The sequence below is a fragment of the Prosopis cineraria genome, unplaced genomic scaffold (genome assembly GCF_029017545.1).
Source record: "Prosopis cineraria cultivar Desert tree isolate PC_DT_omini unplaced genomic scaffold, ASM2901754v1 PC5, whole genome shotgun sequence".
Classification (NCBI taxonomy): domain Eukaryota; kingdom Viridiplantae; phylum Streptophyta; class Magnoliopsida; order Fabales; family Fabaceae; genus Prosopis; species Prosopis cineraria.
Window position 1 is genome coordinate 11,336,067 of NW_026555336.1, and position 72,089 is coordinate 11,408,155.

General features: G+C 32.2%; 2 protein-coding genes and 1 pseudogene across 3 annotated transcripts in view; all 3 read right to left on the reverse strand.

Annotated features, from left to right (window-relative positions):
- Positions 1–2,455: 2,455 nt before the first annotated feature.
- On the reverse strand, positions 2,456–9,115 carry LOC129310667 (protein HOTHEAD-like). 2 transcript variants are annotated; one of them, XM_054952576.1, is made up of 6 exons: positions 8,871–9,115; positions 5,761–6,103; positions 3,923–4,230; positions 3,437–3,813; positions 2,787–3,352; positions 2,456–2,669 (listed from the first exon to the last, which is right to left on the reverse strand). In XM_054952576.1, exons 1-6 carry the CDS (start codon positions 8,959–8,961, stop codon positions 2,624–2,626), a joined length of 1,731 nt encoding a protein of 576 aa, XP_054808551.1. In that variant the 5' UTR covers positions 8,962–9,115; the 3' UTR covers positions 2,456–2,623. The 2 variants fall into 2 exon arrangements, with proteins under 2 accessions (XP_054808551.1, XP_054808550.1); XM_054952575.1 differs by having other exon boundaries at positions 3,437–3,825; positions 8,871–9,114.
- A 12,497-nt stretch (positions 9,116–21,612) lies between these two features.
- Positions 21,613–27,692, reverse strand: LOC129310455 (SPX domain-containing membrane protein At4g22990-like; annotated as a pseudogene).
- Positions 27,693–68,566: 40,874 nt separating this feature from the next.
- Positions 68,567–72,089, reverse strand: part of LOC129310747 (uncharacterized) — a 4,783-nt gene continuing 1,260 nt past the window's right edge. The window contains 3 exon segments of the mRNA XM_054952664.1: positions 68,567–69,476; positions 69,478–71,461; positions 71,464–72,002. Coding sequence (XP_054808639.1) covers positions 68,567–69,476; positions 69,478–71,461; positions 71,464–72,002 — 3,433 coding nt within the window.

Sequence of the window (72,089 nt, forward strand, 5' to 3'; positions counted from 1 at the left end):
AAATGAAGATTACCTTAAATATACACGTCCATGCTCGTATTCAAGACATCCCTTATGAAACAATTTGTTGATTTATAAGTGTGTATACTGTGCATATAAGGGAGACTATCTGAGTCTTAGACTAACTCGAGAGGGATCAGATTACTCATAATGAGAAAAGTGTATATCGATAAATCTAGGACATTAAGGTACAAATTCAATTAAAAATAAATTCAATTTTAAAGTTATTTGTGATGGTCCTTAATAAGATTCTTAGTACAAACATCCAAAGCGAAGGTGTCAAGCCAATGCAGTCATGGTAAAGCACATGGTATAAAAGAGGAAAGAAAAAGGAACAAGATTTATATGAAATTCTCAGGCCCAATATAAGCCCATGGGATTTTATCAAAATATAGAGAAGACTTTGGTTTGAAAACATAATATGCTCTGGGGTCAAATGTGTAATTGTTCCTCAATTGTTTAAATTTGAGAGGGAACGGTTACCAACACATGATGCACGCACGACATTGAAATAACTCCTACCAGTGTGGATAGTTTAAAAAGAGAGCCTCAAAAACATTTTCACAATCAGACAATTTGCTCTCTCTCTCTCTCTCTCTCTCATTCTTTTTCTTTCTTCTCGTTAAGTGCATTTATTATGAAAATCAAGAACCAAGTTGGGTTGCATAACTTTGTTCCCGCAAATGGCATTTATCCAGTACATCATTTTAGATTAGTTTTCTCCTCCAAATTCTTATAACAAATAATTTCCAGCATAAAAAAAAACAATTAAATGTGTTGTTTATGGAATTAACACAATTTTTTATTGTTGTAAAAAAAAACACAATTTTTTTATAAATAGTTCACTTAACTAATTTTTTAAATTTTTATAAAGTTTTATCAAAATATTTTTTGCCAATCAATATAAATAGTTAAATATTAAAAAATATATACTAAATGTTCTGTATTCTAGTAAAAAAATAATAAATGTTAATATTAATATAATTTAAATTTCTATAAGTAATCAAGTATATAAGTTAAATAATATATTTTACTTGTTAAAGAAAGTTGAACAAATTTAATAATATTATTATCCACAACTTTATCAATATTTTAATCTTCAAAAACAATGTCCTTTATGATAATTTGTACATATAAAATTAATTCTAACTAAATCATCTAAATATCTTCAATTCTATTAAAATTAATTTAAAAAAATAATATCTAAATATTATTACATTACAGCATAATTATAATAATTAATTATACCAAACTAAAATTCAAACAGCCTTATAAATCGCTTCTAATCAACTCGTTAATGGTTCTGTTATTTTAACACTTCAATAGCCGTGAAAGTGTTTAAAATGATGCCTTTTCCTTAAATTAGAAATATTTAAACTAATATCAATCTATTTTTTTTTCCTCCATCTCAAATTATAAGACAATTTTATAGGGATTTTGTTGTATTAAAATATAAGATAATTTGAAAAATTAAGGTTTTATTAATAATATTTTTTTAATATTATCCTTCAAGTGAAGAGAGAGAATTGAAATAATGTTGCAGTGTAATGATTAAGTATGTGAAGACATTTTTAAAAATTTATAATTTTACTTAAAAAAGTAAATTCATAAAATATTATTATTAAGCTTTATTGATATGCATAATTTCATCTCAAATTGTCGGCCGAAAGAATATTACATTCTTAAGTGCCACTGCAAAATTATGAATATTTTTTTATTAGTTATAAAGATTTATTTATTTTGATATGTAGCCCTTAATCAATCCAAATCCTGCACAGGGGAATGATATGTTTTGTTGCTTCTTCATGGTTAAGTGTCATTTTCAATAAGGATAGTTTGATAATTTATATAAATTTATTAATAATAAATAAATTTTAAAAAATTTAAGGAGAATTATGAATTGCGAGGGATTAAATTATTATTTATATATTTTAAAAAAAATTATTATTATTATTTTTTATTTATAACCAATCATGTAAAGTCGAAGAAGCCAAGCCCCAGAATTACGCCTCCACGACATACACATGAATGAGCGTGGGAAAATTAAGATGTGACATACACGTTCAACCCAACATCCAATTTAAAGAAACAACACAAGAAAATAATTAAGGACTACTCCAATCCAACATATTAAAAATAAATGATTTATAAATTTTATTTAAATATTTATAATTTTTTTTTATATTTACAACAAATCACAACTTTATATATTAAATTTTTTATTTATTGTTATATTATTGTGAATATAAGAAAGAAAGATATGAATATTTAAGCAAAATTTATAAATTATTTATTTTCAATAAAAATAATTTAATAATTTATATAAAGTTATTAATGATAAAAAAATTTTAAAAACTTTAATATAATTATAATATTTTAAGATATTAAATTATTATTTATATAATTTAAAGAAATTTTATTTTTTATTTTTTATTATTTTTTATAACCAATCATGTATAGTCGAAGAAGCCAAGCCCAAAATTACGCCTCCACGACATCCACATGAATGAGCGGGGGAAAATTATGTGACACACACGTTCAACCCAACATCAAATTTAAAGAAACAACACAAGAAAATAATTAAGGACTACTCCAATCCAACATTCATCCATGATCATCATCATCACTCACCCGTAAGCCTGTGTCTCAACATTTTGACTCCCATGTACCTGCACCATGCAAAGCCATTCAATGATGTTAGTCTATAGATTCACATGGCCGAATTGAATGCTTTCAGAATCTTCATGGTAAGAAATTAACAGAAATTTTGAGAGCGTAGATGATACCTTCCCAACATCATGACAGTGGATTGGGGATTCGTTCCTGGAGATGTCAGGAAGGTTGAACCGTCGATTATGCGAAGACGCTGCACGCCAAGAACCTTATAATCACGGTCCACGACTTTCCCGACTTGGCAACCTCCATGGTAGTGCCATATGGTCATCACCGTATCTCTGCAGTACTGCTCCAACGACGTCGACGTGTTCGCGTGACGGGGCAGTAAGTTCACAGGCGCTTTCGCCGTCAGGTTCAGCAGCATTTCCACTGGCATATTCTGGTAACGGAATGCCGCGAACGCCTTCGACTCTATCACCTTCTCTATTGTGCTTATTCCCTGCACGCACCTCTCTAGGTCTCTCGGGTCCTGAAAGTAGTTGAAGGTCACCATCGGGTTCTCCTTCGGATTTCTGTTCCGGAGCTCCAAATGCCCGGTTGATATCGGACCCATTATCTTCTCGAAGATGAATCCTCCTTGAAACGCTACCCCCTCTAAGCTCTCCATCAACTCTGCAGCTTTCGCTAGGGCTTCCGGTGTCCTCTGCTTCGGTGGAAGTTTAGATAGCTGACCGATCTGCGATTCATGAATGTGATCAGAATTCAGAAGCTAGCTGCGCATATCGAGATGGAGATGACGATAACATAATGTATTGAGTACCCTGGGAGAGAACATTCCATAGTCTTTGGAAGAACCAGAGGCGAAATTCTCGCCGCTTGCAGCTTCGATGAACGAGCCAAAGCTAGTGATGCCGACGGTGCTAAGGAGGGAGATCTCGACGGGGATCGGAGACGGGATGAAGACGGCGTTCATGGGGTTATCGGACATGCCCTTGCCTACAAAAGGTTGGTCCAGGACCACAGTAATGTTATGGGCCTTAAGGTGGGCCTGAGGCCCAATACCACTCAACATCAGAAGTTGTGGGCTTCCCAGAGCCCCAGCTGATACGATGATCTCGTTCTTAGGCCCATTCTTCAGATATGCCCTATGCTTCATCCCCAACGAGTCCCTGAAAATGACTCCACGAGCCACCCTGGCTTTTGATTTGCCTGTTCAGTTTCAGAACTCAGAATTTAAAAGGGAAAAAAAATGAAGATAATGATAAAAGATGAAGGTGAGAAAGAAATGGATGGACGACGTACGGACCTTTGGATGGACTAGGGAATAGGATCTTATGGACGGTGGCATGGAGAAGGACGGTGATTTGTGAGGGATTGGCGTATCGGAGAAGGTCAGCGGCGGTGTGGCGGTGGCCGTGGGGGTCGAAGATGGTGCCGCCGACTTTGGTGCCGTTGATGTGATCGTAAGTGAAGCCATTGTAAGGAACGACGCCGCTTTGGATGAGGCCGTCCCTGACGGCGGATTGCCAGTTGCTCATGACAGGCTGGAAGGCGACCACCTTCTCCACCCACTCGTATGACTCGTTGACTGATTTCCCCTCCCATCCTGCTGCCCTGACAATTCATTTCCCAATCCCTTTCATATCATTCTTTCCGTAAATTACACTCTGATGGTGCGCGCGCGAATTGAATTAAGAGAAAATAGCACCTCTAAATATGACAAATAACCAATTAGGATCATGGTCTTTTTAAAACAAAAAACAAAAACCAAAAAGGTTTTAAAAATAGGAATTTGACTAAAATGACCCAATTAGTAAAAGAATTTTCAATTGAAAAACAAAGGGATTTCATAATTTCCTTTCACTAAAATTTCCAACCAAATTAAAATAATTTAACCTTTAACAAATTTTATATTGGCCAAATTCAATTCTAGTGATCAATTTTTTGAAGTCTAAAGTAAAAAAAAAAAAAATTCCAATTCAAATAATGTGATTTTATAACCCCCATCATCAACAAAAGTTTCATTCCAACTAAAATGATTTCAGTATTTACAAGCTTAATAGTAAAAATATTTTTAACTTAAATAAAGTTATTTTATAATTCCCTTCAACTAAATCTCTTCTTTTTTGTTTTTTGTTTTTCGAAGGGAAGGAGGACTTTCAACAAAATGGGCAAGACATAAATCTTTAATCTTATATATTTAATATATTTTTATCCAATCAAATTAAAACAATAAAGTTTAATGTGTTAATAAATAATTTATAAACAATACACATGTCTTGTTTTAATTAAAAACAAGCATCTTAAATATATAAGATTATATATATATAGATATAAGTTTTCCCTTTGCCAAAATATTAATTTTAAAATTATAAATGGACATGATTGTAAAATTTAATTAAACTAGTCTTGATCGGTTATTTGCAATAATCGAACATCTTTGATTGTAGTTTTTTGTTGAATTAATGAAACGCATTTGCAATATATGTCTGTTGATATAGTACATTTATTATTACCTAATTAAGGGTGTTTAAATTCGATTTAAATTAAAAAGACCGATCCAAACCAATTCAAACCGAAAGAAATCAATTAAAACCAAACAACAATCAAGTCTGTTTCGATTTTTATGATATGAAAATTGATTGATTTGGTTCAAGTTCAGTTTTGAATACTAAAAACCAAATCAAACCACACCAAACTTGATTAAAAAATACTATTTATTTATTTATAAAATATATAACCATTTATCTACAAGAAGTATTTTGTTTTAAATTTTGTATAATAAATTTTTTATTATTTATTAAAATATAGATACATAAATAAATATTTTCAAAAGACTTGAATGAAAATGCATAATATTAAATAATTTTAATCTTAAAAATTTATATTAATTTTTATGATTAATTATCGTTATCACATTGAAATTTATTATATTTTTATATCTCTATTTATAAAAAAAGTTAAAAAGAATTAAATTTAATTTTAATACATAGCATCATTATAAAAATAAAAAAAATTAAATAAGTGTATTAAAATTTAATTTAAATTTTAACCAAACCAAATTAAATTAAAAATAAAACTAAATTAAATTGAATTTCATAAAAATTAATTAACTCTGAGTAAACTGAACGGTTTCACCTATACCTGACATAGTGAGGGCTAGCGCGAGAGTAGAAACCGGCGTTAATGCAGCTTCCGCCGCCGAGAACGCGAGCTCTGGAGTTGATGACACCATCTTCCGATATGAAGCGTTGAGCCGGGGACGTGGGGCTCAAATCAGAGATGGCAGCGCCGAAGGCTACGGCCTCCGTGATGTTAGGGTTGCCGTAGGGGGAGCCGCCGCGTTCAAGCAGCAAGACAGTGGAGTTTTGGGAGAGAGTGGCGGCCAAAGGGCATCCTGCGGTGCCTCCACCGATGACGATGTAGTCGTAGTATGATGCATCTGGAGCTGACCTTGCATCCTTCGTGAAACTGTACTCATTCCCACCTGCATCGACCTCACCATTTCAATTTCAATCTCACCTGAGGCCCTACCTTAATTTACATCTATTTGCCAGTCATCGTCAATGTCATATCCCAAATTCTCAACATACATACATACATTCATATTCTTTCTCCATATCACTGTATAAACTATCATTAATAATTAATTTAAAGTTTTCAAAAAATATCAATTAAAACCTAATTTTTTTAAAAAAATTATACCTTTTTAATTATATCTTCTTAAATATTTTTTATAAGTACCTTAATAATAAAAATTAAAATTTTAATTATTATTTTTTAAAAAAGAGTAATAAATGAAGTAGATATATAGTTAAAAATTTAATTACAAAAATTATTCAATACTTTATATTTTAAATTAAGTAAGACTTTAAAAAAATAAAATACTCTATATCGTAGTGTTATGGGAGTATGTTTGTTTTTGTGGGCATGTGTATATTTCGTTTCATTCTTTGTTTTTTTGTGCGTTCAGAGATTGAACCTGATTACTATTCATATCATACTCCATTTTTAGTATTATCCTTTTTGTAATTGTATGGTTTTTTTTTTTTTTCGGGCTTTTGTTTTCCAAAAACAAATTTGAAAAGATTAGTGATAGGTCATGTTCTTTGGGGTGTCTGAGCGGGAGTCAGCTTCCCTTCACCAAGATAGAGACAAATCTGGACTATCTAAATATTTAATTTTTTTTATTTTTTATTTTTAATTTATATTTTTTAAATAAAAAATATAAAATTTTAATATTAAATTTGGATAATTCATATTAAATTTGAACAGTCAAATTGATACGTTTATTTATTAAATTTTTTTATAATTTGTATATATTTTTATTTTAAAAATATAAAATAAAATAAAAATAAAAATATTAAATTTAAAAGTTTCAGATTTGCCTCTATTTTAAAGAGATAGAGGTGAAGTCAAGTGGGGATAAAATAAAAGGGAATTTGATGGATAGATCAAGATAAATAATTAATATATCAAAATTCCTTTTTATATTTCCTTTTTATATAAAAATTGATCAATAATAGTAATTCGTTATGGTTGATTGTGGTAGCAAGAGATTTTGTTTTTTTTTTGTTTTTGTTTTTGGGTCAAAGTAGCAAAGGAGATTAATGTCAAGAACTTACAAGAGTTAAATGTAATGTATTAAAAAAAAACATACACAACTGTAAAAAAAAATATTTTTATTTAAAAATAAAATAGAGATGAAATTTAAAAATAACCTAAATGTAAAACTATTAAAACTATTTCATTTACACAAGAGTTGCTTCCATTATTAAATGCCTACAGATTCTGGTAGATATTTATTAGCATTAGTATGTATACAGCTGTAAGCACATCAAGTCCCCATTATTCTAGCTACCCCGCATACCCCTTCCCAGCTGAATTTTTACTTCTTAATAAACTTATTTTTAATCTAAAAAGGAAAACATATATTCAAAAGGAACTAAGGACAATGCAAACCAAGTATCTACCTCAAACAAAGTTAAATTAGACTTTCATCAACCACCATATTCAGTAATAAAAGATGAGGATTGATAAAAAATACAGAAAACATAAGTCACAATTTTCTGGATATATACCCAGTGCTCACAGTCAAGAGAATATGAAGTCAATTTCTCCTCCATACACTAGTTTGATTTTGTATGGGTTTTCTTTAAAAATACATTTAAATTACATTTAAGATTTATTTTTATCAAATTTAATAAATAATTGTTTCTTCCAAATAAACTTTTGGAGAATGAAAATTGAAAATCAAACATACCTTTCACTGCGCGGCTTCAAAAACAGGATAAACTTTTTACATAGCTTAGAAATATTTTTAGCACTGGTTTTTTAAATCAATGTAAAAGGCCATTATAAAAAAAGAACTTTTTTTTTAACTAGTCCTCCGATCATTGTTATAATATATTTCAAATATTTTCATGTATTTTAAAAAACTTACTATCTCATTTCAAATTATAAGACATTTTTGGAGAGATTTAGAATATCAAAATATAAGATACTTTAATAAAAATAAGGTTTCATTAATAATATTTTTTTAATATTATTCTTCCTATATATTCTCCTCTTTTTAATACTCCCTTTGGTTTTATTTTTAAGTCATTATTTTCAACATGTTTTATCAGAATCAAGAAAAATATTAAATTTTATTAACCCTATAAAAAAATTTAATAAGCTTTCACTTTTATCCCTTAATATAGACAAAAAGAACTATTTTTAATAATTTTTTCTAGCATTTAATAAGAGCAAATAGGTAAGATAAACACAAAATAGTAAAATGCCCTACGAATAGGACTAAAATTAATTTTCTCTCTACCCTATAAATATAAGAGTGGGGTATTTTTTTACCAAGAAAATATTAAATGGAAGGCATTTTTAAATGTTTATATTGTAAAGTATATAAAATGAGCTTTATTGGTGTGTATTATTTATCTAAAAGTATTCTATAATTTGATATGGAGCAAGCATTATACTGTAAATTAAAAAAAAAAAAGGCTCTCAAACATAAGGAAATCAAACAAGTTTTGTAGCAGACTGTCATGAACTGAATTCCAGGAACTGCTCATCATCTGCATGGAGCTTCGCCTAATAACGATCCAAGTGGGAGTCTTGTACGAGAAAGAAAATTAACTATAGAGTAATTAATAAACCATGTCGCATTCTAATTAAATGATCAAACATTACAGATAAATCTCAGCGACAAGACAAGAGAAGGAACAAGATATAGAAAAAATACACACACACAAACACACCTTTGTGGAAGGAGGCGCAAGCAGGTTGAAGAGAGAAGAGAATCCCGGAAAGTAGAAGATCAAGAATCAGCCTCCACCATAGCACACCCATCTTACCCAAAATGCTTGAATCTTTGTGGATCAAATCGCTCTACTTAAGCCTTACGGTATAAACTCTCTCTGCATTAACGATCACTTGCTGATCTGGGTAGTGTATATATATATCTCTTAAACCCAGAATGAACAAATTATATATATTGCAGAGACTGTTCAGAGCTCTTGCCTTCGTCCATTTATAGGGCTAATAATTAATACATGCTTGCTACCTTCTCACCCTCTCTGAACCATAACTTTCGGCTGTCACTTAAATTACCAATGTCTTTTTTATGTGTGGCCACGACATGACACTTAACTATTTACATCCAAATATTAAATTGGCCTTCTTTTCTTGGTTCGCAGAAACAATACTGAAGAAGGGTACAGTTGGATTTGGTTAATTACACACCTCAAACTGGGAAAGCAACGTCTTCTTTTGGGGTTGCCTCATGCAGACTATCGAGATTATGGTGATGATCTACCTACAAGGATTTGTGTGGCTTTTGTGAATTCATGAATACTGTGCGTCTCATGATGCTTTTTTATTTCAGAGAAAAGAAACATATAACTACTTCCCTCCCATCCAATTGAAGTTATGGGATTTTATAATTCAACCACTAACACTTTGATCCCCACACAAAAAATTAAAAAAAAAAATCCCCAACAACAGACTCAAAATTAAATCATATATTTTCTAATGTCCTAATTATAAGGTAAAGTTAATTAATTTTATTTTATTAAAGAATGCAGTTAATAACTTTAAACTTGTAAAAAAATATTTGTAAAAATATTTGACTTTACAGCTTTGCCCTTCACTAAAATTAACTATCACAATAAAATGTACTTCCTTTATTTAAAAATGTAAGACATTTTTAACTGAATTTCACTTCTCAATAAAGTAATTACTTACTTTTAAATTAATTCTATCTTTTCATAGTTACTCTTATTAAACACTCTATAATAAATATAAAGTTACTATTAATAGGGACACTTTTAAAAAAAGGAAATGATTACACTTCAAAAGACTAAAAATGCCTTACATTTTTTAATATCAAACTCTTTAAAAAATGCCTTACATTTTTGAATGGAGGGAGTATCTAAAAATTAAAAGTTTTCTAATAATAACTTGGTGCCATAAAGGAGTTGTGATAATATTGAAAAAATAATAATTACTATATCTTTGGTTTATATTTAGAACCAAATACTTTATCCATCCTTATATATAAATTGTTTTTAATTGAATCTACCAATAAAAATTTATTACTAGTTGAAAGCACATAAAACCACAACAATTTTTCAATTTTACATCTAATAATGTCACAATTAATATTATAGTGGTAGGTAATAAAGCACATAATTAATATTTTCTTCTATTTTTAAGACAAAGATAAAGTTGTCTAATTACTTAAAAATATTATGATACCTCTTTTATTTAAAAAAATAAAAATTTACAAAACACCTTATATAAATATAGGAGTGACAGGATAAGACATTAAAACTTTATCTCTTATAATTAGGATAAGAGGCAGTATATGGGCTTTGTCCTTTACAACTTTCTCATACTATTGACGCAAATTAGTATTTATTATTCCTTGTAATTCTGACTCAATCTCTTCCTTTGGAATGAAAGAAAAATAGGCAGGGGAAAATTAAGGGAACAAAATAGAAGAAAATTGCATTCCCTTATCCTAACATTAAGTTTTTTCTCTCTTGAAGAAGGAAATTTTTTGGAGGGGGGAGCAAGGGTGAAAAATACATTTTTTCCCCCTTCTAGTTGTCTCTCTTAATTTTTTTTTCTCCTTTTATTTTCTATCCGTTTCAAACAGATTCTAAATGGAAAGAATTAAGTTTTTCTGATATTATTATTTTTTTGTTCATAACATTAGAAATTAAAGGGATATTTCATTTTTTTTTCTAAACACAACTGTATATATGATTGGAAAGATATACATGTTTGAGTATACCTTTTTGATTTTGCTACATGTATGTTATACATTATTTCTCCAAGTCATGACTTCCTTATGTTCTGTTTATAAAACACTTGGAGAAGGGACTTTATGGTGCTTTTCATATATATATAAGACACCACATATATTGATTATTTACTGTTTTTCTCTTTTAACCATATTCAATGTTTATGTGAGAAAGTAGATTTTTGTTTTCTAGATAAAATATAATTAATAATTAATGACTTTTAAATTTTCCATGAAAAATTTTGAAAGTGACTTAAAAATAAACTGGAATAACTTATACTTATATGTATATGAATATAGATATTTGTCAACGTAACATTAATATGAATTAATATTACATGTAGAAAAATATACACATAATCAATTGAGTTTGGTTTATTGACTAACTAAAAGCTAAATCAGTAGTATTATATTTAATTTAGTGATATTATATATATATATATACATATAATATTTAATTTAGTGACCATGAAATAATCAACTTCGCCCCTCTACCTTTCTTTGGCCCTTTTTTTCTTGTTCTTCCTTCGAATCAAAACTCGAAAGCACTATACAAGTTATTTCTTGCCTGTGTTTTTTATTAGCTTTTGTATAATAAATTGATGATATATCAGTTTCATCATTTCATTTTTTATTCAATTTATTCTTTTTATTTCTAGTTTATTGGTTATGTTTTCAAGTATATTAGATTTATATTGATTTTAATATTCTTAATTTATTGTTGTATTGTACTATAATTGATAATTTCTCTTTATTATTATATATTATAGTTATAAACAAGTTGTGCATGTATTGCTTTAATAGTTTTAAAATATATTTGAAATATTTAAAACTGATATGTAAATCTATTTTTTTAAAAGGCTTCCAAGTCAGTTTAGACTTTAGGTAGGTTTAAATTTGAGACATGAAAAAAAGCCTTAAAAAGGTTTAAGGCCAAGTTTATGCTTTTAACATATCATGCCGGCTCATGGCTTATTTAACTAAAACTTTACTTGGGTTAACATTTTTTCACCCTTAGAAACAACTGTACCTTCTTATAAATTCTAGTATTTTACTTTGCCTATTTCTATTTACAAGCCATATTTTGTGAATTCATGCAAAGAAAAATCAATTAAAAGTAGTCGAATGTCTCAAAATTATCCACAATTCCACAAAACATCTTTAATTGAATGCAAATCATTTACTATTCCTCTCAATCCCTCCCTCTATCATATACTTCCTCCATTCAAAAATATAAGATATTTTTTAAGAAGTTGGATGTTCAAAAATGATAACATTTTTAGTCTTTTGAGATATTAATGAATGACTTTATATTTATTGTAGGGTATTTAATAGGGGTAAATATAAAAAGATATAAGTTAGTTTAAAAGTAGGTAATTATTTTATTAGGGGATAAGATTTAGTTAAAAATGTCTCATATTTTTGAATGAGGGAGTATATAATTAGTACTATTTCATTTTTTTAATATAAAATGAAGTTAACAAACTTTGTGCTTATTAAAAAATATTAGTTATATCATTAAAATTATAAAATTTGTATATATATATATATATATATAACTTTTTAGTTTTACTTTTCTACGTAATTAATGATTATAATAAATTATTTTTTACGAATTCAAATGGAAATAAATAATTATATAAGGGATAAAATTAAAAAAAATTAATTATTCTAACTTTGTTTTATATTCACGAGCAAAAAAATCTTTCAAACTTCGTGGTCTTAGTTAAGGTTAGGAGAAGTATTTAACAATATTCTTGATTCATAAAATTTACAAAAATAACTTTTATATATATATATATATATGGTAAATACAGACAACAAAACCAAATAGAAACGGAGGTAATGTTTATACTTCATATTGAGATTTATTATTGAGACTTGAGAGCGATGAGAATGAAGGTGAAATACAGCAGAACTCCCCAATTCTATTTATGGGACAGAGAAAGTATTTGTTTTGATTTTATTTATATGACACTTAATAATTATTGTATGTATTTTTACCTTTTTACTCTTGTTAAATGTTGAAAGGATTATTAAATGTTAGAGTATTTGATTTTTTAAATATATATAATTTAATAGGGCTAAAATTAAAAACTTATTAAATGATCAAATTTCTCTTAATTTAAACTTATAAATTGCTATTGAATTCTTACAATTTTAAAAAGAAAATTTGTGAATCTCAAAACAAAATTTATTAATGACATTTAATATTTTCAACACTTAAAGAATATCAAAATTTTAAATACAAACTTATGGATTACTGTTAAATTCTTATGATTTAAAAAAAAAGTTATGAATCTTAAATAAAACTTATGAATGACAATTAATATTTGAATGAAAAATAATTTAATTATTTATATTAATTTTTAATGACAGAAACGTTTATAGAAACTTTAAGAAAAGTATGGCATTTGAGGGATCAAAATATCATTTACATAATTTAAAGAGATTTTGTTGTCATTTTTCTTAGCTTTAAACTTGTAAAAAAAACTTTTTTTTGTTTGACTTATAGCTTTTCCCTTCACTAAAATTAATTATCACAATAAAATGTATCTAAAAATTAAAAATTTGCTGATAATAACTTGGTGCCAAAGGAGAGCTGTGATAATATTAAAAAAATAATTATCATATATTTGCTTTATATTTATAACCAAATACTTTATCCATCATTGTATATAAAGTATTTTTAATTAAATTTTGCGTATCAATAAAAATTTATTATTAGTTGAAAGCACATAAAACCACAACAATTTTTCAATTTTATCTCTAATAATATCACAATTAACATAATGGTGATAGGAAATAAAACACACAATTAACATTTCCTTCCCTTTTTAAGACAGCGATAAAATTATTTAATTATTCAAAAATATCATGATATTTATTTTATTTAAAAACAAAATAAATTTTTACAAAGTACTATATATATAGAGACAAGGGAGTAAGACATTAAAACTTTATCTCCTATATATATATAGATATATATTTGTCCTTTACAATCTTATATATAGATTAAGTTATAAGTAATTCTGATTAACAATTGGGGGGAAAATTAAGGGGAAAAAGTAGAAGAAATTGCATTCCCTTGTCCTGACGTCAAGTCTGTTTCTCTCTTCAAGAAGGAAAATAGTGGGGGAAGCAAGGTCGAAATTACGTTTTTGCCCCTTCTGGTTGTCTCTCTTAATTTTTTTTCTCATCTTTATTTTCTTTCCATTTCAAACAGATTCTAAATGACAAGAATTAAGTTCTTTTTATATTATATTTTTTGAGAGAATCATATTTAAAGGACTATTTAAAAAAATTATTTGCGGACAAAAACTAATACAAAATGAATTGATGTTAAAATAAAAATATGACTTGTTATTTCTCAAATAAAAGTTGTTGTTAATTTTTATTTGCAAATAATTTTTTTGATGAGTCCTTGGATGTGATTATGCCTTATTTTTTTGTTTATGACATTAGAAATTAAAGGGATATTTGATTTTTTTTAACTAAACACAACTGTATATATGATTGGAAAGGTATACATGTTTGGGTATGCTTTTTTGATTTTGCTACATATATGTTATACATTATTTCTCCAAGCATTACTTCCTTCTGTTCTATTTATCAAACACTTGAAGAAGAGATTTTACGGTCCTTTTCATTTATTAGACACCACTATTAGGAATTGTGCGTTAGGATCAATCATTATACTAAGAATATTGTTATTTAATAAATTTCTCTTATGTTATCATATTAATTGCATATTCACTATGATAATTGTATCCTTAAAAAAACTATAGTAATTATCTTAAATATTTTTGGTCGGTATCTATGAGGGATCATAGATGAAACAAGATTAGTATAACTTTGATTAATTATAGAGATATAAATCAAAGACATAGGCATTTGAAAGGATTTGAGTGTTGGACCGACCTGCTATAAAAAAGATATATTATATAAGTCATAAGATTATTTCATATGTAATCATGTCATTAAGCCCTTTGATTTGAGATCATCATGGATTCTTATATGATGACTACTAAACTTTGACTTATCAAAAGTCACCTTTAATTGAGTGATCATAAAGGTTATACTTAAGTTTAGTAATATTTATGTAGAGAATATGAGTGCTCAAAATAAAATTTATCTCTCACATTAATTGAGAGATATTGCTGGGCCTCTCGATGAGAAAGGCTGAAAAAATATATGGTCATACTACAATAAAAAGGATTTTTTTATTGTTATAGTCAGTCTACTCAAAGATTGAGAAAGTATTAGTCAGGTAAAGGAGAATGTCAATTTCGTATCTCACACTTGATTAAAATATTGCGTGACATAAGGGATGTGATACGATTTTATGATAGATTACATTGGATCATTGATCTCTATATGAATTAGGTAATTATAATGTCTCGTTAGAGGCTACTTATAACATGTGAGCTTGTAGCATTATCGGCCTACTACCAACTTCATATGGGTCTACAGGATTGCATATAAGAATAGCCTATCTCAAGCTATAATGTTCAAGTTCATTAAATCTGAAGTGTATTTAGATTCAATAAATATAAATGCTTTATCTAGGGTAAACAAGTTTTTTTTATATATATATATATATGCATTTGAATATTTATCTGATAAATATATATATATATATATATAATATAATAAGTATATATGATATATTATATTATATTATATTATATTATGTTATGTTATGTTATGTTATGTTATGTTAGTTTTAAAATTTAGTTTTATATAATAAATTAAATTTAATTACTAACATGATATAAGAAAATATTATATTAGTTCTATAATTTAAATTTATGAGATAAATTTAAATTAATATGATATTATAGATTAAATCTATAAGATAAATTTAATTAAATTTTTTGGACTCATAAGAAAAGACAAAAATCCCAATTTATATAAGATAAATAGGGTATCATAAGTGAGTCTCTTGATAGCAAAACTTTAAGAGCCATCATGAAAATACCTCAGAAACAAAAGGAGCATTTGATTGATGAACAAACAGACATTAGATACAAAGAGCGCTAGCACGCTGTTCGTATTGAAAAGCTGTTCGTGTGGATATTATAAAAAAAGTATATTTATATTGTTAGCTTTGAGATCCAAACACTTGAAGAAAACATGTGAGAAGTTTGAAAATAAAAAAATAACTCTTTTATCTACCTTATTTTAAATCAGTTCGATCGGTCTGTGATCGTGATTGAAGTTTTGAATTTTAATTTTTCGCTATACCTCTCAATCTAACACCACATATATCGATTATTTACTATTTTTTTAACCATATTCAATGTTTATGTAAGAAAGTAGACTTTTGTTTTCTACATAAAATATAATTAATAATTAATGACTTTTAAAGTTTCGATGAAAATTTTTGAAAGTGACTTAAAAATAAATTGAATTAATTTATACTAGTATGAATTTGAATATATATATATATTATATATTCGTCAATGTAACATTAATATGAATTCATACTACGTGCATAAAAATACGCACATAATCAATTAAGTTTGGTTTATTGATTAATTAAAAGCTAAATCAGTAGTTATGGATTAGCCTATTTATTAAAAAGGTTAGACCAGTTTTGGACCTTTGCTTTAAGTCTACTTAATTTCCGAGTCTAACAAACCAGCGTATTTACATATATTATTATTATTATTATTATTATTATTATGTAATATATTATTTATATATATATAACTTATAATATATGTAATATATATATATATAATATTTAATTTAGGGATTATGAAATAATCGACTTCGTCCCCATCCTTTCTTTGGTCCCTTTCTTCTCATTAATTCTTCCTCCGAATCAAAACTCAAAAGCACTGTACAGGTCTTCCTTACTTGGGTTTTTTTATTAGCTTTTTTCATCATTTAATGTTTTAATCAATATATTCTTTTTATTTTTAGCTTATTGGTTATGTTTTCAATTATATTAGATTTATATATTGATTTTAATATTCTTAATTTATTATTGTATTGTATTATAATTAGTATAATTAGTAAGTTCTCTTTATTATCATATATTGTAGTTCATAAACAGGTTGTGTACATGCATGCTTTAATAGTTTTAAAGTATATTTAAAACATTTAAAACCAATATGTAAGTTTATTTAAAAAGCCTAATTTTAAGTAGGCTTTTAAAAAAATTTTCAAATCAGTTTAAACTTTAGTTAGGCTCAAGTTTGAACTATAAGATAAACCTTAAATATTTTTAGGTTAAGCTCATGTTTCTAAACATAATATATAACCTTATATATTTTCGCCTCTAAAAACGAGCATGCCTTCTTATAAATTTTAGTATTTTACCCTATCTATTTCTATTTACAAGCCATATTTTGTGAATTCATACAAAGAAAATAAATCAATTAAAAGTAGGTGATTGTCTTAAAATTATCCCACATTTCCACGAAACATCTTTAATTAAATGCACATTATTTACTGTTCCTCTCAATCATATGTGTGTGTATATATATATATAACCAGTACTCTTTCGTTTTTTAATATAAAACAATGTTAACAAACTTTGTGTTTATTAAAAAATATTAGTTATATCATTAAAATTATAATATATATATATATATATATATAACTTTAAGTTTTAATTTTTTATGTAATTAATGATTATAATGAATTATTGTTAGGAATTTAAATGACAATAAATAAATAAAGGAAAAAATTTAAAAAACATTAATTATTCGAAGTTTGTTTTATATTCACGATCAAAAAAATCTATCAAACTACGTGGTCTTACATTAAGGACTCGAAGAGTATTTAATAATATTCTTGCTTGGGTAGTATTAAAAAATATTAATTGATTCATACATTTTACAAAAATAACTCTATATATATACAAATACACACACACAAACATCAAAACCAAATAGACACGGAGGTAATATTTATACCTCATACTGAGATTTATAATAGACTTGAGAGCAATGAGAATGAAGGTGAAATACAACAGTACTCCTTTTTCTATTTATAGAATAGAGAATATATTTGTTTTAATTTTATTTATAAGACACTTCAATAATTATTGTGTGTATTTTTACCTTTTTATCTTTGTTAAATGTTGAAAGAATTATTAAATGTTAGAGTATTTAATTTTTAAAGTATGTATATTTAATAGGGTTAAAGTTAAAAATTTATTGAATATTTAAATAAAGTTAATAATAATATTTAAGATTTTTTTAATTTTAATAAAAATATTAAGAGTGACTTATAATAGAAAAAGAGAGAATAGCATGAAAGAAAGGTTGGAATCTAATTTTGGAGACTTATTAATGAAGGAATTGAATGGTGTTGAGAGGATCCACGTACGTATTTGTTCTTTCGTTTTCAATATAGTTTTAATTAGAGGTGAGAGTATACTATACACACACATGTATAAAGTCAAATCTAATTAAGAGAGAAACAAGTGGCCATATAAAATTATGATTTACGTTTAGCAAAATGTGGGGAAAGATTTTAATGGGATTCAACTACTCACTCGTAAGTTGCTCAGATCCACTTAATGCTGCGGAAAGCAAGCAAGTGGAAACGTCTTTAATAATGCCTCATGTTATAATTACTATTTCATCAAGGGCCTCAATAATAATGCCTTATCTTTTAGATGTATATGCAATACAACTGTATAAATCCTTCCCAATTTCATCATTTCATTTCAAACATTTAATATATACTCCCTCATCTGGTCTTTGTTATATGACACGTTCAATCATTTCATGTATTTTAAGAAAATTTAATTTTTTTTCTTGATATCATATAAAAATGATATGTATTTTCATTTTTATCCTTAACTTTGAATAATAATATAACTATGTTAAATACCTTCAAACTAATTAAGAATAGATAAAATTGAAAAAAAGTGATTTAATTATTACAAGATATCCTATATTTTGGATTAAAAATTACTTCTAGAAAGCATATTATAAATAGGACCAGAGGGAATAATATATATTTCTTCTAATCTTATTTATAAGTCACTTCTTACATATTTTACCGACATTAAGAAAAACCTTAAATCTTATTAACTTTGTCTTATAATGATAGAAAGGTAAATAAGAACATAAAAAATAGTGAAATGCTCTATAAATAGGACTAAAATTAATCTTCTTTTTCTATTTTATAAATAGGATTAGAAGAGTATATTGTTGCCATCTACTCAAGTCATAAAATAATTTACGCTGCCTTGCATTTGTAAATGTTTTGTAAAAAGTAGTACAGTATATTCCCTCTATCTAATATTATAATTCACTTTTAATAGATCAATCACACCCCTAATAAGTTAGTTAATTAATTTTAAAATTACATACTCTTTCTATGTTTACCTTATTTAATATGATATCTTAATTGAAAAATCTTATTAATTATACTCTTAATTAAGGGTATTTTTGAAAAAAATATTATTAATTGCACCTTAAAAAACTTAAAATGTCTTATTTTTTTAACATCTCATCTAAAAAAATACTTCATATTTTTTTAATAGACAGAGTATACAACTAAAATGTCAAGCAAAGTGTTTTTTTTTTTTGAACATTTTGTATCGGTGAGAAATGCTAGACTTCTCCTTATTCTATTGCTATAATACACACACATATATGAGCGTGTGCTCGTATACACACACACATATATGCATGCATGCATGCATGCATATAATGGTTAGAATTTGAATTTCGAATCACTTGTTTAAATAATAAGAATCCATAACACTCATAATATTAGAGTTTGATAATGTTGGTTCATAATTATCCTTAAATATATCATTTTTTCAAATCTTATTCCCATTCCTATAAATATATTCCACAAACCAAACTTGCCCAAAATTTAATTAGGATAAAAAAACACTAATTATAATAATTTTTTAATACTCATACACAATATATATGAGATTTATATATAAGATTTTTCTTAAGTTTTTGGTTCATACTTTATACTTATTAATAATCAGATCTCTAAGACCAAAAGGACGATGCAATGCATTGTAAGGTTCACATTTGGGTCAGCAAACCCAAAATTAAAACCGAAAATCAAACCAAATAAAACTGAGTTGGGTCAATTTGATTCAATCTATCTAGTTTTACAGTTTAATTCGGTTATTTTTTTTTCAATAATTTTTTATTTATTCGATTTGATTAAGTCTTGCTCTCTCTTGGAGTCAAACCGATAGAATAATCAAAAATATTCTTTTCATTTTATTTTTTCAATGTCATAAATTAAAATAAACTAAGAAAAAAACAAGTGAACTAGCACCCTAATCCTTATTTACTTATTCTTTAAGATTAATATGCAATTTGAATTTTAAGCTTTTAAAAGATACATTATGAACTCTAAACAATTTAAGTTGATGCAATTTTGGCCCTATCATTAAGTTTAAATGAATATTTGTCAAATTGAGACTTAACGTGTAATTTTCACTAAATGAGGACAGGAGAAAAAGGGAGAGTAAAATTTAGTAAAAATTACATATTAGACCCTAATTTGATAGACGTTTGTTGAAATTTAATGTTAGGGGTGAAATTATCATAACTTTAATAGTTTAGAGTTCAAAATATATCTTTTAAAAATTTAAGGTTCAAAATTGCTCTTGGACCTATATTTAGAGTTCAAATTGTATGTTAATCCTGCTATTTATTTCAATTTGCATGTCTTTTCTGGTTAATGCATATTGTATTTCGATCTAGTGCTTCTTCCTTTTTTTCATTAGCCGATCTACTGCTTCTTGCGATTTTATTTGGATATATTTGGATTTAATGCTTATATCTAATACATCATGGTTATTTTATTTCAGTTCGTACATTTTTTTCAGTTTGGTTCAATGCTTCTTTTATTTAGTGGCCATGCTCAGCAGTGGGGTAAAAATAATAAAACTTGCAAAATTAGGTCAATGGGCCAATTTTGAGTCAATAAATTGAATTGAAAAACTGAACAAACCATGTTATTTCAATTCGACTTAGTTTCGGGTATCATATAAAGTTCAATTCGATTTAATCCAAAGTTTTAAGCTAGTTCAGTTCATTAGTTTGTTCGATTTGACACCAAACAACTGAAAGATGGCTAAATTCTAAAATTGACAAACACGAAAAAATAATTATTAAGCACGACATATTGTCGGGCAAACTATAATTTTCGCTAAACTCAATTACCCTCAGGTGAAGCCACCATCACCATAGGAAAAAATTTTAAAGTAAAGAAATCTAATTTTCCTCAACCAAAAAAGTTATATAAATTTAATAAAATAACTATATTGCTAAAATCAATTTTAAAGTAAAGAAATCTAATTTTCCTCAACCAAAAGTTATATTAATTTAATAAAATAACTATATTGCTAAAGTATGTGATTATAGCAAGTGCGTGATAGTAGTCTTGCCACAGAAATCAGACAACAAAATTTTTAATTGTACTTTAATCCAAACAATCAATGAAACAAAGAATACAACAAAATAACCAAAAAAAAAAAAAAAAAAGCAGATAGTACGTAGCTGTGTCATAAGACAGTTTAAGAACAACATTGCTACATTAATAATGTTTCCTTGGGGTCTCCTTACAAGGAAGTTATTGATAATCACCAACATTAATCAGAGGGGGAAAAAAAACTAACAAGATGGTGATTGAAGAAAAAGTATATTGACAAATGAACAAATATACAAGGTATAAATCAGGCATCAAGGCTCATGGATGGTAAAGAATTAATTACCAAAAGAGCTGAATGATGAGGCAAAGATGGTAATAATAAGGAAGTAAGAAATAATCAGAACAAGGAATTGTAGGTACAGAAGGTGGCAACAATGGAGGCAATGCAAGCTAGAAGAGAAGGAAGCAGAGTGAGATTAAGTAGTTTATTTACTCCCAACAAGCCTGCAAGTGTAATGGTTGCATCAGCTATGACTCTGGCTATTGTGCGGGCCTCTGTGGACGGAAGTCGGAGTATGTTCCTCGAGATAGCCTCGACGACATCACTCGAGAAAGCAGCGACAAGTTCACTCCTGCAAACCAGATCAGTTGGTTGATTATTCAGTGAGAGAAGTAGAAGAAAGAGGATGGAATAAGATCTTTATTGAGTTAACTATCTTTGGCTAGCTCAGGCGATAAGGGTAGGATAGAATAGAGACGCTGTCAAAAGGTCGAATCCTCTTGGTATGATTACCAAAAAAAATGCACTTCATGAAATTTAATATGCTTTCTCCATGTACACAATTTCAGAGGATTTTTCAAAACTGGGTAAATGAGTAAATTGATTCATAAACTATAGGTTCAAAAGTGATTGGGATCTCAAATTTATTTTTTGTGTAATGTTACCCTTCAACTTTCGAAAAACGTGCAATCGGTCCTTGTTATTAACAAAAATTAACTTTGACTGTTAGTTGATTAGAAAATAATAGAAAAAGACCTCAAAAATTATAAAAAGGAACTAAAATTTTTCAGTCATTTTTTGTAATTTTTGAGTCATTTATTATAATTTTTTTAATATTTTTTGTTATTTTGGAGGTCATTTTGCATTATTTTTTGGTCAACTAACGATCAAAGTCAACTTTTGATGATGATGGCATCTAGATTGTACCATTTTCAAAAGTTATAGGGGAATGTTGTATAAAAAATGAGTTTAGAGTCCTAGACACTTTTGAATTTATAGTTTAGCCCATCAATTTGCTCATTTATCCTTTCAAAATTGATAAGATGAGCCTTCTAAATTTCAGAAGGAAGTTTTGAGGTTTTAGATTGAGTTTGTAATCTGAGGTTTGGCTCTTCATTTATTTGTCTGTAACTATGTTGAGCTTCGTATATTTACACACAGACCAATATCAAGTATTGATCACACTGCATATATTTGACTTTGAGTAGTGTGACTTCAAATAGTTTTTATAAATATTTTGATGTTCATTTTCTGCTACTCTTGTTCATCTGTTGGTTTTTAAATTATTATGTGAATATCATTGTGTATTTATGTTTGAGAAGGTCTTAAGTTTTTTAGTTTGTCGATCTAGGTTATGTTTACAACTAATGTAGAAAGTGAAGTATTAATTCATTTTTTAAACTATTCAATGTTTTTCTACCGTGGATGCACACCAATACAGAAAATACTTTTCTACATCAGTTGCATCCCTTGAAACAACATCATTTTTTGAACCACTATAGAAATCTTTTTTAACTACTATTAAAGACTCCTTTCTGTTATAGTATTGGTCATCTTTGTGGCTATGGTATTGATTATTCGTTAATAAAATTTGTTAATATGGTCATTTTTCTTTAGCAGTAACTAAACATCGAATCTTACCTTCAAGTACCTCAGCGGCAACAAACATGAGGAGAGCAGCACAGATGTATTGTGGCTGAGAGTATGGAACAAACAAATTGAAGCTCCATAGTATGCCTATGCAAACCATAATTTCAGACGCTAACAGAATATGCCTGCATCACAAGGAATCTGTTAGCATCAACATTGCTTAATGTAATAATATCTTTCATTTTTCTGCAAATAAACCAGACACAGCAATATTCTTAAAGAAACATCACCTGTCCTCAAACATGTTGCTTATGTAGCTTCCAACAACAATGTTAACAGGCAGAACAGTCAAGCCAAGGCAAGCAAGAAATATAGCAACAGAACTTGTTGACCAGTTGAAGTAGTATGATGTGATGACACTTGATTCTGATAGTAAAATTTCCATAGCAAACTTAAGCATGAAATATATCAGCAGCTGGACCTGTTCATGTTCAAAAAGAAAATTTCAGCCAAGCATTGGATCAAATTTCTACATGCATCATCTAATGATATTTATCTGAAAATAGTAGATTATAATGAGGTTTTGAAGAAGTCAGGGCCAGAAAACCATGAGACAAATTGTCATGAGTACAAGTTCAAAGGGCAAGTCCATCCTAAAAAAACTAGCTTGTTGAGTTGGAGAGTCTCTCTCACTTATAAACCTTACTCAACTTGTGAACTTCCTCTATGTGGGACTTGTGACATGTCACTCTCTCAAGAGCTAATGTTCTCGGCAGCTCTACTTTATGACATTTTACTTGGCCTCCTACTAGTCAGAACCTTTTGTAGGCAATCTTTTTTGTGACACTAGCTTCTCAATGAAAGTACCAATATCATGAGTATAAATTTAAAGGAAGAGCCCATTCTAAAAGTCTAGCTTGTGGATGGGAGAGCTCCTCTCACTTATAAACTTCATTCCACTTGTGAGGCTTCCCGATATAAAATTTATGATAATGCCACCCCGTTGAGAGCCAATGTTCCTAATGACTCCACTTTACGGCACTTTACTCAACTTTTTATTAATCGGAACCCTTCATGGGTAGCCATTTCCTTGGCATCAGCCTCTCATCGAAAGTACTAATGTCATGAGCACAAGTTCAAAGAGAGAGCTCATTTCAAAAGACTAGCTTATCTATTATGAGGAAGAGCCTTTCACACTTATAAATCTCACTCTAGTTGTGAGTTGTGAGGCTTTTCAATGTGGGATTCATGACACAAATTTAGTGTTTTATTCTTTGAACTTACTACTCCTAAATACAAGTTACATTAAGCAGCAATTACAAATATTTAATTTTGATATACGGTTTTTAATTTAGTATGATAAGTTGATACAGTTCTAAAATCATATGGGTTGACAATTCAAGATTAGAGTTACTCACAAACTTTTACAGAAGGTGTAAGGAATCTGTATGCGGATCCAATTGAATTGGCTGGCATGCGAGATTCCTCTGGAGCTTCTTCACTATCCTGCTCACCATCTTCATCCACTTCATCTTCTGAAGTAATCAGCAATGGCTTTCTAAGGCCCTTTTCAAGTGAATCATTTTCGGGTTCAAATAAAAAGAAATTCATATCCACTTAAGTGTAAGAAAATAATGTAGTAATAGCTTAATAGGTGTTTTTAAAACATATTTTAGAAACAGATAGACAAGATAATTTAGAAGGATCACTTCAAGTCAGAAAACTACCCTTCTCCATGATTTCATGGCAATTTAGCAGAAATTTTATGAATTAACCATGAATCTGAGCTTAACTATTTATTTAGCTTTTATTGTTTTTAAGGATGATCACCTGTGAGTTTGTTGTAGATTAAAGAGAAAACATAATCTTTGGTTTTTATAGTTTTATTAGGTTTTTCTTTTAGTTCCTGTAGTTTTTTTTTTCTAGTGTTTTCAATTCCTATAAAGACTAAAACCATTGAAAAAAATGGAAACTATAGGGATTTGGAAAACAAAGGTCACCTAATCTTTCTGAAATTATAAGAACTGAAAACATTGGATATAACTATAGGGATTAAAAGCAAAACTTGATGAAATTATAGGGATTAAAGATTGCATTTTCCCTAGATTAAAAGTCACCAGAATAATCAACAATATAGCATCATTTGAGTGGATCTCTTGAAAACTGTTTTTCAAATGTCATGATATTATTGGATAATAATCACCAAAAATAATTTTATAAAGTCTAGTTCTTTCTACGAGTACTTTAATCTGAAGAAGCACAGAGTTTTATAGATGAAACAAAAATTACAGTCCATAATGCATGAACAATTTTCGTCCCTCTTGTAATAGAGCAAGAAGTTGACGTTATTCTGATTAGAGACTGTTTTAATTTGTTTGAACTCTGTAGATGCTCACATACGTGTATCAGAGGACTGATATGCAGATTAATGATCTAACAAGGACACAACTTGAAGAAATCAGAAATCATCAGTAAAACAGGTGATTCAATATATGTTTGAATACCAGCAGCTTTAGGTTGATGAGGTATTTGCTTCTCTTCAGTCTCAAAAGCAGGTTCATTAAAAGTGAACCACAACAATACCAAATATAAGAGCCAAGCAACAGCCATAACCCACCCAGGCAAGGTTTCCTGATTGAAGGTAAGCTTATAAATCTTAAACTTGGTTTGAAGTAATCCAGCAAGTGCAGGACCACAAGCCACTCCAAGAGCACTGGCACTCACAAAGCCAGCCGATGCTTGCATTCGGATTTTTAATGGCACACAATCACTGATAAAACGACGGTTCACAGCTCTAGCTGAACCAAGCCTGCAATTTCAATCCAGCATGAAGGCCTTGTGTCAAATCAAGAAAATTCTAGACTGAAATGTTTGTATCAGAACTTGTGTTCATCAAGTAATGTGATGAAGAGAAAGAGGAGCACTTACTTACCCACAGAAAAGCCGACCAAATAAGAGAACCCGGAGTGAATTAAGATCAAAAGCCAAAGCATACATGGTGTTGCCCAGGAAAAGAACAATGCTGCTGAATACAAGTGGCTTAAAGTAAGATTTATTTGAACATGCACTGAAGTATACGGAAGAAAACAACTGAGCAACAGCCATTGCCCCAATCACAACACCACAAACTGTTGCTGCCGCCCCAAGGCTCATTGAGTAATCATCTGCCGTTGGGACAATAATATAAGTATTGACCATATACAAGAATGTGTTCACCAAGTTCAGCATTAGAGACATAAAATTGTATCTCTCTTCTCCAGCTTGTTCCTCAGGTGGTGAAGGTAGCTCTTCTTGTATAATCAGTGCATGTTTCGCCATAAAGTTCAGAAAGTTTGTCGACCGGGTTAGCCTTTCTACTGCTGCATTTATGGAATTAATCACAGGATCCTGTATATAAGACCCGCCAGACATGATGAATAATCACTTTTATCTTGAAAGATTCTCAGTGATGTCAGACATCAGTAGTGTAAAAGAATGTTGAGAAAGAACATGGCAAAAGAAAACCAATGAACAATGAGGCAGAGAGAGCAAAAGCTACCTGGAGGGGAAGATTAGGCTGATCATAAATTGATAAGTAGCTTCCTTGATGGTGTTGAAGTTCGTGAAGATTGGGAGACAAAGCTCCCACAACAGCTCCAATCCCCTACAAGTTCAACATTGTTGATGTTCATTCCTGCTCTTATTGATTCTGAAAAGTTAATCACATTGTAAAATCTGTATGCTTGAACTAAACACATTACCACTTGCTTGAGTACTTGTTGCAGCTCAGAGTAAGGGTGATCCGCACGAGTTCGAACATAGTAATCAGTGAGTTTATAGCCTAATCGTTTGTCAAACTTCTTCAAAATCTTACGCAAACCAACAGCATTGATCTCTACAAAATAGAGAAGCTCCAATAGATCTTGTCCTGCTGCTCTGTTTGCTTCTCGTAGTTCAGGTGCTTTGCTTAGATCATATTGCTGCTGAAGAGCTTCATGCTCCTCTCCAAGCTTTGCTATCTTGCTTGCTAAAGTCCCTTCTTGTTTCAAAATAAAAAGAACAATCTTCTCAATCTGCAATATTACAACAATACAATGAGTGCAACAAATGTAACCCAACATAAGAATTGAATTACATATATTATCTTGTGATTAAAGGATACTAAATGAATATAACGATGCATGCAACAAATAGAGAGAACAGACCTGATGATCCAGCATTATTGAGAAATCCCTGAGTACTTGCCGACGATCTTGTGTTCCCAGCTGAATTTGATGAGCATAATGTTTTACTTTTTTCTTCATCAGCTTGTAGTTTATGTAATATCTGGACAACAATATGAGGATCGTGAATATGAAACCAAGTTATACTACCGAGGATTATTAGCAAATATATATATATATATATATATGCCTCGAAACTTGTAACTCTCAAAACCAGAGGCAAAACCATAGAAACATACATTTGCCATTCTTCAATTCGTCGTTGTTGCAACTTTTTCCCAAACTCAACCATCTCTCTGGAATTTAAAAGTTACTCTGCGAAATTATTCCTGCTGAAACAATCCAGAACGATATCAATGGAGACACAGTGAGATTGCAAATACGTTATATTCAGTGGTGTTAATCTTCTAAAGCATTGTTAGAAAATCAAAGAGAAGAAATGCATCAACATATGAGAGATTATTATCGAAAATGTATGATCATTACCGAACTGACTTTGGCTGCTTGGTAACGTCACGAACAACTAAGCGCGATTTATATACAAAGGAGTTTATTCAGAAAATACACAGAACATTCTGATCATATCATCAAGATCAATAATGTTATGTAAATCATAATAGCTTTTACCGTGAATTAATTATTTAATATATCAAACATACTTAAATTTAACCTGAATGGTTTTGAATTTTAAATTTTTTATAAATTTTTGTTTTATATTACAGCATATTTTCATTTCATTTTATATTTTCATTTCATTTTATACTTTCCTTCTAACAAGTCAGAATATTGAAATCATTCGGTTTCTAACCAACTTATATGCAACTTGAATTATTTTATTTTTATTTTTTAAAAAAATTATTTTTCATTAACAATATATCACATTTGATTTTATTTTACCCTTTTTTTCGTAACGCATCAAAACCTTCATATGATATAAAAATAAAATAGGTTAATTCAACAAGTAGGTTCGTTAATTAATAAAACATTAACAATTTATCATATTTATTAAATGTATTTAAAATTTTTTAAAAATAAATTATAACTTTTAAAGGAAAAAAAGTCTTAATAAAAACATTTTTAGGAATGAAATAGATTTTTTTATTTTATCAAACTTATGTAAAAATAAGGATAAAAAATCTTAATAAAAAATATTTTTAGAAATGAAATAAATTTTTTTATTTTATCAAACTTATGTAAAAATTAAAAATAGATGCATAATCTTAAAAAAATTAATTGGTAAATTAAAAATCCTTTTATAACCATCTAACAATGCTAACAAAAAAGAAAAGTTAACCATTTTCAGGATATATAAGTTGGGGAGAATATTATTTAGGACCGAGAATAATTGAGTGCTATGCTTAGACCCTTTTTGGTTACTACAACTGAATTGGATGGAATGAATTAAAAAAAATAATACAAAAATAAATCAAATCACTATTCCCATCATGGTAAATATAATAAAATTTATTAATATATGTTATAAATATGAGAATCATTAAATCTTTTAAAAATTTAATAAATCATGATTTTTAATTTCATAAATTAAATTATTCTTCTATCTTATGAATGTGATTCATCATCTCTTTTAATAATTTTATTTATATTTTTATTTTTTCAATTCATTTTATTTAATTTTTTTAAATAATAAACGGAGCCTTAGAGTAGACTTCATTACAGGCTGAAAGGTCCTCAATTATATTTGTGTGTCAATTATTAAAATGCTCTTGTTACAATTTTAAAAAAAATTGTCTTTGTCGCCGACACTAGAGCCGCCACCGTTGAATTGACAAAAAGACAACCACCATCAACGGCCAGACTCCACTATCAACCGTCGAAACTTTGGTATTAGCAAAAGCAACAGGGGTCGCCATTTTTAAGTTGATCATGGGATATTTGAACTCAAAACCCTGATTCGCTTCACCTTGGTAATATCCCCATCGGTATTGCAGAGGTCAAAGCTATTGAATGAAAACTTGTAGAATTATAAAAATTGAAAAAGTCCACATTTTTTCAGATTCACTTGATGCTATTAATTTTGTCTACAGAGAAATTTCAAATTCCCACCCCTTCTATGAAGAGGTAAGAGCTATACAGAAGCTGATTGTCACTCAACAAGATTATAAGATTCTCCATGCCCCTCGTGAAGTTACTCTTTGTGCTGATTTTCTTGCAAAGCAAGCCCACCATCATCCTTGCGATTTGATGCAACTGCTTCAAGCTCCCAGGGAATGCGAAGTCTATCTTCTAACTGATAAGAGTGGGATTATACCCACATCTTCTAATATTATCTAGTTTTATCACCAGTCTTTTCTAAAAAAAAGAAAAAAAAAAGAACTCAAAACCCTTGTTATATCACCAAGCCGGCACCAGAGCTCTAACGGCCAATAGGGTGGCTTTGACATTGATGAAAGTGATGAGTTTTTTTTACCTCTTAAAGGGGTAAGGAAATTTTAATCATTAGTACACAAAATTATTACATTTTGAGGACCTCGGTTGAAATGATTTTAAGAATGTTTGTGGTCTTAATTGCAAATATGTCCCTTTAGAGGGCCCTCATTTAACATGACTCTCTTTATAATTTGACTTCCATTAATTACATTTAAAATATAAAATTAACAGATAATGATCAAAATATATACGAAATCTAAACTATAATTATATAAATATTTATGTTAATTATAAATATAGTTTATAATATTTTATAATCATATAAATGCTAAGTATTAATAAAGAGTGCCCGAAGTCATATGTATTGCTTACTTATATTGATAAGTTATGTTTTGCTTAGTGGGTCACATTTTGAGGCTATAGCTTTGCGTTGGCTTCAACATTTACCAAGGTTGCGTCTATTGTTTCGCAAGGCCTTATTTTATGTTGAATTTTGAGGTATGCTTAAATCTTCAGCAATTTTGAGGGAGCCAGTGGTTGGTACTCTTTTTAACATTTATAGACTTGGAGGTGGGAAATGTCATTAGTACAGATGAAGAGTTAGTCTGCCGCAATTGAAGGTTGAAAAGCGGTGGGAAATGTCACGGTTTTCTCATCTGGCCATATTAAAAACATAAATTTACATTAGTTTTAGCATATTTTTAATTTTAATATTATTAATATTTTTCATTATACCACGTCAGTTTTATTTATTTATTTTGTTTATATTACCGTTTACATCCAAATCTTCCTCTTGAATTTTTCACTCAAAATGTAAATGTTGATATCTTATTGAAATTAATATGTCTATTTTAGTATCAGTGAAATTTAAATTTGTTAAATAAAAATAATTCAGGCTCAATTTAGTCCTACAATTTGGGCCCAATCCAACCCATTGCCTAATTTGGACTCTAATAAATCTCAATATATTAGTCTAGGTCTGATTAAGTCATAATTTGATGCCTATATACATGATTATCCTCAAATAATCTCAAATACAAATTCATTATCTAATTATAGACCTTAAAAATAATACCAATCCTCAATCAAATTCCCTAATGATACCTCAATTTCCTTGATTAAATTCATATTACGGATGCTAAGAAGCATAGTCTCCAACTCCACACCCTTTTAGATACTAAGGAGAGTAAGTCTCCAACACTGCACCCATTTCGGATACTAAGGAGAGTAAATGCTACACCTGGCGTCCCAAGGTGCCAGCAATGCCATATGGACTTAATTTTCACTATCTCTACTAGGGTGACCTCCCACCCTCTAATATGCCACATTTCACTACATATCTCCACTTGACCATGCATAAACAACTTTTCAAACAAATATAACAAAATCTTTCCATTTACTTCAAAAATATAGAATTTTACAAACCAATACTTCACTTTTTCTAAAATAGTTAACCTTTAAAGAATTTATGCATATATATTCAACAAATCATAGAAAAGTAACTTGAAAATAACTTATACAAGATAATAAACAATGCAAATTATTTAGTTAACTCAACCCTTTTGTTACTAAAAGGGTTACCCGTGGTACTAATTCTCTTCTTGTGTCAAGGTAAATCTTCCCACACCACAATTTACATCAACAAGTACTATATGTTAATTTTCAATTAACACAAGCACCATTAACTAATAATAACCTCTCAATTCTCCCACTTCTCACTCAAATTCTCAACAACTAGACTTGTCAAGATTAGAATTTGTTCACATCATCCCTTCAACTCTCTTTCTAACTCTATCACAACATAAAACTTAATATCTCAACTTATCACACTTCAACACCCTATGATCAAGTGAGGGCTTGATTCAAAATTCACCAAACAAGAAAGTAGCTTTCTATTACCACATATCCAAGATCAATAAACCTAAATTAAACCTTTAGAGTCAATAGAAACCTTCAAAACATTGACTCATGGCTTAATCTAATCAGACCAAATTCTTACTCTTCCAAATCCCATAGAAAATGAGATGAAAATGTAGAGGAGAAGGGTAGGAAACTTACCCAAGAGTTTGAAGGCTCAAATGATCTTTAAAATCCTTCTAAATTGATACCCTAGCAGTGCCTAAAGTTTCCTCCTTCGTGCTCTAGGTTTTCCACCCTAAAAACTGTCCATTTCTGATGATTCCTGAAAATTTAAGTTGCCTGCTGTGCCGTGCACCGCAGTGCACACCACGCAAGCTGTGGCTCACAACACAGCAAGCAACAACTTGATTTTTCTCCCCCCGATGCTTCTCGACTTGATTTGACTTTCATTCTATCTCAATTTAGAGCCAAATATGACTCAAAAATCCAATTAGCCACCCAAAAATATAATTAAATACATTAATCATATTTTTAACTAATTTATCCCTTAATTAATCCACTTTTCCAAATTTGAAATTTTAGGATGTTACACGCGACGCACGTGCAAAATCTGCACTTATCAAATCACGAATCAGACTCGAAAAATAGAAGAGAGAAAGAGGGAAATTGAGGGCAGTGATGAAGAGAGACTTGTGGCTACTAGGGCTTGCTTCCAATGTGATTTAGAGGCCTTTCAAGCTTCATATACATTGGGTAAGCCTTCCTTTCTTCTGCCTCTCCCTCATTATGCAAAAATCTGGACATTTGAGGCAATGGGAGCTTTGATTTCAATTTCCTTGAATTTAGACCGAACCCATTAGTTTATTTAAGGTCTTGGAGAGTTAAATCAAGCCTCTAACTCTAAGTTTATGAGTTTTGTGGTGATTAGAAATTTTTAGTAAGGGTTTAAACAAACGCTAGGTATAATTTAAAGATTTTAAGACAATGTGGGATATTTGTTAGTAATTTTAGTGTGTTAGGATGTTTAATAGGATGGTTTGAGTGTTTAGGAATGGTTACTGTTGTTAGAAAAGGAATTTAGGTATTTTAGACACTTAGAACCTTGTGAATTCAGAGTTACCGTAGTGATAATTGATGATTGTCACTTGATTGTATAGATTGAGCATTGCTTGAGCTATATTGTGCGTATAGAATGTGTGGAGCTAATGTTGAGCCATAGTAATCCTTTTGTGTAATAAAGGGTTGAGGTAACGAAATGATTTACACTATTCGATTATATTGCTTAACTGTCTGTGAGTATATATATTAAATCTATTGCTTAAGATTTGATAATTTTGCATATTGCGAAATGTGGTTTGGTGCATGAAAAATATATTTACAAATGATGAGGATGATGAAAGTTATATATGAATGAGTTGAGAAATTTAAAATGTATATGTGATATATATGTTGAGTGTAGGTATGATCATGTTAGGGGGTGGGAGTTCACCCATAGGAAGGAGTAGTGGAAGTCTATATAGTACGTATCTCCTTAGTGTTTAGTGAGGCATGGTGTTAGAGATTTTCTCCTTAGTATCCATATGGGATACGGCATTGGAGAGTAATACTCCTTGGCATTAATGATGCAGTATTAGAGTAATGACACCTTGATTCATGTGTAATAAGGGGAAACCATAGTCTGAAAGTGGGATAGGATACCTTTAGCCGAGTAATCCTATCACTGAAGGTGAGCTCAGATCATTGTGAACGTACACTTAGTCCAAGAGCTTATGGTTTTAATCAGGGTGATATGGAGGCTCGGATGGTAGAATGATCATGTTAGTGGTAAAAGATTTATACTGATGAAAAGAGTATATGGTGACATGCTAAAAGTGTATTTTAGAGCTTTATAGTTTTACTCTTTTATGGTTGTGCATGTTAATTAATAGTAGTGAATTATTCTATTACTGAAATGTTTATCTCATTCCGTGGTTATATTTTACAAGTGAGGACTCTGGTAGGGGTAAGGGAAAGGAAGGGGCATTTGGAGAGTGAAGAGCATAGTTGTATAGCTCTTCCCTTTCCTCTTTTTGGGTATTGCAATGAATATTGTCAATATATAATGCCAACTTAAGAACATGACATTGTTGTGATTATCCCTTGATATGAATTTACGATAAGGGTGTGTGTATCTTCGTCTAAGGTTAATGTTATAGATTAAGTATGTGTGCTTGGCCCTTATGTTGTTGTGAATTATGGTTTTAATGGTCATTTGAGTGTGAATGTTTAATTGTTTGATATGATTGAATTGTCATGTTGTGTGCAGTCCATTTGAGGTGCTCAAAGTGCCTCTAGGGCTAATGGTATTTGGTATTGTGAATTGGACACTTTTAAATGTGTTTTAAAGTGGAAATGAGCCATTTTGGGTTTAGATGTCTATCTCTTAAATGAATGATTGTTTAAATGTGAGACCAGTGTCATTAGCTAGAGGGCTTAAAGAGCTTTTTATAGATACTTGAACCACCCAAATCGGGCGTCAGATGGCCAAATGGCATGCTCTGAAATTTTGGAGAGCTGTCATGATAGCAAATTGCTATCATGATAGTAGGTGTGTGCACAGCGTAAGAAGCCTTTGAGGGACTTATCCCTCTATGCCATCTGCTGTGGCGGACAGGCCAAAATTTTTGAAAAGTGGCTTGTTTTAGCCTAATTTGATGTGGTTTGATTTTCATGTTTTTAAATTTGCTCTTAATTGATTTTTAACCATGGTTTGAGCTCAAACACTATTTCAAAAAGGGTTTTCTTAGGAATTTGACTATTTTTAGTTATCACAACGGCATGTAAGAATGTTGTCTTGGTAATGTCAAGGCAGATATTACAAGGATCTCCTCTATCTCCTTGTTGTACTCTAGGATGACTGCTGTTGGTGATCTCTTAGAGATACCTCAAGATGAATCTTCTTCATCTCCATATTATTTCTTCGAGAGGCTAACATAGATGACAGGATGAAGCTTGAGTTTGGGAGGGAGTTGTAACTGATACGTAACCTTTCCTACACATTTGATGATGGGAAAAGGGCCTTCATATCTCTTGACCAAGCCTTTATGCACTTTGCATAGTGACTTGAATTGATTCAGCAATAACTTTACTATGACTAAGTCACCTACTTGAAACTTGATGGGACGTTGTTTCTTATCTACCTACTTCTTTATTTGTTAGGAGGCTTTATCTAGACTTGCTCGTATGATGTCCGCCTCTTCCTGCCATTCCTTGGCAAATTTATATGCAGTTAGATTGACTCCCTTATATGGTGCGGCAAGTGCGTTGGGGGTTAGAGGCTGTTACTCAATAACTATCTCAAAAGGGCTCTTACTTGTTGACTCACTTCGTTGCAAGTTGTATGCGAACTAATCCATATCAAGTAACTTGGCCTAATCTCATTGGTGTGCACTTACATAATGTCAAAGGTAGAGTTCTAACAAAGCATTAATTTGCTCCATCTATCTGTCACTCTGAGGATGAAAGCTTGTTGAGAAGTTCAAGTTTGTCCTCAAGAGCTTGAAAAGTTCTCTCCAGAATTTCCTAGTGAATCAAGGATCTTAATCACTGACAATGCTTTAAGGAATCCCCTATAACTTTACGATATGTTTGAAAAACAAGTGTGTCGCTTCGTCAACTTTACAATCTGCATGGGCTAGTATAAATGTGGCATACTTGCTAAATCTATCAACCACTACCATAATACTTCCACATCCTTTAAACTTAGGAAGAACAACTATTAAGTTCATTGAGACACTCTCCCTTAGTCTTTCAGCCATCGATAGAGGTTCGAGTATGCTAGCTAGATGTTATTGCTCAACTTTATCTTACTAGCATATAAGGCAAGTCCTCATATATCCTTCGACATCATCTTGCATATGTGGTGAGTAAAAGTGATTTTGTATGAGAGTAAGTGTTTGTGTTATACTTGAATATTCGGCCCACATGGAATCATAGCACTCTTTGAGGACATCCTTTCAAAAGTTGCCCCATTTTGGCATATGGACTTAGTTTTTAATGGTATAGAATATTCCATTATTCACCCAGAATCTTGAGTCTTGCCTTCTGTAACAAGCTTTACTAAGTTACTTGCAGTAAAGTCTTGAGATTTACCTTCCTTGATTTGTTCAAGGAAGTCATTCTAGGGCATGCTTGCTGAGAGAGTAGCTAATTCAGCTTTTCTGCTCAATGCATTCGCCACCACATTTGCTTTGCCTCACTTGCACTCTAATAGATATATTCAACTTTACAAGAAAATCTTGCCAACATGCTTGCTTTGGGCTGAGTTTTTTGTGTGTCTAGAAGTAGCTCGTAACAACGTTGTCTGTCATTATAGTAAACTTTCTTTCAAGTAAGTAGTGATGCCAGGTCTACAGACAATCATTGATGGTAGATATTTTTTTTCTTGTACCATGTAGCACCTCTCTGTCATTCAGCTTGTGGTTCTCTTATGCAATAGGGTGTTTTTGTTGCATTAACACACCCCTTATTGTAAAGTTTGAGGCATTAGTGTGTACCTCAAAAGGCTTGGAGTAGTTGGGCAAGGACATAATAGGCTCTCGCACAACCATCTGCTTTAGCTTTTCAAAAGCATCTTGGTAATCTTGTGACCATTGCCAAGATCTATTTTTCTTGAGTAAATCTGTTAATGGAGAAACAATCATTGAATACCCCTTGATAAATTGACAATAGTAGTTTACTAAGCTAAGGAACGATCTTAGTTCTAAGACTTTGGTAGGAGGCTTCCTTTCTTAAATGGCTCGAAATTTAACTAGGTCTATCATGAGCTTCCCATCCTTAATCTTATGCCCTAAGAAGTGTACCTCTTGTTTGGCAAAAAAATATTTTTCTAACTTAATGTAGAGTTCATGATCAAAGGGTAACTGGAAGACTTTCTTCGAGTGTTGAGCATGTTCCTTAAGGGTATTACAGTACACCACAATGTCATCCAAGTATACCACCACAAACTGGTCCAAGTAAGGGTGGAATAATTTATTCATAAGTGTGCAGAATGTTATTAGGGCATTCATCAATCTAAAGGGCATGACAAGGAATTCAAATGCTCCATATCTTGTTACGTAGGTTTTCTTTAGCTCATCACCTATAGCAATACGTACTTGATAGTACCCTGATTGTAGATTAAGCTTAGAGAAGTACTTGGCCTTTCCAAGTTGATCGAACAAATTGGCGATCAAAGGTATTGGGTACTTGTTCTTGATAATGATCTTGTTCAAGGCCCTATAGTTGATGCACATAGGTAGCGATCTATCCTTCTTCTTCTAGAAGAGGACTGGGGTACTATATGGGGCCTTGGATGGTTAGGTGTACCCAGAAGTAAGGAGGTCTTGGAGTTGTCTCCTTAATTCGGCAAGTTTTAGAAGTAACATGCGATAAGGTGTCAAGGCAGGTGGCTTGGCACTAGGCTCCAACTCAATTGATAATCTACCTCTCTTCTAGGAGGTAGTTTCTTTGGTAACTTATCAAGTATGACATGTTTGTACTCTTATAGCACCTCTTGGATGCAAGGTGGTAAGGCTTTATGTGTGTTGGTTGTGCCTTCTTCTTCTTTAGCTAATTATGGTGCAACATAGCCTTTTGATTCTTGAGTCCCTTTTTTGAATTGCAAGGTAGAAATCATAGATTTGGATTTGTCTAAGTGTTTCAAAGGGATTACTCGAATCATATTTGTGACGATAACTACTAGAGACTTAGCTTCGGGAATGGGAAATGCATGTGCTTTTTAGAAGAAAGCAAGTTCCAACACAACTTTGAAATCATCCATAAGGACTATGGTAAAGTCTAGTATACCTTGCTAATCCTAGATCTTCACCTTTAGATCCTTGTTCCTTAGCAATCCCAAAGACTTGCTTTACAAGGGAGTTCATTGCTTTGATGATGCCTTCTTCCTTATTGAGTTGGTTGTCTAATCTCTTCTTAACCTCCATAAAGTTGTGAGATGCTCCGGTGTCAAGCATAGTAGAGGTAGACTTCCCTTCGATGGTAAGATTAGCATAAGGTAAACCTTTCTCTTCCTTCTTAGATAGAGAAAAGAGTCTAGTTAGTGCATTCAAGTATTGGAGGGAACTAAGGTTAAACTGTTGCTCTTTATCCTACCTTTCCTTTATTTCGACAATCAAGGTATTCATTACCTTATGGTTAGGGCAGTCATAAGTCTAATATGGACTATCACATATGAAACACAGCTTTGGTGGCTTTAAGGGATCACATTTAGTTGATGAGGTTTATTCTATTTAGAACTTCCACTAGAGGTTTTTTGACCACCATGATCAGAGTTTTACTTCTGTCCTCGTTTATTTCCCCTATTCTTCCCAGGATTAGGCTTCTTACTTTTAGTAGAGTAGGTTGATCAAGGACTCAACAGTTGCAATAGCCTCATCTAGAGTTTGCACCTTACATTTGTCGAGCTTTACTCTAGCCCAGTCTTTAAGCCCATCCATGAAGTAGAAAAGAGCTTCTTTGTCAAATAGATCCTCAATCTTGAGCATGATAGTAGTAAACTCTTTAATGTAGTTTGGAATGCTACCAGTTTGTCTCAATCTTTAGAGCTTACCTCAAGCCTCTGTCTCAGCATTGTGGGGAACAAAGTTCTTGTGGAGTTCTAACTTGAATAGCTCTCATGTGTTGAGAGTATAAATGCCCTTCTTTCACTCGGCATGCTTTCTAAGCCACCATAGTTGGGCTATATCTTAAAGGAAATTTGAAGCATTATTAATTCTGATTAAGTCATCAGTAATCCCTATGGCCTCCAAGTACCGTTCTAAGCCAAAGAGAAAGTTCTCCACAATTATCATATTACGAACCCCATTATACATTACTGATTTAGGCACCTTCAATCCTTGAGAAGTGTTGTTTGAAGTACTACAACTAATAGAGCTTCCAGCATGACGATGAGATTCCCATTCATAGTGAATCTCATCCATTTGAGAGTGTAGACCTTACAACTTATCATTGACATATTTGTGAAGATCAACGAGATCATGTGTAAGTGAATGAATGTCCTTCCTAATGTCACAGCCAAGTTCTTCAATCATTAACTTGACAGCACACGTGACCTCAGCATTCTCTTGGATAAGATTGATAAGTTCCCTCACAGTGAACCTTACATTCTTCATGTGAGCTAGCAACTTGATGTTCAAGGGACTCACTTACGGGTACCTTGTTCCTGCTTCACTTAGACTTGGTACGAGCTTGCTCCTCTTGTACATGAGCTTGATCTTGCACTTTTATGCCAACAATGTTTCCTTCCTCTGTTGCCATTGCGCAATACCTTCCTTTAAGCACAATAGTAGAACCATGATCTGATAACAGTTGTCATGGGGCTAGTTTTTTGACTTGTGCGGCAGTTAGACACTTTTCTTGAAAGATACTAAGTAAGCTTAATTTGTTTGAGAAGGAGGTTGCTTGACTAAATTGAGGAAAAGGGAAAGCTTGAGAGAAAAGGATAGTTGAGAGAGCTTAGGATATGTGAGAGTAGTATTGCTTGCGAACTCAAGGATAATTACAAATGAGGAGGGGTGAGGTTTCTATAGACCTCTTCTTGAATCTAGAAAATTTCCACCTCTTTAATAGACGGTGGAGATTAAATCAATCCTACGGCTGTAGTTGTTCTTCTAGATTTCTCTCCTAGATATTTACAACAAATATTTAGATATTTGCATGGAAGTATCTAGAGACTATTTCAAGACATGTTCGATACATTTTAGAACATCTTGGAGTATCCTAGAATATTCTAGATGTCTCCACATCCTTACATAAGCTTCTAGAACCTTCTAGATTCTTCTAGATTGATCTAGATATTTCTAGATTGTTCTAAATGCTTCTAGAACATTTTGAAACATTCTAGATTCCTCTTGAATATCTTGAAATACTCTCTTGAGGTTACTTGGGAGCCTTCTGAAGGATTTTGGAGCATTCTAGACCACTTTAACCTTGCAAAAATCACGGATTGTGACATAATGTTCTTGTTTTGTACTAGTATAGTATTAATATGAAATGATTATGATTTAGAAATCTTATGTGAAGTGGAATGAAAATTGTGTTTTAAATTTTGTGGATTTAGAAGACTAAATCTTATATTTAAGTATAATTATTCTCGAAATTCTATGGTGTTACTGGAAACTTATTTGTTATGGATATGCGTAAAAATAGTTAAATTGTGAAAATTATATGTTATGGCTATGTGGAATCACTAAGCATATCTTTGGCATGATCATTGTGAGAGGGTGAGAATTCACCTTAGTATGTTATTAGGGACATTGTTTGAAAATTCATATGTTACAATAGCATTATATTGTTTGGAAGTTTTAGTCTTATGTGAGATAGAATGGGCATCGACACCCCTAGCATTTGAGGGCAAGGGGAATCTATGGTCTATAGTGGGTGAAAGCACTTTTGGCTAAGGCTGCCTCCTACTAATGGTGAGCTTGAGCTAATTCAGTCACATGAATTTAGTTCTGTTGAGTTATTAGCCCACAGATTCAGTCGGAGATATAAGGGGGGTATAAGGTGGTATGTTGATCATATATATCATTCTATAACCATATATATGTTTGTGTAGCTTGCTATGCTTTTTAAATGCCACTTCACATATGCCCTATCCATTCTCACACACGAGTAGTTTGATTTGACTATTTAGTTACCGAGTCCTCAACTCATCTCGTGGATACATTTTTATAAGTAAAGGCTCCGATAGGGGTAAAAGGAAGGAAGGTGCTACTAAGCATTAAGGGGACTAGTTAGTGTTTGCATAGTCCTTTTTATTTCTTTTGGTTTTGTAATGAATGATACATGTATATGCCAACTTAGGAATCATATGTTATTTTGAGAAGCACTTGCATGAATTCTATTGTAAACTGTGGGTATCTCAACCTGGGATGTTGTATTTGTGTTGTTATGGTTGTGAGAGATTGAAATAATAGTGTAAGTGTTAGTTTGTGTTGGATTACGTGTTGGTTTGGTCATTTAGATGATTATTTTATGTTTATTACCACTTTTTGGATTTATACTAAATTGTGGTTTGGATGGCCAATTTGTGTTTGGAATGTTGTTGTGGTGGTTTTAATGTATAAACAAGTTGTTTGTAGTCTATTTGAGTTGGTTCAAGTGATCTAAGGGCTATTAGCATTAGGTTGTGAGGTTTAGACACCCTTGAGTGTGTTATGGTTTGAAAATGAACCATTTTGGATCTAGGTGTTCAACTTTTTAATGGTTAATTATTTGGGTGTGAGACCAATGCTAATAGCTAGAAGGCTTGGAAAGCTATGTGTGGACACTTGAATTACTCAAATCAGATGTCGAATGGCAAAATGGCATGCTTCGAGAATTGGTTTGGAGTGCTATCATGACAACAGTTTGTTGTCATGATAGTTGTAATGTCTACCTTGATATTATCAATATTCGCCACACATTCACAACAAATAATGATAATTAGGAGCAATGGATTACTCCTAATCTTATGGTAAATACAGAAAGGTTAAAATTAATAATATTTAGAAATAATTTTGAATATTTGGGATCCTATAAAAACCATTCAAAATAAGTAGTTTAAGCTCAAATTTAATTATTTTATAAAGATATAGGAAGCATGAAAAAAGTTTGGGAAGTAAAACACCTAAAAATAGGGCAAAAAATGTCATTTTTAGGCATTTTGGTATAAGAGCCACGAATTATGGTCCATGTGCCGTGGCATGTCGCATAGAGAGGCCAATTTAGCCTTTGCTCCATGTGTTGCAGCATGTGTGCAACATGTCGTGGCGTATGTGTCCTTGTCATGATAGCAAAATGCTGTCATGAAAGCTTTTCGAGATGAACTTTAAACACACACCGTTTTTACATTTGATGTCCGATTGGAGTGATTTAAGTACCCACACGAAGATTATTTAATAAGCTAACTAATGATATTAAGTTTGATTATGATATGATACTATATAATAATTTTAGACACTCAGATGTAAAATTTAGTTTTTAAAATGATTTTCAAGCATCCAAGTACCCAAAGCTCAGAACTTATACCATTTACCCATTTTGAGGCATGATCTAATGGACAAATATATATCTAATTGAGCATTTAAACACACAATAACACACCAAACACAAAATTTGGCAACTTAATGCCGGTTTCATCCCATATGGCCAAAGTTACAAAATCACAATCATATACCATTTGGCCACTATTATCACATAATACACCACATATACATTATCAATATATATATACAACATTTCTTACACTTGTATTAGTATTTTAGTTCTTCACCACAAAAATTACCACATATTCACATCATATACAACATTAGGATAAAATAAAAATAGTATAGTATAATACAAGTGCAACCAATTAAAATGATATGCATTCCTAGTTGGAACCTCATATTATCATGAATTTAAGTTTATGTACAAAAATCAAAATAAAATTGGGTGTTACAAGTACAAGTAGAGCTAAACAGCTAATCCTTGCCTAATTCCTTCCCTTGCTCAAACTCGATAGTTGATTAGACACATTATTTACATACTTTATCCATATATTTAAGACATATTTTTCATGATATGTTCCCTAACTATGTGCATTCTTGGTGTTAAAAGTGATAAAATTGCCTAAAGGGTGAATTTTTGCATTAAGGGTATTTTGGTCTAAATTTGCACTTGTTATGGAAAATTAGGTTTTTATTGGTCTAAATGTCATTTTTGCCTAGATTCATTTTGGTATAATTGGTTTTCAAAAATTCACTTTGGTTTGGGAGATATTGTATAAAAGTCATACTTTAGGTTTGTTAACTTGGTTGACCTAGTTTGAGCTTTGCATATACATGTGTTTACATTGTGCTTCTCACATGAAATTGCTCTTGAATTTCATTTATAAATATTAGCCAATTTAAATAATGAAGTTTTTGTGCAAAAATATAATTTATTTTGTCATGCATATATTATTGGATTAAATCAAATGTTATTTTATGACTTAAGTGATCAAGTGCGCTTGGACCTGTATCAATTAGGCTAAAAGCAAGTAAGGAAGGCTTTTGGTCTTGAGTTAGGCTTGCAAGGCCTTGAAAGAAGAGGAGAGGGAGCTTTAAAATTTAAATTCAAATTTAAAATGACAAGCATATGGTGCCACATCACTTAAATCTTCCAATTAGGAAACTCCTATTCTCTCCTTAATCCTTGTTTTGACTTTATGATTTGGAAATCAGAATTTTTGCCAACAAAATCACCTTGAAATTAGCTCTTATACCTCCCTTCTAATCTGAACCTAACCTCTTTGTGTCCAAATTCATTCTAGGCTTGATCCACATACTTAATTTTAGCCAACTCACACATACATCACTCATCACTCGCATAATCATCTATACTAATTCAAGGGTGGTGTAATTTCATCCATGCATCGTCCAATCACTCATCCACTCATTTCTCTCATTTTCTCATCTATTCTCTTCCATATCTCTTTAAAAATTTCATCCATTACCTACATTACATGAAAAAACACACACACAACACTAGTCTCCATCCATTCGTCCATTTAAGGTTTTCATCTCCAAGGGTAGATGAGTTTCATTTTGGCCAAGGCATGAAGAAGAGGTCTTTTATGGAGTTTAAAGGCTAAGGGGCTTATGGATCTTAGAGGAGGAGGAAGAGGATGAGACCGAGCACTCAACATCTCCTCAATTTTTAATTACTCTACCTTAGTTTTCTTCAATGTCTTAATGTTATAAGACCATAATTTTTTATTATTTCATCATGTATTTGAGCCATAATCTTAGTTCATTTGTGTTTATTGTTGAAAACTTGGTGATTTGATTATGTTTTTGTATTTGGTTTTTCCTTACATTAGTCGGTGTTATCATAATCTTGGGATTTCCATTAGTGTCTCATCTTGCATTTTCAACATCATAATCTTGTGTGGTTGATGCTTTATTTTTTATTTTCTCACCATGGCCTTGGGTGTTTATATGCTTTTTGTGAAGGGCCGAATCACATATGCATAATTCATATCACACTTGGTCAATACTTAAAACTAACCTAATGAATTGAATTAAGGACCTTAATCTAAGACTTAGGGAGGTTGTTGGGAAGGTTAAGAGGCTAGAGATAATTTTTTTAGTTTTCTTCATTTTAAGCCAAAAGGGTAGAGTAATCTAAAGCCAACTTAATTAATCAAAATGATAGCAAAAATTCAGACAGACACATCGTGGCGCGTGACATAAAACAGGCTGAGTGTGTGGCTCTATGCTACATACCGTGGCATACGTACTACACATCGTGGTGCATGAACTATTTCCCAACTTGATTTTGTGAATTTAGATGCATTAAATGATTGAGATGGGTGTATGTGAGTCTTTTGCGCTACTTATTACTCTGATTGCATTGTGTTTTAAATGGTTTTATAAAATGAGTCTTGGGCCCAAGCTTTTCAAGAAAAACATTTGAATACTGATTGTGTGTTTAAAGGGTAACACTATTAATCTTTTTCTATATTTAGAGGATATAGGAGGAGTTTACAATTGGTATAATATTATTAGACTAGAAGTCTTTATGTTAAACTTATTGATTTAGATATGCAGTATTAGCTGAAGATATTTTAAATTAAAATATGTATTTTAGCTTTTAAGAGAAAAAGTGACATATTTTTCTACAATCATGTTTTTCTTCCTTGATCATATATATCTCACAAGGTTTTCAATGTTTGGATTACTAACTCTATAAAGTTTTTAAAGTTATTGAATTTACTCAAAAAGGAGTTAAGTTGAAAAAGTTATGAACACTTAAAGTCTAAACTTTAAAATGGGAATTGTGCAAAAAATCAAATTTGACCTTTGGTAATGTTTTTAGTCATATCTCAAAATTTTCATTTCATTTAGATGTAAAATCCTTTAATTGAAAATTGGACTTCAAGAGCTTTCTAGTGATATATAATTTCTAAAATTTAGAGTTATATTAAGTGAGTTATAGCCTTATGAAGTTTTATGCAGTGAAGCCTTCCAATTCATGTGTGAATGAAACTGGCTCACATGTGTGAATTGTCCTTAAAATGCTTTAATATGCAATTCAAGTGTGAATGATTTTGTATCCACGTGTGAAACATCATCTAGAATTCTTATTTTTACTCAATAGCTTTTGTGGTCCAATTCTAGTATGAATCCTTTTTTATCCATGCATAAAATGACCTCCAAAGCCTTATTTTTCATTGGATAGCTTATATACACTAATTCAAGCATGATTTGTAATATTCTCAAGCATGATTTGTCACTAAAGAAGCTAAATGCATTTTGTCATTCAATTCATGCTTGAATACACTAAGGTTCCATGCTTGATTTGTCACTTGGGTATACTACATGACATTTCAAGCATGATTTGTCACTTATTCATGTGTGATTTGTCACCTGTGCAATACCATATGGCATTTCAAGCATGATCTGTCACATATCCACACGTGGTTTATTACCTTTGTAATACTACATGATGCTTATGTATGTTTTGTCACCTAACCATGCATGATTTGTCACTTGTGCTTGTGAAATATCCATTTCACATATGAATGAGTTTTATTTGATGCTTGAAATGTCACTAATGGCTATAATCACTATGCAATGGCCATAAATGATTATTATGTCTCTAACACCTATTCCACTTTATGGGCTATGAATATAACACTCTAAACTCATCTTAAAAGAGGATGAAGCTAAAAAATTATCAAGCTATGAAATTCATGTTCACATTACTCTTATTTAATGAAAATCATTGTTCTTGAGTTAGTATCATTTATATCTTCATTATTTGAATATGAGAACTTCATTATACTCAACATTACTCTTAGATAGAGTTTCAATTGAGTGATTTATATACTCAAAATCTTTGTAAAGGTGAGGGAGAGATTTTCCTTATAATTAAGAGAGGTTGTTCTCTTAGAAAATGAAGCTCACTAGTAAAGTGAGTTGCTGTAAAGGCTAATAAGTGCTTAAACTAAACTTATGGGTGTACTATGGTGGCAAGTATCTACTATAGTAGAGAAATCTCAAGTGATTTCTTGGGGACTAGATGTAGGCTCAAGTAGTGAAGTTGAACTAAGATAAATCATAGTTTGCATTCTCTCTTCCCTTAACTCTTTATAATTTTAGCAACTTTAGTTTATGCTATGTTTTAGTGTACAAAATCAAATTTGATATATCTACACGCTTTTACTTAAACTTTCACTTAGAAATTGATTTTACACATATTGAGCTTGTGAAAATTACTTTAGCATTCTCGCAATAAGAGTTTAGAGAATTTATTTAAACTTTTCCTTACATATGATTTTACTAAAAAAGTTTTAAAAGAATTAAAAATTCTATAAACACCTAAGTCATCCCCTTTTTGGTATGTTGCCATATCTAATATTATTGTTGTCTGGCATGTTTTCCATTAAGGGTGCATGGTTGTTAGTATTGCAACCTCAAGATGTACATTTTTGAAATAAATATGTTAAAATGCATTAGTGTCTGATTGCTTAGTTGTTAGTTTATGGCTAATGCTATAATTATAAGTTATATTTGTGAAGCTTGTGGAGTTGATTAATTGCTATTAGTATCTATAATTAATTAATATGCAACTGTATAGGCTAGATTAACCTTGACTACTGAGTGGTTGTACCTACCCCTTATTCTTCAATATTACAGAGCCTAGCTCCTTAGATTAGGATTGAGAAAAATGACTAGAGGTTTGGGATTGTGTGTAAATCCTATCATTAAGCTACTAGATTTACTTTTATGTGTATTTTGATTGTTAATTTGCCAACTAGGATAGCATAATCTATTTTTGACAATGTGCATTATAACATCCAAAATTTTTAATCTTGCATTGATGACTGATTAAGAATGAATTAGTGATTTAATGTGGGATTAGGGTTCTGAGTGGTGAAGTGCTATATTGACTCATTAAGATGTTATATGAATAGATATGAGTAGAAGAGTAAAGTCCTAAAGTAGAGTGTGTGAGTATAGTGAGGATTTCCATCATTGAGCCACGCGCCATAGTGGAGGATAGATGCGTTGTGGCACATGGTGCAGAAATCAAATTAATAGGGATTCGCTGGCTCATGAAAACAGAAAGGGAGAGCATGAGAGGAGAGGTCTGGCTTGGAGAAGAGCAAGGGATGTGCTAAGGCAAGTATAATCGAGAGTAAGGACGGTGTTTCTGACCTGTTACTTACTGGGTAAGTTATGTACTATCTTAACCTCTGATTCTACCCTATTTTCTCTTCGTTGTAACTAGTGAAAAATTGAATTTGAGAGTTTTAAGGAGTTGGTTTCTTACTATATAGTAATAAAAAGGTTCTTTAGAACTAAACTAGCGCTTTGTGACTGATTTGAGTCAAAACAATAAAGCTTTGAAGCTATAGGCAAGATTTGCCCTAATCTAGAGAGAAAGTAGTGAGAGAAAATTACTAGAAAATGTTAAATCTTGAAATGAGGGGTAATTAGTGATAATATGTGTAATTGAGTGTGAAATATGGATTTGATAGCGATTAAGTACTTAAATGTGATAATTGGCATTTTTGTCAATAGAAAAATTGACTCTGACTGCCAATTCTGTGTAGATTCTAGTGCTTGATGCATGAATTATGAGAAAGGAGCTTGAATAGGGTTGTTGGAACATGGGTAACTCTTTTAAAAAAGGGTTAAGGTAATCATATAATTTTTTATATTTATTAACTATTATAACTATATAGAGATGATTATTAATTGATAAATTATGAATTTGAGTTTTATCTATGATTATTATCGAAATGGTTTTAGCATGAACATTGGTTTGTGAAATGCAATCTAAAAGGCTAATTGATTTCAAATGATATATATATATATATATATATGTTGTGACATTATATGTTGTGAAAATGTGAATAAGTATTAGAAATTGTTAAAGAGTATGATCATAGGGGGTAGGAGTTTACCCAAGATATGTGGGGATATGTGTGTGTGGAGATAAGTGAGTGAAAAATTCATATGGTCAAACCGACACTATGGGAATCCAATGCAGCATTATACGGGCTAGTAGCATGGGAAATCTAGTATAACATATTATGGGACTATTGCCATAGAAAATTTGGGCAGTCTGGCAACTCCCTAGTGCCCATTAGGGTGCAGTTAGAATTTAACAATGCCTCTTTCACAAGTGTGTGAAGAGGAAAATCATAGTCTATAGGTGGGTTAAATTAACTATGGTCAGGTGTTTCTACCTTCAAAGGTGTGCTCGGATCGACAAGTAATTGATTCAGGAGAGCTTATGGTTTCATGTCAGGGTCATTGGAGGTTTGGTGGCTAAACAATCATGCTGGTGTGTATTTTTGTGGAATTGCTTTGAAAAGATGAATAATTTCATATTTTGATATATACATGATATGACTTTAGTTTTGATACTTTGGCATGGTTATTTGTGATAATAGGTATTAGATAACCTATATTGGTTACCGAGATTTTTATCTCACCTGTGGTTAAAACATTTTTCAGGCTCTGGTGCTAGTAGTTCAAAGGGAAAGGATATAGGCTAAGTTGACATCTTTGGCTTAAATCTTTGTAAGAATTGGTGTAATGAATTTGTTGTTAGTAGTTGTAAATATGTATAAGTTGGCTTAGGACTTGAACATGTGCATATTATGGTATTTGATGATTTTCAGCTCCCTAGCCCTTGTATATGTGTGAATGATGAAATGATTAGATGGGCTAATGGAGGAATGTATATGTGTGTGAATTTGAGATGTGTGAAAAATGTTTGAGATGATTTGGCCGTGCATGAGATAAAGAAGTGAAATGTGATTTTTGGCCCAAGGTGTAAAATGGGTAGTTTACAAGCCAATTGTGCGTATGTGTGTGGTCAATCAAGTGTTTATTATCTATTTAGACTTGGTCAAGGCGTAAAAAGTAGCTAATGACAATTGGTTTCAAATTGAGACACTTAAGTGGCAAAATGTTTGCAGAAAATGGTCAAAATGTACTTTGGTATCCAATTTTTTATAGAAATATTAGATTGATTTGAAACTTATATCATTAGTTAGATTTCGAAACAAGTTTCGTGTGGGTGCTTGAACCTTTCCAATCAGACCTCATATGTGAAAATGGCATGCATATGAATTTCATATCAGAAACTGTCATTTGACAGAAAATTCAAGTGTGTGCTACAGTGCATGTATCCACATGCTATGACGCATAATACAGAGAGATTGATTGTGGCCTTTGTGCCACATGCTGTGGTACATGTGGCACAAGTCATGGTGCACAATGCAAAATTTCACTTTGATTTTGTAATACCCTTATTGACATTGCCATACGCTCCACAACAAATTCACTAATTACTTTCAATATTTGAGTTAAAATTGTTGAAAACATTGGAATCTCAATAAAAGATTTCTAGAAAACATTTTACAATCATTTGGGTTATTCAACCCCATACACAATTACATACACAGCGGAAGCATATATAGATTTGGTACATCAAAAGTCAAGAAAACATGTATGTCACTTAAAAAAATAAAATAAAAATTACACCGTGCACCGTGCCTTGTGCCACATGCACTACGACATGTGGCATAGAGGCCATAATCGCCTGCTTTGTGTCGTGCGCCATGGCATGCGAGTACATGCGCTGCGGCACACACACTTGAATTTACTGCCAAATGGCAATTTCTGATATGAAATTCAAATGCGCGCCATCTTTGCATATAAAGTTTGATTGGGATAGTTCAAGCACCCACACGAAGCTTATTTTAAAATTTAACTAATGACACTTTTCATCCCAATCTGATATTTCTATGAAAAATTGAACACTGAAGTGTACTTTGACCATTTTCTATCAAAGTTTTGCCACTTAAGTGTCTTAATTTGAAACCAATTGTCATTAGCCACTTTTTAGACCTTAACCAAGTTCAAATAGACAAAATACACCTAATTGACATACACATGCACAATATAACACACGTACACAAATTTGGCCTATAATCTGCCCATGTCACACTTTGGGCCAAAACCACATTTTTACTTTTCTTGTCTCATATATGGCAAAATCACTCCATTTAATCCCCACCCACTTTATATACACACATAATTACATCCATCTACTAGCCTTTTTCAGTCATTTACTTATTCACACACATACAAGGTTAGGGAGTTCAAAATCACAAAAGCATACCATAATCATAACTAATGCACATGTACAAATCCTATTTCAACTTATACATACTTTTGGCTCATAATTTACAAATCATTACACTATATCTTATAAAGATTTAGGAAAGAAATGTTAGCTCTGCCTATATCCTTTCCCTTTGACCCACTAGTACCAGGACCTAAAAAAAATGTAAATAACCATGGGTGAGTTAAAAATCTAAGTAACTAAATATAGCTTATTAAATGTCTATTACCATAGATAACCATGTCAAAGTAGTAAAAACATTATGTAACACACACACACACACACACACACAGAGAGAGATATATATACATATATATCACATATCAATACTAGATCATCTTTTTGGGCATATAAATTACATTTTAAATACTTTTTCATCACAGCATGATCAACTATCCACCAACCTTCCAAAGCTTCCTGATGTGAAACCATAGGCTCTTTGGGATCAACCACTTATTAACCTGAGCTCACTTTCGGTAGTAGAAATACCTGGCCAAAGGTAATCTAAGCCACCTATAGACTATGATTTTCCCTCTTCACACAGTTGTGATAGAGGTGTAGTTGACTCCTAACCATACCTTAACGGGCACTAGGGAGTTGTCAAACTGCCTGGATGTCCTATGGTAACAGTCCTATAGTATGCTGTACTAGATTACCCATGGTAACAGCTTGAACAATGCTATACTGGATGTCCCATGGTGCCAGGCCGGCTATATGGATTTTTCACTCACAAATCTCCATACACATACAACCCCATATATCCTGGGTGAACTCCTACTCCTTATGATCATGCTCTTTCACAACTTCCACTACTTATACATCTTTCCACAATATATACATATATACTTTTGAAAATCAATAAATTTTTGAATTCATTTCACAATGCAAAGTTAATGCTAAAACTCATAAATTCACAATTTGAGAAAATAGGATAGATTTAGAGGTTAAGACAATACGTGACTTACCCAATAAGTAGCGAGTTAGAAACACCATCTTTGCTCTTGATTTAGCTTGCCCTAATATAGCCTTGGCTTTTTTCCACTCTAGAACTCTCCTCCCATGTTTCTTCCTTCTATTTTTTGAGTTGGACACATCCTTAATGATGAAAGTTTTGCTCCATACGCGGCGACGCATCTGCCACCCGTCGCGGTGCGTGGCACAGTGAGGAAAATCCTTACAATGCTTACCTGCTCTACTTCAGGACCTCGCTCTTCTACTCATATCTATTCATATAACATCCCAATGAGTCAATATATTACTTCACTACTCAAAAATCTAATCCCTTCATTAAATCACTAACTCATTCCTAATCAACCATGAACACAGAATTAGGAATTTAGAATGTTACAGATTTCTTATATGCATATGTTTCTTTTGGTATTACATACCCGAATACTTGTGCTTCCACTATGTATGTGTTCTGTGTGTTAGGTTTTATAACCCAAGTGATTTATATAATAATTTAAAATCTTTTCTTGGGATCCCAAGGCTTTCAATGTCTTCAAGCTAAATAATTTCAAAATGATTAGATTAATTGAAGTGGAGTGTATGGTAATGTCTGTAAAGGGCATTACATGCACTCATATTTTAATGTCTTGAATGTATTTCATGCCCTAAATTTGTTTATATTGAAGTTATAAAGTTTAATAGGGCTGCAATACTAGTGCAAGTAGGATATGGTGTAATTGGTTTGACATGGTTAAATGTTTGATGGATTTATACAAAGTTAACTCTCCCTAATGTTTTTGAAAGCAAGGGGTTAAGAGCTAAAATTATGAATTATGTGTATTTGTCAGGCTATAATATATTGCACAAGTCTGTAATAGTTTATTAGGTGTTTTCTAAGGGTTAGTGTAGGCTTTCAGTACTTGTGTTATGGTTTAGGCACCCTAGTTGTGTGTTTATGTGAAAAAAAGAGAGATTTGTAAGGGTGTTCAACTTTTGATAGAAAATTGATTTGAATGTGAAATTAGTGCCATTAGTTAGAGTTAGGAAAAATCTCTTTGTAAACACCTAAATCATCCCAATCAGATGTTAGATGGAGATTTAAGGCACATCAAAAGTTTATCCTAAGTGCTATCATTTGACAGCAAAGTGCTATCAAACTAGTACAACGCGCCGCAGCGCATAGCTTCTCTATCACAGTGCAAGTGCTGGGTTAGTTAAAAATTAAAGTTTCTATACTTCTTTTGCAAATGCATTAATTTAAATTGAATTCCAAGCTTCTGTTCATGTTTAAAACTCTAATTTGTAAATGTTAAAAGTGTGTGGGAGTATTTTATATTATAAAAACTTAGGATTCTCATTTGTTAATTTCATAAATCTAGTAATCTATTTGGATTAGCCCTACAAATACCTTGATTTTGGAAAATTATGGTGGATTAGCAAGGGTATCCTTATATCTGTTGGATAGGGAGGCGTAGTGAAAGATTAAAATTTTTAAAGTCTCTATCCTTATATAGACCAAACGAATTCATTTAAGTTAAGGTGGATAAAAGAGTTACCTTTTAATTCTTCAAACTTGGTGTATGTTCTCTTCAAGAGTTTGGATCTTAAAAGTTGACAATGTAGATCTACTCCCTCTACCGGTATTTACACGAACATTTCTCTAATTCAAACAGTGTGTTAGTGCTCCCAGTGTTTGTTCTTCTTTGAATGTTAGTTTTTTTTTCTATAGGGTGTTTCGTGGCTCTCAAAGTGTTTTTGCTGTCAGAACTTTTCTAACTCTATCCTTCTTCATAAAGGATGTCCCTATCTATATATATAGTATATGGATCAGGGTTTTCCTCTTCTACTTAAAGAGCCCATGAAAATTTAATTAAATTTATCTCATAAATTTAATCTATGATATCATATCAAATTCAAATTTATCTTATAAATTTAAATTATAAGACTAACATGATATGCTCTCATATCATGTTAGTTATTAAATTTGATCTATCATATAAAATTAAATTTAAAACTAACATAATATAATACAATATAATATAATGTATATCACATATACATATTATATTATATATATACAAATATATATATACATATATTTTGAAAATATATATTATATTATATATATTTAATTTTATATATCATATACATATACATATACCTATATATATATAAGATACACACACACACACAACACATATAAATATATATATATATATATATATTTTGAATATATATATATAATTATATTTTCAATTTTATATTATATATATATATATTTATTTATCAAATTATTCAAATATATATATATATATAATTCATTCACCCTATATTACATTCATTAATTCAATGAACTTAAACATTATAACTTGAGTTGGATTTTTTTGTGTACGATCCTGTAGGCCTATATGAAATTGATAGTAGGCTAATTACATTATTAGCCCACAAGTCACAAGTGACCTCTAGTAAGACATTGCAACTACCCAATTCACATGGGGATCAATGATTTGATGTAACCTATCATGCAACTGTATCACATCCCTTTTGTGATGCGATATTTTGGTTAAGTGTGAGACATGAAATTGTCATTTTCCTTTACCTGATCGTTATTTTCTCAATCTTTGAGTGGACTCACTGTAGTAATGGAAAAACTCTTTCTATTATAGTATGGCCATACATTTTTTTCAGTCTCACTTATCGAGGGGTCTAGTAATATCTCTTATTTAATGTGAGGGACAAATTCTATCTTGACTACTCATATTCCTTTGCATGAATATTACTAAACTCAATCATAGCCTTTTTGATCACCCGGTCAAAGGTGATTTTTGATTAGGTCAAAGTTCAGTGGTCATCATGTAGGAATTCATGATGATTTCAAGTCAAAGGGCTTGGTGATATAGTTATATATGAGATAAGCTTATGACTTATACCATGCAGCTTTCTCACAGCGGGTCAGTCTAGCACCTTGTACTCTTTCAAGTTCCTATGACTTTGATTTGTATCTCTATAATTAATCAAAGTCATACTAGTCTTGTTTCATCTATGATCCCTCAAAGATGATCGACCAGGGATATTTAGGACAATCACTATAGTTTGTCCAAGGATACAGTTATCATATTGAATGTGAAATTGATATGATAACAAAAAAAAATCATTAAATAACAATGTGTATAGTACAATAATTGTTCTAGGGCATAATTTCCAACATCCTGCCACTTGCACTAGGTACAATCATTAATTTATCTAATTCCTATTGTCCTGACAAGAAGCTCATGCTTTTCCTGTGCAAAAGGCTTTGTAAGAGGATCAACAACGTTGCCTTCTCCTGTTACTTTACATATTTTTATATCACCTCTATCATTGATCTCTTTGATAAGGTGGAAATGCCTGAGCATATGCTTGGTCTTTTGGTGTGACCTTGGCTCCTTGCTTTGTGCAATTGCACCACTATTATCATAGAAAAAGTTTATTAGATTTGAGATGATAGGCATCACTCCTAGTTTAGTAATGAACTTCCTGATCCAAATGGCTTCCTTAGTTGCATCTGATGCTGCTATATACTTAGCTTCTGTTGTAGAATCAGCTATTGTGCTCTGCTTTGATCTTTTCCAACTCACTGCCCTACCATTTAAGGTGAAGACATATCTTGATTGTGATTTAAGGTCATCCTGGTCAGTTTGTAAGCTTGCATCTATGTAACCTATTACAACTAGCTTGTTATCCAATCTGCCATATACTAGGAATAAATTCTTAGTCCTTCTTAAGTACTTTAGGATATTCTTGATAGCAGTCCAATAATTTTCTCCTAGATCTGCTTGGTATCTGCTGGTCATACTTAAGGCAAATGAAACATCCGATTGAGTGCACAGCATGGTATACATGATAAATCCAATTGTCGAGGCATATGGAACCTTACTCATGCGATCTTGTTGATTTTGTGTACTAGGACACTGGTCTTTGCTAAGATGAATGCCATGAGACATGGGGATGAAACCCCTCTATGAATCCTACATACTGAACCTATACAGTATCTTGTTTATGTATGTGCTCTGATTTAGGCCTATTAGCTTTTTAGATCTATCTCTATAAATCTTAATCCCAAGGATGTAAGTGGCTTTAACTAAATCCTTTATAGAAAAAGATTTTCCTAACCAAGACTTAACATTCTGTAAGGTAAGAATGTCATTCCCAATGAGTAAGATGTCATCTACATATAGCACTAGAAATATAACCGTGCTGCCATTAACTGTTTTGTAAACACAAGGTTCATCAATATTTTAAATGAATCTAAACTCTTTGATTACTTAATCAAAACGTTGATTCTAGCTTCAAAATGCTTGCTTCAATCCATAAATGGGCCTTGAAAGCTTGCACACCTTTTCAATATCTTCCGAACACATAAAGCCTTTAGGTTGTGTCATCTACAGTTCCTCAAGTAGACATCCATTAAGGAATGCTATTTTAACATCCATATACCATATTCATAGTCATAATATGCTGTAATGGCAAGGAGGATTCTAATTGATTTGGCCTCTATGACTGGTGAAAAGGTTTTATCATAGTTTACACTATGAGTTTAGGTGAATCCTTTTTCAACCAATCATACCTTGAAGACATTTACTTTGCCATCCATGTTAGTTTTCTCCTTAAAAACCCACTTGTACCCAATGGTTTTTATACCTTCAGGTGGATCGACTAAGGTCCATATCTTATTATCGTATATGGATTGCATCTCAGATTTCATAGTATTTCACCATTTCTCAGAATTTGGTCCCACTGTGACTTCTTGGTAAGTGGTTGGTTCATTATGTTTAATGAGCAACACATCATGACATTCATTAATCAAAAATTCATATCTTTAAGGATGATGCTGTGTCCTATCAGACCTTCGTAGGCCTTATGTTATTTGAGTAGGCTCATTTACTTCTTGTGAGTCTTCTCGATTTTCCATTTGTGACTCTGCTATTTTGTGGTTCTTGAATTTCTTCAAGATGTATCTTCCTCCCACTGGTTCTTTTAAAGATAAATTCTCTATCTAGAAAGATACCATTTTAAATTATAAACACTTTATTATCAGTGGGATTATAGACATAGTATCCTTTTATTTCTTTAGGATATCCCATAAAAAGGCACTTTGTGGATTTAGGTTCTAACTTGTCTAAGGCTTGTTTCTTAACATAAACCTCACTTCCCCAAATCTTGAGAAAAGACAAACTAGGTTTCTTCCCAGTCCATATCTCATATGGTGTGTTCTCAATTGCCTTAGATGGAACACAGTTTAGCTGTTTCTAGTGCATAGCCCCAAAAGGATGGCGGAAGATCTATTTGACTCATCATGGATCAAACCATATCTAATAGTGTCCGATTTCTCTGCTCAGAAACACCATTCCATTATGGTGTCGTTGGAGGAGTTAATTGTGAGACTATCCCACAACTCCTAAGATAATTAATGAATTCTTAGCTTAAATATTCATCTCCTTGATAATCAAAAGGTCATAGTCTTACTAAGTTGGTTTTGCACTTCATTTTGGAATATTTTAAACATTTCAAAAGATTTGGATTTGTGTTTCATTAGGTAGATATATCCATATCTACTGTAGTCATCAATGAGGTACAGATAACCCCTTCTAGCAGTTGTACTCGTTGGTCCACATATGCCTAGTAAAAGGTGTTTTCGTCATCTTCCCTAATAAATAAGATTTATAAGTGTCATAAGATTCAAAATCAAATAAGTTGAGAAGTCTATCTTGATGAAGCTTAGAAATGCATTTCTCATTTATATGGCCAAGGTCATAATGCCATAGGTAGGTTGGATTCAAATCATTTGATTTGATCCTTTTGGTAGTTACATTATAGATGTTTTTATTATTAGGATGTTCTAGATTTAAAAGATAATGACCAAAATGCAAATCACCATTAGCATACAAAATGTCATTTTGATAAATAGAACATTTACCATGCCCAGTAATGGAAGTAAAACCTTCCTTATTCAAATAAGAAAGAGAAATAACATTGCTACTTAAAGCAAGAATATAATAGCAATTGTTCAAAACTAATAAAAGCCCATTGGGAAAAAGTAATTCATAAGTGCCTACAACTAAAGCAGTAACCCTTGTTCTATTTCCAACTCGTAGGTCCACTTCGCCCTTCATCAACTTTCTACTATCTTTGAGACCTTGCACATTTGTACAAATGTGAGAACCACATGCAGTATCTAATACCCATGTAGAAGTAATGAAAAGGTGAATGTCTATAACATAAATACCTGAAAGAGTAGCCCCACTATCCTTCTTTTTTTTTTCAAATCTTCTAGATAGAGCTTGCAGTTCCTCTTCTAATGACCTGGTCCATTGCAAAAGAAGCAAATTTCTTCCTTTAGAGGCTTTGCCTTCTTGGCTGAAGGCTTAGTTTCAGGCTTGTTTGACTCGTTGGTCTTACCATTTGAGCCTTTACCCTTTCCCTCGCCCTTGCCTTTGCCTTTCTTTTTCATACTTTTTCCTTTCTGAACCATCAAAATAGTGCTAAGCTTTTTCTTAATGTTTTGCTCAGCAATTTTAAGCACCCCATGTAGTTCAGAAATGGATTTCTCCATGTCATTCATGTTATAATTCATAACAAACTGGTCATAACTTTTCAGGAGTGAGTTCAAGATCAAGTCTGTAGCTAACTCCTGGCTTAGGGGAAATAAGAGCCTCTCAAGGTGATCAATATAGCTCTTTATCTTTAAAATGTAAGTGCTAACTGATGCACCCTCAACCATCTTGCAAGAGTGTAAGGCCTTTATGGTCTTATACCTCTCTTTCCTTACCTGTTGCTAGAACATTTCCTTGAGATATACAATCATTTCATAAGCCTCTATGTGTACCAAATCTCTTTGAAGTTTTAGAACCATGGTATCTAGCATTAGGCATCCTACGTCTGCTGAGTCATTAGTGTGTTTTATCTAAGCATCCCTTTGAGCTCTTGGAGCGTTGGCTGCAGGCTCCTTAAAAATGGGTTCATCTAGGACATAAGCATTTTTCCTACTTGAGAACAATTCTCAAGTTTCGAAACCAGTCAAGAGAGTTCATCCCATTGAGTTTGTCCTGCTTAAGGACTGATCACAACGATAGTGTAGCAGTGTTACTAGTCGACATGATTCTATAATAAAATACACAAAGTTATTTATATCTCCTACTAAAACTAACAACCCTCAAATTTGATTAGTGGGCTAAGAATTATATTTCACTTAAATTTAAGTCTGCTTTAGCAGGATCCTTAAAATTAAGTTATTTAGATAGGTAACTCATTTACCAATTACATCACATATAACTCTTAAATCTTTATGTAATTCAATCATCATATGATCCGACATGTTCAATCCTATCTAATGCCTTAAGATCCAAAACCATTTTGATAATCTCAATTAAGTTAGACAATATTGAATCTTTATGAGTAGTACCATTACTCACACTTGTCTTACCAAGATAACCCAAATGTATCCATTTTGGTGGATCCTACATTTGAGTGATCTAGATTTTGATAAGTATTCATTAATTGATGGCATTATAACTTAAGATTTTGATTAGAGGGTTTGATTTATTAATTTAATAATTGTGTAAAGTAAAAGCAATTATATCTCATATAAAATCATGCATATTATGATTTAATCAAAAGCATAATTAAATATGACATAATATAGCTCACCTAACCTATGTCCATCCCAAGCCAATGAGAGGACCTCCCTAAGAAGATAAATTACATCAAAAAACCTTGTTTATACATATGAGGGGATTAGGATGAGAAGAGAATGTACATTCAGAGTTCATAGAGAGAAGGCACGACACATGGGCTGTATTTAAAATTTACAACTCTTATAAAACTAGAGCTATATGTGTCACTATACCCAAACAACTTCAAGGTAAAGAAAAAAAACACAGTAAATAAACAATTCATATATAATGAAAGGCTATAAATTGTGAATTAAGTTGTGCCACACAGAGTTAGTGATGACGCTTTTGAAAAGCTTATTCTCTTTGAATGAGTTGCTGCCTCAGACCCTTTGGATTCAACAATCGACAATCCAGTCTAAACCATATGAGGACACAGACGAATAATAATGACATTGAGAATGCATATCATATAGACGAACATTAGTTATATTGAGAATGCACATCATATAGCTAAATATTAATCATATTAATTTATTTAAATTCATATAAATTTAAATATAAAATGAGTTTATATATGTGTGTGTGTGTGTGTGTGCGCATTTCGAAAACATCACATGAAAAATATATATGGATTTTGAAAATATCCATATAAATTTAAAAATCTCAAAGCAACGTTCATCTAAAGAAGTTCATCATATGAAGATTTAAGAATGTAATCAATCAAAACCCAACTTAAACAAAAATTTAACCTAGCTCTAGTACCACTATTGGATAGGGAGATGTAGTAGAAGATTAAAATTTTTAAAGTTCCTATCCTGTTATGGACTGAACGAACTTATTTAAGTCAAGGTGGATAAAGAATTACCTTTTAATTCTTCAAACTTGGTGCACGTTCTCTTCAAGAGTTTGGATCTCAGGAGCTAATAATGTAGATCTGCTCCCTCTACCGATATCCACACGAACAGCTCTCTAACTCAAACAGCGTGTTAGTACTCCCAGTGTTCGTTCTTCTTTGAATGTTAGTTTTTTTTCTATAGGGTGTTTCATGGCTCTCAAAGTATTTTTGCTGTCAGAACTTTTCTAACTCTATCCTCCTTCATAAAGGACATCCTTATCTATATATATAGTATATGGATCAGGGTTTTCCTCTTCTACTTAAAGAGCCCATGAAAATTTAATTAAATTTATCTCATAAATTTAATCTATGATATCATATCTAATTTAAATTTATCTTATAAGTTTAAATTATAAAACTATCATGATATTCTCTCATATCATATTAGTTATTAAATTTGATTTATCATATAAAATTAAATTTAAAACTAATATAATATAATATATATCACATATACATATTATATTATATATATACGAATATATATACACATATATATTTGAAATATATATATATATACATATTATATTATATATATTTAATTTTATGTATCATATACATATACATATACATATACATATAAACATACGCGCACGCACACACAGATATATATATAAATATATATTTTTTGAATGTGTATATATATATATATAATTATATTTTAAATTTTATATTTCATATATATATATATATTTATCAAATAAATATTCAAATATATATATATATATATATAATTCATTCACTCTATATTACATTTATTGAATCTTGAATCCAGATATATTCTAGATTTAATGAACTTAGACATTATAGCTCAAGTTGGGCTATTCTTGTATGTGAACCTATAGGCCCATATAAAATTGGTAGTAGGCCAATTATGCTATTAGCCTACAAGTCACAAGTAGCCTCTAGTAAGACATTACAACTACCCAATTTATACGGGGATTAATGATTCAATGTAACCTATCATGCAACTGTATCACATCCCTTTTGTCATATGATATTTTGGTCAAGTGTGAGACATGAAATTGTCATTCTCCTTTACCTGATCGTTATTTTCTCGATCTCTGAGTGGACTAACTGTAGTAATAGAAAAACTCTTTCTATTGTAGTATGGCCATACATTTTCTCAGTCTCACTCATTGAGGGGTCTAGTAATATCTCTCATTTAATGTGAGGGACAAATTCTATCTTGACTACTCATATTCCTTTGCATGAATATTACTAAATTCAATCATAGCCTTTATGATTACCTGATCAAAGGTGATTTTTGATTAGGTCAAAGTTCAGTGGTCATCATGTAGGAATCCATGATGATCTCAAATCAAAGAGCTTAGTGATATAGTTACATATGAGATAAACTTATGACTTGTACCATACAGCTTTCTCACAGCGGGTCGATCTAGCACCTTGTACTCTTTCAAGTACCTCTGACTTTGATTTGTATCTCTATAATTAATCAAATTCATACTAGTCTTATTCATTTATGATCCATTAGAGATGACCGACTAGGAGCATTTAGGACAATTATTATAGTTTATCCAAGGATGTAGTTATCATATTGAACATGCAATTGATATGATAAGAAAAAAGAAATTCATTATATAACAATATGCATAGTACAATGATTGGCCTTAGGGCATAATTTCTAACAATGTCTACTTGGAGTTTTACAACTTGGTTTTATACTATGTGCCGCAGCTCACAGTATTGAATTTTGACAAATAAGATGCAATCAAACTCAAAAATTAGAGGAAAATCATGAGATTTTAAGAGAGCTCAAAGGGAGAAGGTAGAACCTCTACTAGGGCCTTAATCTTAGAGTTGGGAGCTAATTTAGACCACCAATCACTTAGGTAATCTTCCTAAGTCTCTCTTCTACCTCTCCATCTCATTTTTCATAGGTTTTGAGGATGGATAAAGATGATATGGGTTGGAGAAGAGTTATTTTCAAACCCTAGAGATTGTTCATGCCTTAGGGACCTTGATTCAAGTTTCTTTGGCCTGTATAAGAGGCTTGATAAAGTTTGAGTGTTTGATTAAATGGGTTGAACGAATTTAACATGTGTATAGTCATTTTGGAGTTGTGGGGGTGATTAAGTGAATGATTTAGTTTTGTAAATGTTGAATGAAGATAGTATAAGCTAGTAGCTATAAGGTCTCCCATACTAGTCCACATTATCTCCAAAACTTAAGGCAATCAAGGGATTATCCCTATAGGATTATGAAGTTTGTATAATCTTAAAAATAGGATCCCAAGTTTTCAAACTATTAAACTTTAAATATACTTTCAAATCATAAATTAGAGCAAAATAGGTTATAAAAGCATGGGATATTAATTTATATCAAAGTATTTGCATTTAAGTTGTGAAAACAATAAAATAATGCAAAAAGGTAGAGGCATACCATGACATGTTATATGTGCATCGCAGCACGTTTCCCTCTATGCCATGCCCTGTGGTGTATTGCACAGTTATGATAGTATTGATGCTTTAAAATGACAGTATCTTGAGGCAAACTTTTGACACACCCTATTTCTCCATCTAACATCCAATTGAGATGATCTAGGTGTCTATAGGCTTTCTCTTAGCCCTGGCTAATGGCATGGGTTTTATATTTAAATTATTTCTCAATCAAAAGCTAGACATATATTTCTCAGTTCACTCCTTTTTTCAATCAAAACGAAACTTAAGAGTGTCATTTTTTTCTCCAAGTGCTAAAAGCCTAAACTTGACCTTAGACCACACTCAATGGACACATAAACACTTATGCAACACACCATGTCATACACATAACACATCTATCATATTTTTAATGCTCAACTCTTTAATAACAAAAATAAAAAGGAGAGCCTCAATTGTATAAATCATCATATCATTCATTATTAATAGCATATTCACTTCCTTCTCACTTGCACTAGTATTTTAGCCCTTTTAAGATATATTATTTCATACATACATTTTAGGGCCCAAAATATGCCATTTAGTTTAACAATCACTTAGTGTAAGCAAGCAAAACATGTAATTCCTAGTTGGCAATATCATCATTAGTTATGCACATAAATTTAAAATAACTGATGGATACAAATTTAGGATGAATATCCTAAGCCTTAGCTTATTTTCCTCAATGTTTCCCTGAAGAGCTAGCTCCTGTAATATTAAAGAGAGAAGGGTAAATATAACCATTCAATTACCAAGGTATATCTAACCTGTACTAATGCATGTCAATTAATTAACAAAAATACGAGTGGTGTAACATCATTTCACCCATGTCATCTTTCTATTCATAGTTCCATTCTCACAATTTACAATTCCATTTCACAATCATAACATTAATCGTATAATTTCACATGATTTCAACATAAGGGATATAATAAAGACAATCATGTGCCTTTATTAATAATATATATGATCACATCTCCCTTATTTCCTCATTTCTTCGACATGAAATTATGGGCTATTACACAATGGGATCATCCATGTGATGAGACTACCCTAGCCTTTAACATGTGAAAAGCTACCCGATTAAATCTCACACTATAGGGCATTGTTCTGCCTAAGTTAGCTTCCTCATTGAATAAGTGAAAACTAAGTTAGGTTTAAATTCCTCAAACATAATAGGATAATCCCTTGTTGAATATGTGGGACAATGAATATATAAACATATGCTGGCAAGCCATCAAGCTCTGTGTGGTAGTTATACCATATGAATTTTTATCTCACTACTCCTCTTCCTAAATGAACTTTTGCCTTATATGATCATGCAATGCATGAAGGCAACATTTCATAGCATGTATATGTTTCCATAATATGGGCATGCCTAAAGCAATTGTAGTACTCAAACCATCTCATGTTAATCACAATCTCACATCCCAATTCATTATTGAACTCCACATTGTCGCACCCGAAAAAAAAATGCGACGCGGACGGCGCGCGAGCGGAGGTCCCGGCCTTCGCGGCGGGAACCGGATCGAACGAGGAGTCGCCACCAAGATTTTAAGGTAAATCTCGGGAAACCGATTAATGAAAGATAAAGGTGATCTGCGAAATCAGAGAATAGGTTCGGGAGTCGGTTGAGTGTGGGGAAGGTGTTAGGCACCCCACAACACCCGTTCGTGAGAACAGTTACCTGAAGTTTGTTGTGCTCTATTAATATGGTTTTAAAATTATTTTAATTATCCATTTTATATTCATGTGTTTGAGAAATGTTTATTTATTTATGAGGGAGGACGGACTTGACTCAGAATCTGACTCTGAGGCCTACGTACCCTGTGATGGGGATCAAAGTCCACGTAGTTCGGGCTTAAAAGTTTGTCGGTAAAAATATTTTTTGAAGAGAAATTAATTAGAAATAACTCACCATTTTGCAAATAAAACAATTTCTGAAATTTTGATATGTGTGTTTTAAATTGCAAAAGGTAATTTAATTTTAATTATTTTCTCAATTTTTGAATTTTGAATAAAGAAATGAAAGGGTTTAAAATTATCTTTCTTTATATTTTATGATTAGAAATTTAATTGCAGTACCTGTAGAACCTTATTGATTCATACGGTAATGCAATTGCTCTAAGTATTTGCGAAGATTCTGAAATCTCACATGATAGAAGAGTTTGGCAATTCAATTTATTTATTTATATTCTTATGTACATTTTAAGTATCAAAAATATATTTTAAGTATGTATATACATGTTTTGAAGAATTTTAATCATCATACCTGCAAAGCCTTATTGACTTATACGGTAATATGATTATCCTAAATATCTACGGAGATTCTAAAATCTCACACGAGACAGGAATTAAATTTAATTAATTGATTTAATTAATTATATAATATATATGTATATATATTTTAAAAACTAAATCGTTATATCCGCAGAGTCTTATTGACTCACACGATAATACAATGATCTTAGAAGCCTACGGAGATTCAAAAATTTCACGTGGCTAAAAGATATAATTGGTAAATATGGTTACAATTTAAATACATTTAATTTGGTTAATTAAGTTTCTTAAATTGTATATTATATGATTATTTGCAAAAATTACTTATTTATTACAAAAATTGAAAATCACTATATCTACGAGGACTTACTGTCCCACATAATAATGTGGCTAATTTAAGTTCCTACGAAGATTCTTAAAATCTCACATGAACTTAAATATTTAGTATAAAGAAAGAGTTAATTTTAATAATGGGCCTTTAGAACCCGTATAAGTATCTGCAAAATTGATCCCCATACTTGTAAAATCTTATTGATCTTTATGGTATGAGATCATTTTAAATTCCTGTAAAAATTCTCAAAATCTCCTGTTTTAAGTTTTAAAAAAAATATATATGTGCTTAGCATATGAGCATAAAAATAAATACGTATATTCGAGACTTATTCATCTGGATATAAAATTCATAGAAGCAATTAATAAGGTGTGAACTAACCTTACACACGCTCCCGCGATGCCCGTAACTGAGAAAGGAAGAGGAGATGAAGACACAGAGGAGGACGAAGTGCACCGTCAGTGATGGCAGTAGCCCCTGCAAACTTACACACGCTCCCGCGATGCCCGTAACTGAGAAAGAAAGAGGAGATGAAGACACAGAGGAGGACAAAGTGCACCGTCAGTGATGGCAGTAGCCCCTGCAAACTTCCACACTTTCTCTCTCTCTCCAGTTGCTCTGTTATTCTTTTCGTCTCCAGTCTTCGCTCGTCCTCGTGCTCTCTCTCAGTTCTCCTATGCTCTGTTTTTACTTCTGATCTCCTTCTTCCAGTTTTTCTCGCCTCGTTTCTCTCCATTTTTCCTCTCCTTTTCTGCTGCTTCTTCTCTGCTCTATTTTCTTTCTCTCTTCTCTTCCTCTCCCGGACTCTCTCCTCTGTCTCTGTTTTCTGTTTTCAGTCCTCTCGGTCTTTCTTTTTCTGTTTCACCTCCTCCGTCTCCTCCTCTTTTCTCCCAGCCCTGTCACTCCTTATATAGAGGATGGAAGAGCTGAATGATTACTCCCTTTCTCTGCTTCTTCCTTTTCCCTTCTCTTCCGCTGCATTTTCTGCGTGCGCCGAAAGCTCTCTGCTCTGTTTTCATTTCTGCATGGCTCTTCTTTTTCTTTGCGTGTGGGTGCTGCCTTTCTGCTTCCCTTTTTCTTCTGTCGTGTCCATGCCTCTACTTTTTCTGTGTGTGTTTCGTATGTGTTGGTGCTGTGTTTTTCTTTCTGCTTTCTCGTGTACGTGCATGTTTCTATTTCCTTTCATTGTGCGTCTCTGCTTGTTTTTTCTGTGTGTGTTCTCTGTGTAGCTGTGGCTGTGCGTTGACGTGTTCTGGTTTCTCTGCATGGCTGAAAGTTCCTTTTTTCTGCGTCTGCTCGTGCGTTTTTCCGGCGTTCTCTTCGTGCATGCGTGGCTGACTGTTCTCTCTCTCGTTTTCCTTCTTTTTTTGTCTGTTTCATGTCTGCTGTGTTTTTGTTGCTGAAGCTGGGCAGTTCAAAATGGCATGCACGTGATACTACCTCTTTATTTTATTTTATTTAATTATTCAATCTCATAGTATATTTTTTTTAATTAATTTTCTTTTAAGAGAAGGGTTATCTAAGGTAAAAGGAGAGAGGATTTTTTTGTTAGATGATGATGATGATTATTATTATTATTATTTTCTTGAAAATATAATCCTAAAAAGGATTAAATTTTTTTGTATTTTTATATATTTTTGGTTATTTATTATTATTTTTAAAAAAAATGCCCGGACAAAATACGGTGTTCACAGTTGCCCCTCTTTACTTGTTTCTTATGTAAGTATATGAAAAAGTGTGTTTTTGAATTCTTACATAAGTGACAAGTAAAGATAGAACATGTATTTTGGTCGGCCATGCAATACCTATGAAAAGACCTAATTGCCCCTGACACGACAAGATATGATTAAATGCGAGACTATTGCATAACAAACACAGTGACATGATTTTTGATTTTTAGCAATGTGATGTGAATGAAAATAATCAAATGACAACGATCCAAACAAAATATATGTTGACTAGATGCCCCCTCTTCATTTGATTTCTAAGTGAGAATTTCATGAGATGATATTCTTATCTTAGAAATGAATGAAGAGAGAAACATGTATTTTGTTAGGAGGGGCAAGACTCTTAGGTATCTACAACCAAACAAAACAAAACAAAATAAAAGAAAGGGTTTAAAATGAAATGTGATTTACGAACTAAACAAAACAAAACCTCAATGGAGATGAATTGCCTATGTTCCAAAGGACCGGGTGGATGCCTGCTTTTACAAGGCTCGGAGGATGCCTGCCGTGACAGGGCTTTAAAGAATTGTGCCAGCCGATACTGGGCTTTGTGGTGCCTGCCGTGACAGGGCTTTTAAAGAATTGTGCCAGCCGAAACTGGGCTTTGTGGTGCCTGCCGTGACAGGGCTTTGGGGGCCTGCCGTTACAGGGCTTTAAGGAATCGTGCCAGCCGGTACTGGGCTTTGGGGGCCTGCCGTTACAGGGCTTTAAGGAATCGTGCCAGCCGGTACTGGGCTTTGAGGGCCTGCCGTAACAGGGCTTTAGGGGTGCCTGCCGTTACAGGGCTTTAAAGAATCGTGCCAGCCGGTACTGGGCTTTAGGGTGCCTGCCGTAACAGGGCTTTGGGGTGCCTGCCGTTACAGGGCTTTAAGGAATCATGCCAGCCGGTACTGGGCTTTGAGTGCCTGCCGTAACAGGGCTTTGGGGGCCTGCCGTTACAGGGCTTTAAGGAATTGCCAGCCGGTACTGGGCTTTGAGGGCCTGCCGTAACAGGGCTTTAGGGGTGCCTGCCGTTACAGGGCTTTAAAGAATCGTGCCAGCCGGGACTGGGCTTTAGGGTGCCTGCCGTAACAGGGCTTTGGGGTGCCTGCCGTTACAGGGCTTTAAGGAATCGTGCCAGCCGGTACTGGGCTTTGGGTGCCTGCCGTAACAGGGCTTTGGGGGCCTGCCGTTACAGGGCTTTAAGAAATCGTGCCAGCCGGTACTGGGCTTTGAGTGTGAGAATAGGTTTCATCTCACGGGGAAAATATGAGAAACTCAAAGGTGAGTTTTGTTAATTCTTCGCTTACTTCCTTAGGTTTTGCAAGTTTTTAGTTTGCCCTAATCTAAATAGGGCATACTCTCTGTAGCAATGCATGCAATGGGGTGATATGCAATGCATGTTTTTTTATTTGCCCCAATCTAAGTGTGGCGTGTTTCTACGACAAGGCATGCAATGTGGTAATGTGCCATGTATGATGTTTATAGGCGCTAAATATACATTGGATGGATGATTTGCAATGTAAAGGGTAAGACGTGCTTATTTGCCCCAATGCAAATGTATGAATAATGCAAATGTATTGCAAAAATTTTATTGGAAAGCTTAATGTTGAAAACTATCTTAGTATTTATCCCCCTTTTTTGAAAATTTTGTGCACATTGAATAAATCATTTCGAACATAAGGTAATACCTCCAAGTCTGTTATTTAACCTTTATTCATTAATAGGTGTAGTATCACAGTATGCCGTTGCCCCTCTTTAGAAAATTCCAATGACCAAATTCTTGTCACTTGATCTTGTCTTCAAATTGATGAGATTAACTATTATAACCAAACACTAATAGTAGACATGCTCTCATTATCATTTTACACCTACGTAATGATCTTGATACCTCAAGGGCGAAAGGCGAGAATAAAGATACCAGCATTCTACGTCAAGTAAATGCGTCAATGAATATTGTTCCTTGAATGCGAACCTGCTGTAATATATGAGATTTGTATCCAAATATGATAACACGAAACGAGAAGAAAGATGGTCTCAAAGGAGCAAGGGCGGAAAAAATTCATTCACTGAGGCTAAAGTTCATAGAGAAATGGGAATATCTTGGTTTATGAGTACAAATGGCCAAAGCGCGAATGGGATATATGGATTTACTTTATCACATCTCTTCCTTTAGCTTTTCAAAACCCCAACAGGTGTTTCACTGAGCTGCTATTGATATGCATAATATGAGAGACGATGGAGATAACTTTCCCAAACATAATTAACTTTTGATGCCTTCCTTTTCTTCTCCTAAGACATCCTTTTGTCTTGGCGAACTCTTCTTCTTCTTATCATGGCTTTGCCCCCCTTTTTTTTTAGCTCTAACTTTTGCTTAGATTACCTTTACAGGTTTTTTAACCTAACGAGCTATTCTTTCCTTTTCATTTTCTATTAGCTCTAACTTTTGCCTAGGTTGCCTTTACAGGTTTTCAACCTAACGAGCGCTTCATTCTTTTTCATTTTCTGTTTAAGCAAAGTAACGCTTGACAGCATCTGCATTAATGGGCTTTGCTAACTCTTGACCGTCCATGTCAGCTAGGATCAGTGCTCCTCCAGAAAAAGCATGTTTGACAACATAAGGTCCCTCATAGGTCGGAGCCCATTTGCCTCTATTATCTTCTTGGTTAGGCAATATTTTCTTGAGTACAAGATCCCCAGCACTGAATTCCCGTGGGCGAAGTTTTTTATCAAAAGCTCTTGCCATTCTCTTTTGGTACAATTGTCCATGACACATTGCAATGAGCCTTTTCTCTTCAATCATGTTAAGTTGCTCAAATCGGGTTCGTATCCATTCATTTTCTTCTAAATCTACCTCTGCCAATACTCTTAAAGATGGTATTTCTATCTCAATGGGTGTAACAGCTTCCATTCCATAAACAAGGGAGTATGGGGTCACCCCTATGGATGTGCGTGCAGTAGTACGATAACCATGTAAAGCATAGGGAAGCATCTCATGCCAATCCTTATAAGTTACTGTCATTTTTCCAATGATCTTCTTAATATTTTTATTGGCTGCTTCAACTGCTCCATTCATTTGAGGTCTATACGGGGCTGAATTATGATGCTTGATTTGGAACTTCTCGCAAAAGTTCCTGACTTCCGTTCCATTGAGATTGGGACCATTATCAGTAATGATCCTTTCAGGAATCCCATATCGGCATAAAATATTTGTCTTCATGAATTTAAGGAACGTCTTTTGCGTGATGCTAGCAAATGAATTTGCTTCTACCCATTTTGTGAAATAGTCAATCGCGACAAGGATGAAGCGATGTCCATTCGAAGCTTTTGGGTTAATTGGGCCAATAATGTCAATGCCCCACATTGAGAATGGCCAGGGTGATACCAAATTATATAATGGGATTGGAGGAGCATTTATCCTGACATTTATGGCATTTCTTGACATGCTCAAAGCAATCTTTCTCTATTGTTAGCCAGAAGTAGCCATACCTTTGAATCTGTTTGGCCATAGTGTGACCATTCGCATGCGTGCCACATATGCCCTCATGTACCTCAACCATGATTTTCTTTGCTTCTTCTGAACTCACACAGCGAAGTAAAGTACCATCATAACCCCTCTTGTATAGAACATCTTGACTGATAAAGAATGTCATAGCCAAACGACGAAGGGTTTTCTTTTCATTCTCAGTCATTCCAGCTGGGTATGATCTCTTAGTGATATAATCCTTAATATCCTGGAACCAAGGATATTCTTCTCGATCTTCTTCAACATTCAGACAGTACGCTGGAAAGCTTCTAGCTTCCACTTGGATGGGTTGGATATGGACTCCACAATCAAGTTGGATCATTGCTGCTAAAGTGGCTAAAGCATCAGCGAAACGGTTTTTATCTCTAGTCAAGTGATGAAAGCTAGCAACCTTAAATTGCTTAATCAAATCTGTTAGGAGTTCTTGATAGGGAATCAATTTTACATCCTTTGTTCTCCATTCTCCTGTTACTTGATGAATAATGAGAGCTGAATCACCAAATACCTTCAAACACCGTATACCAAGGGTAATAGCTGCTCGAAGACCATTAACACAAGCTTCATATTCTGCTATGTTGTTAGTACAATCAAATTCTAATTTGATGGCCACTGGAAATTGTTTTCCTTCGGGTGAAACGATCACCGCTCCTACCCCATTTCCATGCATGTTGGCGGCTCCATCAAAATACATTTCCCATTCTCGCTCTTCATTGTTTCCTTCACCACAACCTTCTTCTGTAGTGCATATGACTTCATCAGGAAATTGAAAATCTAATGGTTGGTCATCCCCTAAAGGATTATCGGCCAAGTGATCTGCTATTGCACTACCTTTGACTGACTTTTGCATCACATGCTTTATATCATATTCTGATAGTACAACTTGCCATTTTAGTACTCTACCAGTAATGTGCGGGCTCTCAAAGATGTATTTAAGTGGGTCCACTCGTGAGATTAGCCAGGTAGTGTAGTAAAGCATGTATTGCCTTAGCCTTCTAGTTGCCCATACTAGTCCACAACAAGTTCGCTCAATCACCGGATAACGAGCTTCACACTCATTAAACTTCTTGCTCAAGAAATAAATCGCTCTTTCCTTCTTTCCAGAATCATCAAGTTGACCTAGCATTGCTCCCATTGAGCGAGGTAAAGTTGTTAGGTAAAGGATTAGTGGACGATCTGGTGATGGAGGTACCAAAATCGGGGGATTTAACAAATAATCTTTAATTTTATCAAAGGCCTTTTGACAATCATCATCCCATGTCCCCTTGCAATTTTTCTTTAACAGTTTAAACATTGGTTCGCAAGTGGCTGTTAGATTGGCAATGAATCTAGCAATGTAATTCAATCGTCCCAAGAAACTTCTAACTTCTTTCTCTGTTTGGGGAGATGGCATTTCTCGAATTGCTCTCACTTTATCTGGATCTACTTCTATCCCTTTACGACTCACAATGAATCCCAATAACTTCCCAGAAAGAGCTCCAAAAATGCATTTGTTAGGATTCAATCTTAGCCGATATTCGCGTAATCTCCCAAATAGCTTTCTAAGGACTCCAACATGACTCTTATTCTCCGCTGATTTAGCTACCATATCATCTACATATACTTCAATTTCTTTATGCATCATGTCATGGAATAGTGCTACCATAGCTCGTTGATAAGTTGCCCCAGCATTTTTCAAACCAAAAGGCATTACCCGATAACAATAAGTTCCCCATTGGGTTGTAAAGGTTGTTTTCTCTTTATCCTTTTCATGCATAGGGATTTGATTGTACCCTGAATAACCATCCATAAAGGAATAGCGATAGCTTCGAGCAGTATTATCGACCAATACATCAATGTGGGGTAATGGAAAGTCATCTTTCGGACTCGCATTATTTAATTACGATAATCAACACACATTCGAATCCGACCATCTTTTTTAGGAACAGGAACAATATTTGCCACCCATTGTGGGTAAGTTACTACCTCCAAAAATCCTGCTTCTAACTGCTTTATTACTTCTTCTTTTATCTGCAAGGACACCCCCGTGTTCATTCTCCTTAACTTTTGTTTCTTAGGCTCGACCTTGGGAAGTAATGGTATTTTATGAGAAGCAATGCTTGGGTCTAGCCCAGGCATGTCTTTATATGACCATGCAAACACATCTATGTATTCTTTGAACAACTCAATCATTTGTTCCCTTTCAGGATTATCTACTATTTTGAGCATTCTTTGATCCTCCTCGGTTCCCATATTAACCATCTCAATCACTTCTTCATGTGGGCATATTCCCTTATCACTCAATTCAAGCATCTTTGAAAAAGTTTGGATTATGTCTTCATCATCAGACTCACAATCATGCATATCAGTGGCAACGAATGAATCATCTTCACAGGGTTTATTAATCTCTGGGTGGGAGATGGAATCAGAAGAAACAAAATCCCTGGATAATGAATATGGAACGAGATGAAATAAGGAACAGGAATGAAACGGAGAAAGATGTATTGAAGTAGATAGGGTGGAATAAAGA

Coding starts and splice junctions, on each gene's coding strand:
- LOC129310667 (XM_054952575.1), bottom strand. CDS start 8,961: ATGGGTGTGCTATGGTGGAGGCTGATTCTTGATCTTCTACTTTCCGGG. Junction 6,104..8,870: donor TTGCGCCTCCTTCCACAAAG/GTGTGTTTGTGT, acceptor AGGTCGATGCAG/GTGGGAATGAGTACAGTTTC. Junction 4,231..5,760: donor GCTAGCCCTCACTATGTCAG/GTATAGGTGAAA, acceptor ATGAATTGTCAG/GGCAGCAGGATGGGAGGGGA.